Raw genomic sequence first — 72089 nt, 5'->3', positions numbered from 1 at the left:
TCTCCAGTCCCTTTATACAGCTTTTTATTTTCAGATTTGGGTGTGATGTTTTTAAGGAGCACTGAGAGTGAGGTGGAATTTAACACCAACCTCAGGATGAGAATGAATTAGCACAGCACATGGTCTATAGGCAAAGAAGAGGTTTGGTACTTCAAACTGTGACCGCAGTGTGGCCGAGTGGCTGGATCTGAAGTTTCAGTCCCTGCTATTCTGTGCCTATCTTTCCAGCTCATCCCATTTCTTCTGCTAAAATTAATTCAATTGGAATTTGCCTCTATCGTTGAAGCGTTTTGATAGAAAACGCCCACAATACAGAAACTGCCCCTTGAGAAAGTGAACTGCCCATTCTTTTATAGGCTACCAGCTTGTTTTTATGTACTTTATACACTGACCACCTGAGTTGGCTCGTCTTGACACAGGCTAGACTTATCTGAAAGGAGGGAACCTCAATTGAGAAAATGCCTCCATAAGATCAGGCTGCTGGCAAGTGTGCAGGGCATTTTTTTAATTAGTGATTGGTGGAGGAGGGCCCAGCCCCTTGGGGGTGGTGTCATCCCTGGGCTGGTGGTCCTGGGTTCTATAAGAAAGCAGGCTGAGCAACCCATGATGAACAAGCTAGTAAACAGCACTCCTCCGTGGCCTCTGCCTTAGCTCCTGCCTCCAGGTTCCTGCCCTGTCTGAGTTCCTGTCCTGGCTTCGTTCAGTGATGAACAGTGATATGAAAGTGTAAGCAAAATAAACCCTTTTCTCTCCAAGTTGCTTTGGCCGTGGTGTTGTGTCACAGCAATGGTCACCCTAAGACACAACGTTAACAGACTGGCTTCTCTGCCATAAGTGATAAAATCTGAAGCCAAATCCCCTCCAACGATAGGTGTGACAGAGACCATGATGAGATCATGGTTAGCCTTGGCTGGAGACCCAGTAAAGGACTCGGAACCCTAGTTCTAAACTCTCACTATGTCCAACATTTAAGCTAATTTCTCATTCATATGGCCAATCCTAAAGCTACAAGTGGGAAATGTAACCTGTGTAGATCCGAACAAACCATTCTCACAGTTAAGTGTTGCCGACTGAAAAGGAAGACTGATTAAAATGTTAGCAGGAACAAAAAGAATGTAAATGGGAAGGAGTGGAAATATACACACCGTTAATGTTACCCTCCACCATCCTTCTCTATCAAGAGTTGAACTCTTCCGGATCTGTTTCTATGAGCAAACACAAAATCTGCTTATTTGTTTAGAAGGTGATCTCTTGAAATTATATATGACGTATAAAATATTTACTTGAAGAAACTAAATTGCCTCTACCCAAGCCTATTTATTAGCTATTATGAAAATGAAAGATACATAGTGATATATTTCGCCCATACTATTTCCTTAAAGTGTTAAGCTAGTAAGTGATTTTAAGTATCTAAAAATCCCTTTGGTGAAATTAAAATAAGCATCCCTTGAAGCATGATCCTAATTAATCTTAATCAATAAAAACCCAGAGTCAAATATTAGGGTGAAAGCTGAAAGATCAGAGAAGCAGAGCAGCAGCCACTAGAGACTTCTTACCTCTAGAAATCCTCAGACCAAATTGGGAGGGAGTGAGATCCTGTCTCCACCCACTTTATATTCCTGTCTCCACTTTCAAAGTGCTGGGATCAAAAGCATGAGCCTCCCATGTACTGGGATCAAAGATTTGAGCCTCCCAAGTGCTGGGATTAAAGGCTTATACCACCACAGCCTGGCCTCTATGGTTAACTAGTGGCTAGCTCCACCCTCTGATCTCCAGGCAAGCTTTATTTGTTAGAACATAAACAAAATATCATACATTTCCCCTTTTTTGTCCAAATAAAAAGTGAAAGTTTTAGCTAACATAGAAAAACTATATACAATAAATACAATAACTATATACAAATATATGCAGGCAATAATTATATTAACAATGTCTAGTCCATTAGCATTTGACAAATTCAGAGAAAATTCTCCATTATCTATCCTATCTTGGTGAGTCCAAAGTGTTATACCTAATTAATGTTCTAATTTGCATTACTAGCCCAAAACTATCTTTTATATCTCTCAACCATATACACTTTACACCACTTTTTATGAGTTTCTGTTCTGAATCTGGTAACCAGAAAAACTGTAACTATAATTATCTGGTCTTCAACTCCATCAGAGACCTGAAAAGGATATATTATCTGAGTAAACAGGAAGTGCAGAGCAAACAACTTCCAAAAATAAGAAGTGACAGAAACAGCTGGCTGCCTGGAGAGTCACCCAAGGTTCCTCTGCAATGTTGAGGCATCCATCTTCAGCCTACAGATCTGGAATATCTGGTAGACTTTTCTGTGAAGCAGGATTTTTTGAAAGACTATCCTGCCTTGTCTTAGCAAAGTTCAGCAGTCACTTTTTTTTCTGACCTACTTGTCCAGTTTGGACAGCATACTGTCAGCAGTTGAGGCAAGGGCAGTTTCTTGCTCAGTGGCTAACTTTTGCCACAAAAAAAGTAAACTCCATATGGCATTTTTTCAGTGCCCATCATCTTCTCTCAAGTAGATTGGTGCTGCCAGGAGCAGACATGTCTCATTGTCATTAAAAAAAAACAAAAACAAAAAAAACCTACATTATTAAAACATCTTAAATGAGTTGGGCATGGTGGCACACACCTTTAATCCCAGCATTTGGGAGGCAGAGGCAGGCAGATCTTGGAGTCTGAGGCCAGCCTGGTCTACAGAGCAAGTTCTAGGACAGGCTCCAAAGCTACACAGAAGGAAAAAAAAACCCAAAAACCTTAAACGCCATATTCTGTAGATCTCTGAAGTGTTTGAAGACCACTTGCCTATCTAAACTATATGTTTGACCTTGAAAACAAACCTAGCATGACTACGAGTTTGATTGTAATAGGTGACTACTAACCTATATTTCTTTATTATCCTAAAGAGTTTATAATAATAACTTCCAAGGACTAGAAATTTATATTGCATTGTTAGATGAGCTGTATAGGTACAATACCTTGAACAAGAGTAGAAATGTATGTACAGTATGTTCTAACCAAAATAACCTTAAGTTTGTATCAATATATAAAAATCCATATCAATGTAAAATAAGTAAAACTAAGTAGCTGCTTTTTTGGTTTAAAAGTAGATTCAATAATCTACCTTTTTATCCTCTCATTTCTATAGCATATACACAGTACAACAAAAATAACCTCAAATTTGTATCAGTATACAAAAATCCAAGCCAATGTAAAATATTTAAAACTAGTAGTTGCTTTTTGAAAGTAGATTCAATAATCTACCCTTTTATCCTATTCCTATATTCCCCTTTTTATTTTTAAGATGAGATCTCTGAATCTAATCTCCTTCCTTCAGCTTTTTCCCCTGACCATCACCAATAACAACTTGTAACCAACCCCCCCTAAATAATAACAAATATCCATAACCCACTGAACAACCAAAAACCACCCACCCCACCTCTTGAGAATGTGAATGTAGTGTTCTTAAGATTACTTCCTGCTGTCTGGGGGCGATGGCATCTTTAGGGGACCCTGAAAGAAGTATTTGGGATTATTGTCAAGTCCTGAGAGAGCTAGCTATATTGTTTGTTGTCCCATCTCTATGTAATGGGAAAGTGCACGGCTTGTCTCAAGTCCTGGCTAGGGTAGTCTCTGGGGCTGGATCATCTCAGCTAGCCACTTTGAAATTGTCCTGAGCAGTTTGTAGTCCAAAGTCGATCTTTAGGTGGTGTTTGTCAGCTTAGTTGTGTTACCATAGTCCATGTGGAATCATTGTTGTGGGGGCCCATCATCTTTTTGGAGACTTCGGAGATTGCATTAGGTCAGATTATTCCTTTTCTTCATAATTTTTTTTCCGGAAAGTTCACCCTTCTTCTTTGGATGCTTATTTGTCCAAAGGTCTTTAAATTCCTCGAGATGGTTGTTTTTATTTTTCTGGAAAGACAAAAACAAAACCCTGCCCCAACCCTAACTTTGGGGAGTTTCCCTTTTGGCAAGTTATATCTGATCAAATGAAAAGCATTTGCTAGTCTTATAAGTTAAATTATATTGAGTGGTCATGCTGGTTGATGAACTATCACCTCTTCTAATCAAGAGGTCTCTCTTGTTCTGGTTTCTCCTGAAATTTTTGTTTTATCTTCTAAAGCTGTTCTGTCATCCAGAGCAGTACGGTTTTTTACAATAGGCAATAGGTCTTTTAATTGCTCTGGGGAGGAGTTTCCCCCACAGTGACAGGGAATAACTGAACCAAATTTGACATGGGGTCTGCAAGAGCCCCCCCCCATTGTTTTCCAATGTCAAAGGGTTACCATGTCTATCCCTTGTTGATCTGCATTCATTGGTCCATTGTTGGCCTTTGCCATACCTTCTGCATAATCCAGAAGGGAGGGACCTTCTTTTGGATTATTTCTAGAAAAAACACTGTTTCTAGGAACTCCCCGTCTACAGTCCCTTTAGAGGTGACCTTGTTTGCCACAATGAAAACACTTGACATTTTTATTTTCCTTCAAGCCTCTGGAAATCACCTCTTCTATCCAAGCATCATCATGGTTATGAAATTTAATACTGACTGTATCTCACGTCCATTTCTCTATAGGTGCTAATCTTGCCTTTAAAGGCCTAATTACCCTTTTGCATTGAAAATTAGCATTTTCAAAAGCCAAAGATTTAATTATTACTTATCTAGCTTCTGAATTTGGTATCATTCTATTTACAGCTGGAGACAGCCTTTGTAAAAAATCAGTGAAGGTTTCTTTTGGGCCCTGTGTAACTTTTGTAAATGACTTAGTTCTCTGACTTCTTCAATTCTGTCCCAAGATTCAAAACTGCTATATGGCATAGAGCCAGGGTGTAGTCATCATATAGAGACTGTCTTTCTATATCAGTATAATCTCCCTCTCCAAGAAGTTGGTCTTGGGAGATTTCAATACCTCTAGCCCTATACTTCAGTGTTCAATGGTCTTAGCCTCATCTTTCCACTATGTCCTCCACTGTAATTGAGGACCAGGTTCCAATACTGCTGTAACCAAGTCTTTCCAATCTTGTGGGACATTTCTGTTACTAGTTGACCATAATTTAACATCTGCTTCGCAAAAGGTGAATGTATACCATATGAGACTACCACTTCCTTAAATCTCCTCAAATCTAACATTTCCACAGGAATCCTGTCAGCTCTTTCATGGACTTGGGGGTATCTGTCATTTGGCAGTTGCTCCTGTAAGGTGACTAGATAAATTAAGGTTAGCTGTTTGAAAACCTTGGGCTGTTCCTCTCTAATCTTATAATGTAATAGGTTTGGTTCTCCTTTAAATTTCTCTGTCAGGGTCTGAATATCTCTATGATCTGTTTTAGTAAGTTCTTCTAAAGCCTGTATCTTGGCACTCATATCAACCAACATTTTTAGAGATAAACCAAGAATTATCAAAGGTAATAAGAATTATCAAAACGATAACTAACATTATGTCAATCCCTGTTAAGTTGATTACTCCAGCAGTGGTGGTGCATACCTTTAATCCCAGCACTTGGGAAGCAGAGGCAGGTAGATCTCTCTGAGTCTAAGGCCAGCCTGGTCTACAGAGCGAGTTCCAGGACAGGCTCCAAAACTACACAGAGAAACCCTGTCTCAAAAAAACAAAACAAAAAGTTCATTATCCTTTCATTTAATTGTTCCATTTTTAACCCATCCATTGTGTAATCATACAGAGACTTCTCTCCACTGTAATAGTGTTTCCTATTTTTTAACATGGGAAAAAACTCTCTCTTTTTTAAAAACTAATCCCCCCCCCTTTAAGAATTCCCAATTGTCTCACCAAATCTGCTGATGATGACAGTGAAGTGTGAGGCTGACTGCTGCTGCACAGAACAGTAGAAGCTGAGTGGGTGTAAAGGCAGCTACCTAGTGTGGCAGCAGTCCAAGGAGGGGGTTCAGGGAAAACCCACGACCCACAGGGGGAGAAAAGCCAAAGAGCCAGCTGTCTGCATGGGGGGGGGAGGCAGGCCTATGAAAGCAGCTAACTCCGGAGGCATTTGGGGTCCAAATGCCTGTGGCATTGGCTGTAAAGAGGCTGAAACAGAAAAATCCCAAACTCGCTCAGAGGGCTTGGAGAAAAAAGGAAAACCTAGCCAGTGAGGTGGTGACTCTGGTGGGAGCCCCTGCATGCAGCTCCAATGTGTACTAGTAGCTACAAAGCCATGGGCAAGCAATTTTTTCGTAATTCATGCCCCCACATTGGGCACCAGATGAAATGTGATCCTAATTAGTCTTAATCAATAAAAACCTGGAGTTAGATGTTAGAGTGAAAGCTGAAAGATCAGAGAAGCAGAGCAGCGGACACTAGAGACTTCTTACTTCTACAGATCCTCAGACCGAATAGGGGAGTGGTGAGATCCTGTCTCCACCTCCTTATATTCCTGCCTCTACTTCTGGAGTGCTGGGGTCAAAGGCGTGAGCCTCCCAAGTGCTGAGATTAAAGGCTTGTGCCACCACCACCTGACTTCTAAGGTTAATTAGTGGCTAGCTCCACCCTTTGATCTCCAGGCAAGCTTTATTTGTCAGAACACAAACAAAATATCGTACAATTCCTATCTCACAGAGATGTTCTAAAAACAATAAATGTGACAAAATTTGATGTTAGGCCACAGCTCCTTTGCCCAGTGAGAAATCCACATGAGAAAGTTGTTCAACTAATCTTCATGTATTGTGCTTTCTCACAGAAGTATAAAAATATGAACTAGCTGGATGTGGAGGGGTGGTGGTGCATCCTCCTAGGCCAGCCTGGTCTGCATAGTGAGCTCCAGGCCAGCCAGGGGGTTACATAATGAGACCTTGTCTCGAGAAGTGGGGAACAGGAAAGGAAGACACACATCCACAACCACACTTACCAAGTCATTACTTGAGAAATGGTAGATTTTATTTTTAATATCTCATCGGCCAAGTTAAGAAGCAGATGGTTTGGGCATGCCTCAGTTTCCAGTGGGGTTCTTGTCTCCGCAGCAAGCACTCTGTGTGCTTATGATGAGTCCACATTTGCTTCAGCCCCAGTGTCCACAGAACCCAGCTGTTGAGTTTTTCCTATTGTGCTACTGCAAACCATTAAAATATCAAACTCTTTGTTTGTAATATTCTTTATGAAATAAGGATTATCTCAGCCAAGAATGGACTAAAATGAATAATTGATAAATATAATGGACGTAATTCACTCTCTTCTGATTGCAACAACTTCACAAGCTCTATAGTGCTCCAATGAAACATATACATTTCTCCAGAAGACAAAAGAATTCCCGTGGTTTGATATGCCATGCTATGCATCCGAACCAACCTCTTTCCATCCAGCACGCTCTTTATTAAATTCCTGTTGACTTTTCAGTTGCTCATTTTGCACTTGGAAAATGTTCTCAAGCAGGTCAAGACAGGTTTCTCACATCTCCCTCCAAAGCAGAGAAGTGGGGTGGGCTGGTTAGGAGGGGGAAATAGGACCAGTCCGGAAGACAGGAGCTGTCCGTGTGGCTCAGGCAAGTGATCTATACTCCGAACATCTGTCGTTTTAAATTCACTTTAAAGGAGAAGATAAATGATAGGCTAAACACCCTCACCCAAATTTATTTTTAAAAGTACTCAACTAGGAAGCAGGGCAGAGGACGTTTGGTAGAATTGCCAACAGTTCCTTCTTTAACAGAAGGAGAAAGGGCAGGAAATCTAATCGCTCTACTGAAGCAAGTCGTTGTGGGGGAAATACAAAAGAAAAAGAAAAAGAAAGATGGAGAGAGAAGGTAAGGCAGAAAAAAGAAATCAAATAAAACGAAGGAAATCAGGTGCGGGCGTAGGGATGAGGAAAAGGCACCGGGGCTCGGTGAGATGAGGCTGCGGAGGGGGGGCCGCCAGGGGCGGGTTACCCTACCGAGGTCGAGACGAGTGGCTCTCCACGCCCCAGGTCTTCTCTTGGTACTGCGGAGGGGTTGATGGGGATGGCTGGCTCGTCCATTGCGACCTCCTCTCTCCCCCGGTCCGGGCTGGCAGCCGGTTGCTAGGAGCCCCGGCCACCCGCCGGTTCCGAGCCTGTGCTAGCAGCCCGGCCACCCGCCGGTTCTGAGCTTGCGCGTGTAAAAGACCAGTGCAAAGTCCTGCAGGTCACCTCCACTGGTGAGGACAGGGAAGTGATGCCCCGTGCAGGCCAAGCCAAGCTGACTCAGTGGACATCCTTAGAGACCGTCACGTGTGCGTGTGTCATAAAGTATAAGGGACTGTGAAGTTGCCCGAGTTCTTGGGTATCAGTGTGTATATAGGCAGGCTTGCCCGCATCTGAGAGTACCCACAATTTCTACCACTCCCTCACAAATTACCCCCAATCCTACATCCTAGAAAGGGAACCGGGTAGGCGCCTTTAGCTTTCAGGTGGAGTTCTTCCTTAACATCCACTTCCGGGGTGAGGTGGGGGGCCACCCGGAACACTAGCTGTGGGAGCAGACCACCCATCTCTTCCGCAGGCCCTTTGCCCTCTGGGCCTCTCTTGGCTGTAGCTTCTCAACCTAGAAAGATTGTTTTTTTTTTTTTTAAACGGCGTTTTCAACCTTGATTCCTTCTGTGGAGGACCTACTGTGTTCCAAGGACTCCACATACATTTCAGGTAACCCTCACAGCAGCAGCGCTGCAGCGCCCGTGCTAATTAGTTCCATCTGGAGAATAAGGGCAGCTTCCTTAGTGACACCATCACACTGTCGCTGAAGAACTCAAATCCCGATCTGGCTGCAACGCTCCGCTGCCCTCGACAGCACGAGGTTTCGGTTTCCCATCTCCAACTTTCCTAAAACTACCTCAATGTGGGCTTGGAGAATCAGCTCCACAGCTAAGGGCTTTCCCAAAGAACCCGAGTCCAGAGCGCTAGCTGCTTTTCCAGAGAACCGGAGTCCGATTCCCAACACTCACAGGGTAGCTCACAACCATCCAGTAACTCCAATTCCAGGAGATCTGACGCCCTCTGAACCCTGCAAGCGCCAGGCACATATGTGGTGCATACACATACATGCAGGGAAAACACTCACACACAGAAAACAAACTGATCTAAAATATATAGTGTCAGGGCCAGGGGGGCTCTGAGGGGAAAAAAATAGTGCTCGAGGCTGCCAAGCCTGATGGTCTGAGTTTGATATCCCTGGGACCCACATGGTGGGCAGAGAACTGACTCTCAGAAGTTGTCCTAGGATCTCTACTTAAATGCTGGGCTGCAGCACATGCACGCACACAGAATAACACAAAAACAAAATCGGAACACAAGAAGAACTAAACTATTCATAGGAGTGGTTGTATCAGGCACCAATTTATCTTAACAGTGGGACCCTTCAAAAATTGATGTTAACGGCTGGAGAGACTGCTCAGTGCTCCTTCAGAGGACTTCGGTTCAATTCCTAGCACCCACGTGGTAGCTCACAACTATAACTCCAGTTCTAGAGGATGTGGCCTCCCTGGGCACCAGGCAAACACATAGTGCACAGACATACACGGAGACAAAACACCCATATACAAAAAAGAAATTTTAAAAACGGATGTTCTTGAATGAAGCATCTTGTGATTTTAAAATGAAAATCGATTTCAATCCCAGGACAGGAACTAAGAAAAAGAAAAAGATTTGCTGTTCTCTCTGTATGTGTGTGGACATATATGTGACATTGTGTCCACGGCACACGTGAGGACCTTTGTGACATCCAGTCTCCTTCCATTGACACGTGGGTTCTGGGATCTAGCTCAGCAGGCTCATGTGGCCAGCGCGTTGGTTCGTTTTACCTGCTGCACAGCAGGCCAGCCCCAGCTCCCCTGGAACTATGCTGGGAACCTGGAGAAACCAGGATTTCATCTAGTTTCTCCAAATCCCTGGGATTCTTCTTTCAGTCTCCTGCAGCCCAGGCCTCCACTTCTCCAAGTGCCAAGGTTATAGATATTCACTACCACACTTGGCTTCAATGTACTATTTTTAAAAGTACCAGAAACCAAGTTTAAAAATGACTGGAGATTGCATGGTTAACATGGAAATAAATGTAACAGGTTAATCAAGTCCACCCCGTGTTCATTTCGTTTTCTTATTTCGGCTGAGGCTGTAAAACTGGCTCAGTAGACTAGGGACTGGGACCCTAGAGACTGAAGAATATGAAGAAGGTACAGAGAAGTCCAGAAACCCACACAAGGTGTTCCAGTGAGAAGGGAACCTTCAGAGGGAAGAGTGGTTTACCTCAAAAATAGAAACGCCATGGGTCAACGACTTCAAGGACTTTTACCAATAAAACACACGGAACATGGCTAAGAAAATATGGCCGGGGCTGGGCCCAAGTCCACTTGCAGAGTTCTTGGCTAGCATGCATGCACCGGTCCTGCGGTTACCTCCAGCATCACATGACTGGGGGACATCCTAGCGCGTGGGAGGTAGACAAGAGAATGAAGACTTCAAGGAGAAGTTGGAAGAGTTGGAGGCCTGGGACATAGGAGTCAGTCTGCAAAGGAAAACAGAACCAGCCAAAGGCACCGCCATTGTACACAGGGCCATGAGGAGTTCTTTTCTGGTTAACAATAAGTTTTAAGACAGCACCACAAGATGTTCAATGCTCTTTTCCTAAACTATCTTGGGAAAATACAGTACTTCCCAATGATAAACTTCATCTCTGAAGGCTGAAGAGTTTGATTCCAAATTATGCCAAATACCTCAGAATGCTTTGAAAGTAACTTTAAAAACCTAAAATGTATACACAATTAAAAATATAGCCGGGCAGTGGTGGTGCACGCCTTTAATCCCAGCACTCGGGAGGCAGAGGCAGAGGCAGGCAAATCTCTGTGAGTTCGAGGCCAGCCTGGGCTACAGAGTGAGTTCCAGGAAAGGAGCAAAGCTACACAGAGAAACCCTGTCTCGAAAAACCATACAATATATGTATTAGAAAGTTTAGGGTTGTTAATCCAACACAACCGGTTTCCTCTTTTTCAGCTATACTACCCAAATTTAAACTAATCTCCCATGGCAGCTTTAAAAAAACCAATTACTAAAAATTGTCACTCAATGGACTTAAGAATCTCAAATTGAGAACTCACTACCATAATGGTTAAACAACATTCTGACACAAACATGATTTCCCAAACCTGAGAGTCGGCTCAGCTATTAAGAGCACTTCCTGCTCTTGCAGATGACCCAGGTTCGTTTCCCAGCACCCACATGACAGTTAACTGTTCAGTTCCAGATCTGACGCCCCCTTCTGGCCTCCACAGATATTGCATGCACATGATGCACATACACTCATGCAATTCTTTTTTTAAAGTGCTTTACTGGCAGAAATCTGAGAGCAAACACCCTACAAATATTAAAGAATTTACTACCACACTCCTGCTAAACTAAAACCAGTAACATGGTAGAGACTTGGAGATAGTTTAAAATCATAGCCCTGGGTTCAAATACGATCACTTACAACGTACTTCCAAAGATTTGAACAGCTGTGATCACAGAAATTATCTGCTCTATACTTTACCTCCTTTATGTCTTCTGCAGTCTATGACTACAGAAAACTAAAACTATTAAAAACTGACACAAGCGGGCTGGACATGTAGCTCAGTGGCCTTGATTCCCAGTCCCGGGGAAAGAAAATACCAGACGTGGTGGCACACACCTGCACTTTCAGCCCTGGGAAGGCAAAGGCCGGACTGCTGCCAAGTTTGGGGTCCAGCTGCTTAGGAGCCTTTAGAACTCTACCACCGATGGGCGGGCCTCAGAAGTGGACACCTAGTTCTACAAAGCTCTCCCAAGGACTAGGCCCAGCAGTCAGCAGTGTCTACACTTCCCTCCCTCCTCCTCTGAACCATGAGGGAGTCACCCACTGTGTAAAGAGCTAACCCACTCTCTGGGGCAGTCCCGAAACTTGTGGGCCACAATAAGCACGTTAACAACTAGGTTTCAGTCTTTGCTCTGGTTTGCTATGGAATTAAGTATTTAAAGGCAGTTAGAACAAGAAAACCCTTGATAACCATATCTTGATCTTAAATAACAGAGAAAGCAATGGGAGAAGCAAGCAAAACCTCAAACATGGCTCAGTTAACTGCTTATCTTAGACCCTTTCAGTAGAACATGTTGCAAGCAGATAAGCAAGCCCAGCTGAAATTCATAAATTAAAAGAGCACACTGACAAACTGAGACAAAGGTATGTCACAGTATCCTCCCACTATTTAAAAGACAGGAAGGAAGCAAGGCTGAAAAGTTAGTTGGTCCAGAAGTTAAGAGCACGTGTTGCTATTTCTTGCAGAGGGCCCAGGTTTGGTTCCCAGCACCCACATGGTGGTGCACAACCATCTGTGATTCCAGTTCTGGGGGTCTGGTGCCCTCTTCTGACTGCTGAGGGCACTAGGCACACATGGTACACATACATACAGGCAACACACACACATGAATCCAAAATTTTTAAATTAAAAAAAGATGGTAAACACTAAATGTGTGTGGAGGCCAATTCCTTACAAAGGGTTCATTTATGAAAGGGTTTCCTTTTTTTCTTCTTGGAAACAGTCTGTGGAGTCTGGGCTGGCCTGGAATTCACTCTGTAGACTGTAGAACTCAGAAACACACCTGCCTCTTGCCTCCCAAGTGCTGGGATTAAAGGGGTGCACCACCACGCAGGCCAAAATCTTCCTAAGAGCAAGACAGGAAGTTCCCAGCAGGAGTCCATCTCCAAAGACCACAGCTCATTCACACCAAGGAGAAAGGAATTCCACACTGTCCCAGAATTATCACACCAATAGGTATTAAATCACTCAGATTCAGAGCAACAATTGGGTAAATTGTAATTTTTTTATTGGAAAACAAATATACAACTTGGAATGGATTTGAGGCAAATTGTGCCATAAGCAGATTTTCTTTAAGTGGCTAAACAAAGTTTAAAAAGCAAGTAACAATAAAAGAAAATGTTTCTGGTACAACACCAGCAGTACAAAAAAAGAGTGTACGAGTACCTGGATAAAACACCCGTTTTGCAGTAGTGCAACTTGAAGTACACATTGTTGACTGTCCACAGTCCACGCTTCAACAACAACATGCTGACAGTTCCTACAACGACTTTAAAAGGCAAAACCCAGATGTTCCCTCACTTGACCAACTCCATCTAAGTTCAGATGTGCACAAGGGCTTGGATATATCCAGAGTAAGCCACATGCAACATGTTACTTGTTTTCTAAAAGAAGGTTTAAGGACAATGACAGAAGATAAGGGAAGAAAACATGGAGGAATGAAGTCCTAATTACTATACATGCATATTCTTTTGACAGTAGGGGAACCTTTTACAGATAAGTTACAAACAAAGAAAGGCAAATAAACAATTTTGTACAAGAAATTTAACACATTCTGTACAATGTCTTCACTTTGCTGTCATCATTTGTACAAACTCTGAAAAAATAAGAAACACAGAGTTATGAGTCAATGGCAAAAGGACAAAAGCAACCGTAACTCTAAACTGCATTTTCTATTCCTTTTCTGGAATTACACAGTAACAGAAGGGCTAGTTTATGGCCCAAGTTGGAACTTCAGAAATCACTGTATTTGGGATCCTTAAACACGAGCCAATTAATTAATGCTGGGGCTATGGATAATAGCTCACTGGTGGAATGCTTGCTTAGAATGTACAGGCCCAGACAGAGCTCATCACCAGCAACAGGCTGGGAAAGCAATCTAGGCCGAGTTTAGACTTGAATTTGGGATCTGCTGGGTTAGCAGTCAATAGTGTACCTTCAGTGGGGCAGCTATTTAACTTCTGTAAGGTTCAATTTACAACTGTTATGTCAGGAAGAATACAGTGAAAAAGTAAAAGGCAAAGATTAATTCCCTAGAGTCCTTTCCACGTCTAAAGCCATGCTTGCTGCAATAGGCATCCTCAAGTTCTGAGTAGTTTAAGACACTTTTGAATTCAAACAGTCTCAGACAAGAGTCAGAAAGCAAGCCAGAACCCAGTCAGACACAAGTCTACTTTACCCACCACCTTCTACAGAACAGTTCCACTCAAATGTTAATACCTTATTAAAATGTCCATTTTCTAGGTGCAGGTGCAGAACTGACATTCAAAATTCTTAGCTGAGTGATATAGTCTTGTTGGCAGACATTTTAAATGACCTAAGTTTAGTGAGAGTTCTCTTAGCACCCTCATTTGGGGGGTAAAGATTGCAGCTTTCCAGCTATGCAGCAGCCTCACAATTTAAGTGAGTAATCCAGAGTATGCAACTGTGACTCACCTTCATAGTTTACCTGACCGTCCCCATCGATATCTGCTTCCCTGATCATTTCATCCACCTCTTCATCTGTTAGCTTCTCTCCAAGGTTTGTCATCACATGGCGAAGCTCTGCTGCACTGATATACCCATTACCATCCTACAAAACGGTGCGAACAGATGTCTGAGGAATATCTGAACTGCACTATTAACCAACGATTTCATGGTAGAAGATCACGTCAAGTGGGGGCGGTGGTGGCAGATCTTTGTGAGTTCGAGGCCAGTCTGGTCTACAAAGTGAGTTCCAGGACAGCCAGGACTCCACAGAGAAACCCTGTTGGGGGGTGCGGGGAGAATATTCACATAAAGTGAGGAGAATCCACACTGGATTTATAAATGTCATTAAGTAGGATATCCATACATTCCAAAGGCAAGAAGAGCCATGACCTGGAGATCCAAGCTCACACTGACTTCTTAAGAGCATTCACCTGACCCTTCTGTTGGTTTAAACCACCAGAAAAGCCCTCTCCAAAGACTACAGGTAGGTCCCGTTAGCTCCATTTCAGTCTCTACACGTTCAGCCCTTGAACTCTACCTTATCAAACACGCGGAATGCTTCTCTAATTTCCTCTTCGCTGTCTGTATCTTTCATTTTTCTTGCCATCATTGTCAGAAATTCAGGGAAGTCAATTGTGCCGTTACCTGCAAACAGTGTGTACACATGTGAAGTGCAGTGCAAACACCTCTACAGCAAACCCGCCAGCCCCCCACCCACCCACCCCCTCACCCCGACGCAGACTCACCATCTGCATCTACTTCATTGATCATGTCCTGCAGCTCTGCTTCTGTGGGGTTCTGCCCCAGAGACCTCATCACAGTCCCCAGCTCCTTTGTTGTTATAGTCCCATCGCCATCCTTGTCAAATAGTGAGAAGGCTTCTTTGAATTCTGTCAGGAAGACGAAAATCCAAACATGCGCATTAACAATAATAAACCAGCCCTAAGATGTACTACCTCATCTGGTGGTGGTGCACCCTTGTTATCCCCGCACTTGGGAGGCGGAGGCAGGTGGATCTCTGTGAGTTTGAGGCCAGCCTGGTCTACAGAATGAGTTCCAGGGCAGTCAGGGTTGTTACACAGAGAAACCCTGTCTCAAAAACCCAAAAATGATGTACTAACTCTTCAAGAAGGCAAAGATGTACAGTATTTCAAATGGAGCTTCAATTCCTAGTAAGTCAGATGGAAAAACCTTGTGATAATCTGTCAAAATCTTTGGCCAACCAAATCACTGTGTTCATATTGAGCTACCAGAGAGTTTTCAAATCTTAGAAAATCCAATCTACAGATGCCTAGAGGTCCCTTCAAAGGTTAAAGGTATGTCGACAATCAACAAAATGTTTACGAAGTGGTATACAGTATAACGTTTGTCTCTGTTTCCATCTGTACTTTCCAGTTCACACCGTCTGTCTCTAGACCCACCTACATCTCCACTGACTCGTCCACTGACATCCAAGTATGTTCTAATTTTATAATCAGTTTAGTAATATACATCCCTCTGTGTCAACCCACTACTGATACTACTACTTATAGCACAAATTCACCAGCTGAAAATTTTCGCTTAACTTGAGTCATCCAAATGAGAGGTCAAAGTTCACAACTCTCTTGGCTTCCAGAAGAGCATTTTGATTTTCTTCCCACTTTTCATTAACAAGGCTCTGGTTTTTGTCTGTTTTTCTGGTCAAATGTTACCAGCTTTATCCTTTCAACCTCTAATCATTTCATCTATGCCCACTCACAGCAAATACCTTCATCTACTCACCTTTCTGACTGCCCAATAAAATAGCTTCCCCTTGGCTGACTTCAAGCAAGACATGTAACAAATAAATTCTATAATGCCCAGCAACTCCAAGGAAGTCATTTTAAGTGGTCCCCTCTGAAGCCTATAAATAAGTTGTATTAAATGCTACTGACTCTTTTTTCCACTTCTGCAACCAGTATTTGGTTCAAAGCTCCCCTCATCTTTTGCTTGTACTATTAAAACTGCCTCCTAATTGGGTTCTTTTGTGAAAACTACCCACAATTACCAGATACTAGTACCTTTCTTCAACATCAAACAATTGTTTAGCTGTTCGTTTAGATTAAGCATTGCTGACTCATCTGTAGTTACTCACTAGTCTCTCCACGTATATATACAGTTCTAGTCCACTTAAATATTACTTATTTCCTGAGGAACTCATCTATTATCAATCAGAAGCTTAATTAGGAATTGACTGCAATAATTGAATAATTGTACATAGTACTAACCTAGATCAACCTAATTACTAAACAAATCAAGGTGTTCCCCATCTACAGACAGGATTTGATGAAAACTGTCTAATTCACTAATTTATATACTTTTTGAAGTTCTAAGTGCCTTTTTACAAACAAGGTACACCTAGAAACAATCAGTGTAGGCACATAGCTTATCACCTACTAAATTACTACAAGGTTAAAATATTTAGAATTAAGTATTATTTATATTTTCTACCATCACACACCTGGCTATGATCATTAAGTACATAAACCCCCAATGTTTAAGATGCAACTAAGCTAAATAGTAGGAAATGGCTAAATTTACGCATTCTAGATCTCAAAGGTTTACAACATCCACAGGCCAGGCCACAGTGGTATACACCTGTAATCTGTAAAATGGGTGGGGAAGCTGGGCCAGGAGGATCATGAACTAGAGCCTGGGTCTTAGCTCAAATAAAAAAAGATTATTCATGCTATACCCACTATTTATATACACAAAAAAGGAAATAATGACATTATTTAAAGGACAAACTTATATTCATATACTAAAGGTTCTCCATTCTCTCATTTTGTTTTTTCTAGATAGGGTGTCTCTGTACAGCCCTGGCTGTCCTAAAACTAGCTCTGTAGACCAGGTAGACATTACTAGAGATCCATCTGCCTCTGCCTCTGCCTCCTGAGTGTTGTGATTAAAGGCATGTGCTTTTGTTGTTAATATTTGAAGGCTTTTTTTTTTTTTTTTTAATTTTCTGTGCATTGGTGTTTTGTCTGCATCCATGTCTGTGTTAGGGTGTTGGATCCCCTGGAACTCGAGTTACAGACAGTTGTGAGCTTCCATGTGGGTGCTGGGAATTGAACCCAGGTCCTCTGGAAGAGCAGTCAGTGCTCTTAACCACTAAGCCATCTCTCCAGCCCCAAGACTATTTTTATGCTAAAGACTCAGAGCTATGAACAACTCCTTTCAGACCTCTATCTCAAAATATATACTTTGTATCCATCTGTCTTTACAGTTCACTTGCTCTTCAAAACTAGCACAATCTGTATACACACACAGAAACATTTTATTCTAAGCATTAATTCCCATTAATTACCAGAAATACAAATCCAGGAGCTAAAATGTAAGCATGCAATAAAAACCCTGAATGTCATAGCTATCTTCTATAGCAGCCCCGTCATTATGTTCACTACTAATATAAACTGAGTAAGAATGTTGTTTTTAATCACATTTGGGCTTTGAAAGTTTAAGACTGAGGTAGATTTCATTTTTTTAAAAAAGTACCTTTACCTATAAGTCTTTCAAATGTCAAACAATAAAGTGCAGATTTGTAACAAAATTAACTGGTTATTGATGTCATACTAGAATGGGGATTCTTTAATAAAGCAATATAAATTTTAGTAATTGTTTCAACCTGAACAAGTCGGTTTTTTTCCTAGGCCAAGTTATTTACTGTTAGAATTTCTAAACAAATCTGTAGTAGTGATGATTACAGTATGAGGATAAAAACAGTTTCAACTGTTCACACAATGTTGCACTGTATGTCCCCAGCTGGTCAACCTTTCTTTCTGGAAGGACAAGTAGCCTTTAGACTCTAGAACATTACTGTCTACCAGTCATCTATCAGCTATGAGAAAAAAAAATATTGTGCCTCTAAAGCAGACCTTGAACTTTAGGAGGAAGGGCCTTGGTGATATTAGTACCACTGGGATATCTATGCAGTGTTCTGTATTCTTTTGGTGTTACACAACTCTGAGAACAAAATTTACCCTTTCAAAAAACATTTCTTTAGTACTTAGCATATATATGCCACCAATCTCAGCTAGAACTTACCTTGGAAAAATAATTTTCTGGTAATTACAGGAATTTTTTTTAATACAAATGCCACAAGTCATCGAAGACTATATCCTACTACACTGACCAGATAAAAAAAGCTTTTTAAAAGAACTATGTATTTAGAAGGACCAAACATGGTAGAAACCTTGAATGGATACATTTTCTCTCCCGAAATGTCTGTTGGAGGGACCAACATATCTGACTAGAAATATTGAGAAACAAAGGGCAGATACATGAGACAGTCAAGAGTTTCAGACAGCAAGCATTAGCCCAAGCTAGCCCCCCAAAGGGGGGCAAATACATGAGAAGAGCCGAGAGAAAGAAATCTTGGTAATTTATGGTGTAAGGAAGGTTGGAGTTGTTTAGCTTATGTACAGCTGTGACTATTCAATAGCATAACAAATCAGAAGTCAAAGCTCTGCCTTACTGCCTCAACATACACAACAGATGTACTTCACCAACCTGCAAAAGCAAGCCCTAGCTTTACATATATATTAAGCAGTTAAAACCCTATTTAAACTTTGTCTTTAATTCAGTAGCTTTTTACTTTACATAGTCATCAAATACTGGGTAATGACTATTCGAGGACTAGTCATTTCTAACAGCGTCCAGGTTTCTGGATTACAGAAACAGGTGATGGCTATTCGAGGACTAGTCATTTCTAACAGCGTCCAGGTTTCTGGATTACAGAAACAGGTGACATAGCTGAGCTTTAAAATGCTCAAGTAGCAGGGCAAGCTAGAGCCCTCGGGAGAGGAAGGTAGAGGGTCATAAATTCCAAACCAGCTCGTCCTTCAGAGGATGCTCAAGAGCAACCTGAGCGATACAGTTGAACTGTCTCAAAAATCCAAGTGCCAGGGATAGAACCAGTGCTAGAGCACTTGACTGGCATGCAGAAGGCCCTAGGTTCAATCCCCAGCACCAGAGAGGGAAAACCAAACTGCCACTGGGTTACTGGGAAAACTAAAACAGTGAAATCCGATACAAGTCTAATGAGGCCGAGCATGGTGGTGAGGCCTGTAACCCCTACATTCAGGAGGCAGGATCCAATGAGTTCCAGTCCAGCCAGTATCCTAACAGGACCTGGTTTTCGGAACCACATCATTTCAGAATTAGCAGAATAAACCCAAAAGTCCTGGCAGTTAAACAGCATAGCATAAAGACAATGGGTCTTAAGCAAGAATTTCTTTTCTCTCTTACAAAAGGTCCATCTCAATAGATGTCATAGCTTTCCCTACAGTGGAATTTGTAAAAGCTAAAAGAGTTATAAAAGCTGAAAAGAAACCAGAATACCAGTGACAATTGTTAAGTTTTCTCTAGGGAAATGGTTATTCACCAATCGATTATACAGATTGAATACTGCTTATCTGAAATGCTTGGGGTCAGAAATGTTTCATGTGTTATATATATCTTTACACACAACCAAAGTGCACTTTTATACAGTATTTTGGTTGTCCAAGCATTCTGACCACGACCCATCTGCATATGAAGTAGAATGCACAATCTTTTATTAATGGTGTCATGTTAGCACTCAAGTTTTAGGTTTTGGAGAACACCAGTCTTTGGGATTAGGGATTGCTTCATCTGTCCGTAGTTCTAAATGTAAAAACCACCAACTAATTAAAGTAGGGTAAATTCCATGTCCTTTTTCTCACTCTGTTTCAATTTAATTGAGTTACTGTGTGTATGTATGTGTATGTGTGTGTGTGTGTGTGCGCGTGCGTGCGTGTGTGTGTGTGTGTGTGTGTGTGTGTACTACTTGCCCCTTTTTGTTATGGTAACTATTTGAAGTTGCATACCTTTTGGACAGTAGTTAAAAAACAAAAACCCACAAAAAATAAAAATAAAATCTGCATATCTATTCTCATTCTCCCTCTACACACATACACACACACACACACACACACACACACACGCTTACATTCACACTTGTCAAAGCCGGTTCAATTACTGTATTTATACTACATTCAATTTGACACCATCAATGACATACATCAAAGTCAATTATTTTATCTAAGGATATTGAGTTTTGTTACTAAATTTATTTAATAAGCCCCAATGGCTATAATCCAGCAGGGTATTTCTTACCTGCAATCTGCTCTTCGGTCAGTTGGTCAGCCTACAAAGAGATCAGAAGGTGGGTTAATGATTTACAAGTATGCAGATGAACAGTTACAGCTCATGATGTGCTAGATCCCTAGACACAATGGGTAAGCAGAATGTGTACACACTGGTTTAACTTCATAGTTAAGCAAAGTTAACTCCAAGATTATGCCAAATACCTCAGAATGAACTGAAACTTTAAAAACCTAAAATTTATACACAATTAAAATATATCTAGAAATATTAGAACATTTAGGGTTCTTATTTTAAGCAGCAAAATCCTATAAAACCAGTTTCCTTTTTCAGTTAGACTACCACCACACCCCTTTTTAGAGACAGGATTTCTTTGCTTTTCCTTGGCTGTCGCTGAAACTAGCTCTGTAGACCAGGCTGGCCTCGAACTTAGAGATCTGCCTGCCTCTCTGCCTCCTGAGTGCTGGGATTAAAGACGTGCACCACCCTCTGGCATAGACTACCCAAATTTAAACTAACCTCCCATGGCAGCTTTTAAATATCAAATTACTAAAAACTGCCATTCAATGATTTAAGAATCTCAAATTGAAAAACCACTACCATAAATGGCTAAACATAATATCCTGACACCAAAGTTATTTCCCCAACCTAACTGAGGTTAGGGGGTGAGAAGTACCACTCACTTTTACTACTCACCTGACTGGCAGGCAAATGCAAAGAAACCCAGGATTCTAAACAAAATACACAGGTTTCTTGTTGCTACAGCCTCCACCTGTAAAAATATTCCAGTGCTCATGTATATTTACATCTAACACCTGTTATGTGGTTCTGAGAGGCGCTGCCAAACTGCTAATTTAAAATCCCACCAAGAAGCCGTGGTGCATGACTTTAATCTCAATGCTTAAGAGTTCCAGACCAGCCTGGTCTACATAGTGAGACCCTGTCTGGAAAAAAATAAAAATAAAAATCCCTACCAACATGGGGTTAAATGTACCATGATTACTCCATTATCTCGTTGAGGGAAGAAAAACAGCCTGGTCCCTCATGTTTTAAGTGAACATATCCCTGGGGAAGGGTTGAACCTTTATATGGAATGGCCTCACAGATTTCTCTAGGGCACAGCATAAGGATTTGAAAGAGAATCCAATAATTTTCCTCAACCATTTTGATTGGATTCATGGCAGCATGGTCATTAGCTGAAGGCCAGTCCAGGCTACTCAGCAAGACCTTAATTTAAAAAGCAACATTCAATTTAACCACACAACAATATAAACTGAATTTATTTCTCTCTAAAAAAAAATGTAGGTTCATCAATAAATACAGTGTTTGCCAAGCATGTTAGATCCTGGGTGCAGTTCCTAGTATTAGAAAAAAAAAGGGGGGAGGGGGTAAGGAGATGGTTGACTTAAAATTAAAATGCCATCCATTATGCTCAAGTGTACAAGAGCCTATGATTTTAAAAAAAAAAAGTATTTTCCCCCTCTAAGTACCAATCCTTTAGCACCCTGGTTTTTATAAGCTGTGGACATATTACTCAACCTCTCGGGGATTTCATCTACAACACCAATCATGTAGTTAATGATTAGCTATCAATGTGTATCAACTAACCAAACAACTCACAATTGCCATACAAAACGTAAAAAGCATGGCTAGACAAAGCCTTTTACAGCTAAACTCACTATGTTCCACACTAACTTTAAATTTACTTGCACAAACTGAAACCCAAAGGCACCAGCAGCACCCTAGAAACAAAATGAGGCACGTGAAATCAACTGAAATGATTTTAAGCCTAAAAATGTTAAGCTTAAATGTGTAGCAGGCATTGTAGTATGTGGCAATCAGAAGAAATGCATGTATGAATTAGTGCAGAAAAGCAGCCAGTGACTCCACTGATTTTATCTGCAATACTTGGGTGAAAGATGGGGGAGGGCTTATGTGCATACATAAAAAATGAGGTCTTAGGGAGACAAGACACTAACAATAAATAAATCTTCTAATAGTCTTAAGTTGGCTTATAAAGTCAAAATTTAAGGTCCCCAAACTGTCAGCTCCGTCTCCTGGCAAACATAATCTTAGGACACAGCAGAAAAACCAACTTCAAGGAATGAACCAGGCACACAGAAAGTAAGTTTCTCTCTCAGATAGCTTGAAAACCGATCAACTTTGCTTTCAAGGTTTCAGGAAAAGTTTTCTTTCTTGAGTTCAAAGTTTTAAAATAAACTTTACCAATAAGTTCTTGAATAAAAACTCCTAAAAATCAAGAGCTTAAAGCTTCCTGGCACTCAATTTTTCCAACTACTCTTCCTTCTATAGAGTGTCATTTTCTTAGAACCAAAATTAATTCTTTTGGGAAAATACCAGCTCATTAACATGTGTTTATCTCAATAAAGTGAAGACTAATTCACCAGAGAGATGACTAGTTCTTAACTCTTAATTCCGCAACCATTGATGTAATCCCTCCTGTTGTTCTTGTCATTCCAGAGATTTCCAATATACTTTCAGGTTCCACCCCAACCTACTGAACTAGATCCTGCCTTTTGGGTTACCATTGTAGACCTTTATCAAGAAACCAATCTGCATTACAAAGTCACCTGCATTGAATGCATTATGTACATTTAATCATTTTCTAAATAGCACTCAAAAAGGCTGAGAAGTGGTTAAAAAAATCTAGAGTACTTATCTGGATAAATTTATGTTTCTATGGGCTTTAAATTGAACACAAATGCTACATCTTCATCTATCTGTTCATTTCCCCAAATGCTACTTAGATACACATTAAAGGCTTCATTATTATTTTCTCCAATTATAGAAATTATTTGTTACCTGCATCAAAGGCTAAGTTATTTCTGTGAGAAAAAAAGAGGGTCTTTATTCTGACAGACGGTACTTTACTATAAAGCATCTTGAACCAAAAGAGAAACCTGTAGAACAAACTTCACACAAATCAAGACCTTTACTGAAAGCCTAAATTCTAGTTGAAGTTATACAATTCTATTATAATGAAGCCAAAGCAAACTCTTCTATTTTCTGAACCAGTCAAGATCTTTCAGCTTAGTGGAACAACTTAAACACAAAACATTTTCTACCTCTTCATATCTTTTATCACCCTGACCTCAATTAAATATATTCCTTCCAATAAAACTACATTGACTACATGTAACTCAAGAGCTTTCTAATAATTATATATACATATGTCTGTCCCTATAGGGTAATTTTTCTCTTTATCAGAGTCCGCAGAATCTAAGTCTAATAAATTATGAAGTAACCAGAACAGTTGTCATATAACAAAAAACCCTTAATGTATCAATGATGTATTTAACTAGAAAAACTTACTGGGGAAAAGGACCACTGTAAGATATAAACTATTCTCCAATAAAATTTTAAATTTTATCTTGGTAACTTAAAAAAAAAAGTGTCAATTACATGCCTATAATTTAGGTCCTATTTCGCCTTACAGAGAACAAACTCTGCCAGCATACTAAAATTCAGAAGTTATAATATATACCTAAACACAAAGAATTCACCAAACTTAAATGAATGCTAGCTCTCTCCAAGGTGAACTCTCCCCACACCCAAACAGGCTGGAGGTTTCAGTTGGCAAGGATCCCCCAACTAGAGTGTAAGATGTCACCTTGCCTCCTGGACACACCCATTGCTGTAACCACTTGGCAGAGGGAGTAAAGTAAGTATTGCAAATTGTCGCCCTCATTAATTATTTTTTTTTTAAGAGGAAACAGGAGGATCCCCTTTAAAAAAAAAAAAATCCTCTAAAATCTCCTGCTCTCCGGTATACTCTTTCACTGTCCACATCTTGACAGCCATTATTGTCTAAAGGAACTAAGAGCAGATGGCAACTTCCACACCAAAACACAAAGTCGTTTTCAAGGAACGCCGCGTGTGGTCGAGGTGAACAGGAGTGCACCCGCCCCTTAAATTGCTACTTTTAACACTTTCACCCGCTCGCTCTCGCCGTGGGCGGAACACGCCTCGGAGCCCCCAACTGAAGTTGGCTGCTTTCGCTTTAACGCGCTGTGTTATTTGGAGAAAGCGCCCGACTTCAAGCAAAAAAAAAAAAAAGCTTGCTTTCTTCGACGATTTAAAAAAAAAAAAATCAACATCCAGTCTGGTGCTGGAAGACAGCACCAGATGGGGTAGAACAAGCAGCGCTGCGGGGGGGTGGGGATGGGGGGGAGCTGCTGGGGCCCCCCTCCCCCGCCCATCCCCGCAGACCTCCGCAGTCCTGCAGGTGCCAGCGCAGCAGCTGGGGCGCGAGCCGAGCCCAGCAGAGCCGAGCCGGGTCGGGCCGGGCCGGGCGGTGGCTCCCCGGCTCCGCGCGCCCGCCCCACCCCCAGCCGCTGCTTCCCCGCCCGGGCTCGACCCACACAGCGCGCCCCCGGGCCCGGCTGGCCTGGCCTCGTGCGGGGATGCGGGGCTAACGGCGCCCGCTCGCCCCGGGGCCCCGCGCTCGCTCGCTCCCTCCCTTCCTCCCTCCCCCCGACTACCACCACCCACCCCCAGCGCATGGCGGCCGGGCGGACAAAGGCGCTTCCTGGCGCCCGCGCTCCGCGGCGGCCGTTGGCGGTTTGAATCCGGCCCCCGGGGCTGACCTTTCGAGCAGCTTGCAGCTCCGCCGCGCTCGCTCGCTCGCTCTCCCCGACCGACCCACGCCGCCCGCCCCGCACCCCCTCGATCCTTACCCCACCCCACCCCACCCCGCCCCGGCCAAGCCCCGCTGCGGTCCCCCCGACTCAGAGGAAACCCGGGGGGGGGGGAACCCGAGCGGGGGACACCTGCGACATAACCGTCGCGGGGGCCTCCTGGCCTCTTTGGCGCCATCCTTCTGGCTAAGTGGGCTCCTCGCGGGTGTCCGGGAGCGGAGGTCCCCCTCTCCTGTCAATGCGCCCCGGCATCTCTGCCCCACCGGCAGCTCGGCGACGCACTCACCATGCTGCAAGGGCTACCGGTTTCCGAGACGCGACCACACAACCACTCGGCTCGCTCGCTGCGCTCGGACTAATTCTCCTCCCCGGCCCCCAGCGCCTCATAAACACCTCCCTCCGCCAGATCCCTCCGCCTCACGCCAGATAACGGAACACAGCGAACGAGTCCCGGCCACCACCCCCTCCCCCCCGCCCCGCCCCCCCCCCCCCGGCTCTCCGGGAGACCCCCTTGCTCCACAGGCACTTGGCAGACCCAGGCAGGAGGTAAAGGGGAGCAGGGGGACGGATGACGTAAGTGGGTCTCATTCCCAGGCAAGCCGTTAGAAGGCCGGGGGAATCGCGCCCGGGAGGCGCTACTTTGCGGCGCGGAGGAGCACCGCGGCGGCGACGGGCACGGCGGCGGTCGTTGAGCCGGCTTCTGATTGGCTGGTTTGTACCTGCAATGCGTCACTTGCTCTCGCAGTCGGAACGCGCTGCGGCTGCTGCTGCCGTTGCTGCTCCGGCCGCGCTGTCCTGGCAACTGCGCCAGGAGGCAGCGTGGCTTTTCTTTGCGCTTGGCTGGAGGACCTTCCTCCTTCACCCGGTCCTCCCTGCCGCAGGCACACATACACATCTTCCCGCCCCGTGTGGAGGTGTCGTTGTAAACAAGCTAAGCCAATAAAAATAAAGCTGAAGGACCCCCACTAATCATCATCCACCCGGCGCCCAGCTTCTCAGTATTGCTGCGTCTTGGAAGCCGTTCATTTTCTGTTTTACGGTGCAGAACCCATGCAGCTCAGCTAACAGACTAATCAGAAAGGGGCTTCCGTTTACACTTCCCCTTTGCTTTCCTTGCCCAGCAGTAATTTATCAGAAAGCCACTCACTCAGACTCACAGTATCTGAGAGCTTGTGGGGCGGGTCTCCCCCAGTAACCCCTTTGAAATCAGAAGCCCAAAGCGGACAGCCCAAAAAGGATGCCGGAAGTTGAAGAGGAAATAAGGGTCTAAATACTCAAAATATAGTGCCCAGAGAAGATTGATGGCGTAACCACGGCCCAGAAAGAATTCCGAAGATGGCGAAGCCAGAAAGAACTTCCCAGTAAAAAAAAAAAAAAAAAAAAAAAAAAAAAAGCCCACACAACCACGCAGACCCTTGAAATCTAGAGAACAATATTTTTTAAAAGGCAAGCCAAGATGAAACCTCACCTACTGAAAAGAAGCCTGCCTTCACGATCGTTTCCTATTTGGCAAGAACATTTTCGATGCTAACAGCTATCAGCGTTCACTTTGAGAGCTTCAGCTGAATTTTACCTCCTTTACCAAAATTAAACATCCCCTCACACCTTTAAACATTTTTAAATGAAGGCAGAGCTGGGCCCTCTTTCGATCATGCAAACCAGACCTTAAGTGGCCTTCTAATGAGCTTTTGACAAACCTGAGACTCTTTCAAATGAACGCCCACTCAATGAAAACAAACACACCACCACCTCAGATTTCTATTTCTGTTGTCCTGGCCAATGATACTGGGAGGAAAGAGAGGTAACCAGCCTTATCCTAAATGAAAAAAAAAAGATCATTAAGTGATAATATTACTTTAAAATGGGCACCTCTACTTAAGAATCTGAGGCCACCATTCCAGTATACTGCGTTCTGGTAACTTCCAAGTTTTTCCAAGGTATACCTCAGAAATTTGTCCTCCTCAGATCTTCAGATAGAAGACCTACTAATGATTTTTTTTTTTCCTTTCAGCTGACTCACTAAAAATATTCTCTCTTTACACAGCACCCCATTAGCATTGCAGTGATTTTACATATGAAATTTTTAGCGGTGGGAAATTGAATGACAAAATGAATAATCACCTCCTCTAGGGAAGGGATTTTTAAGAGGGTTGGTGCATAATGTATAATAAGTCTAATATACAGAAGTGTGCTTAGAGAGTGTGGAGGTGCCCAGATGCTTGTTAGAAAGAATATGGGAATGATTTTTTGAAAAAAAAGAATGAAGGAGCCAGTGGTGGTGGTTCACACCTTTAATCCCAGCACCAGGAGGCAGAGGCAGGCGGATCTCTGTGAGTTTGAGGCCAGCCTGATCTACAGAGTGAGTTCCAGGATAGCCAGGGCTACACAGAGAGACCTTGTCTCAAAAATAAATAAAGGATACAGGAACGTCCTTCCAGGTTTCTTAGGTTGGATTTTGGTAAAAGCTCTTTTGCATAACCTTCCTTGCCGACCTCTCAAGAAGAGAAAGAAAATAAAAGTCAAGGGTTACATTTAAAGCCATTGTGGTTTATGTGTATTTGAGAATGTTCCAAGTCAATTTATTTATAGAGCACTTGTCTTCCGAAACATGACATAGAGCACTGCCTAGCTCCGGCAGTAGCCAGCTGAGAAGCAAAGTCAGCGATGACCACCCCGTCGGAGCCTGGGCCGTATCTTTTTTCTGTCCGGTTCCCATGTGAGATCTTAGCGTTCTCTACCTTTGCCCATCTTGGGAAAAATGAGAATGGACTTCCTCCCTCCACCGCCTCTTCCTCATTTGCAGAATTGAGATACCACAAGTCTTATCTTTGGACAACTTCCTCCCCATGGCCTCTCTCTTCTAGCCAGTTTTGCTGGTGAACAGGAGCAGAGGGGCAGCCATCATGACATTCTTGAATATAGGGCTTCTCAACAAACTGAAAAAATTAAGTCCTAAATTTTCCAGGGCATTGACCGTATGTAACAACTCAACTTCTCTTCTGTGCGTCTAGACTGTGCACTAGGTATGTAACCTCGAAGGAATTGGGAAGCCAGGACAGAAACCACTTTCTTCTGTAGTTCAGAGACTAGGAGACCTGGTTGAGAAAGTTAAGCCGTTTTTCCTTTAGTGAGGCAAAACAGGGTTGATGTTAGCTTTCCATCACTGTGACAAAATACTTCTCAAAAGGACAAAAGAGCTAGAGCTCCTGCTTCTGAGGCTTCCCGGTCACTTGGCTCTGTTGTTTGGGGCCTCTAGTGCCGGGGAGAATATCCTAGAAGCAGCAGGAGACAGAGCAAAGCTACTCTTGGCAGCCAAGAAGCAAAGAGAACTTGCTTTTCTGATCAAGCCACTCCCCCAAACCCATTAATCCGTGAAGCCATGAATGAATGAATCTATTTGGGAGGTCAGAGCCCTCGTGGTCCCATCACCGCAAAAGGTCCCAACTCCGGGCAATGTTGCCTGGATACCAAGCCTTCCACACAGGAGTTGTTATAGAATATCTATGATCCAGTCCAGGGCTAGAGAGATGGCTCAGCAGTTCAGAGCTTTAGCTGCTCTTTCAGAGGACTAGAGTTCAGTTCCCAGCACCCACACTGGGCAGCTCACAGCTGCCTGCAACTCCAACTCCAAAGAATCCAATGCCCTCTTCTGGCCTCTGCAAGCCCAGACACTCATATTCATGCAAGAGTACACACACACACACACACACACACACACACACACACACACACACCCTAAATGCTAACAGACAGGAATCCAGCCAGATCATGTTTTGCATTCTACTGCATTCTCAGTTCAGTAAGGGTTGAAGAATATAGGGAAGGAACTAAATCATCCCATCATCCTAAATCGCTCATGCTCATACACAGAGGAAAAAGGGAGGGCCTTCAATCCTTCAATGTTGATGTTGACATACTGCTACTCTTTTATTTGCTCATCAAAAAAATTTTGAAATATTAGTTTGGGGTTCTTAGAACCGACAGGTTTCTGAAGCTGTTGAACATTCAGTGCTAAAACCAGACCCTTCCAGGAAAATCGGGGTGTTTGATCATCCTAAAAACCTTGACCACTCATTCAGTAAATACCAATAGCCTGTTAGACACTCTAAATGCATTGTGATGGAAGTGAACATGGGAAGCCATGGAATATACTAACGGGCAAGGGAGACACTTTCTAGACACTTAGTATCTCTGCACTTTCTGTTGAGGCAACAGATGACAAGGAACAAAAATTCGTCTCCTGGTTCTGGAGGCTGGGAGTCCAAGAACATGGTTCCAGCACTTGGTGTGGTCTAAGTACCTTCTTGCTCCATCATGGCATGGTGGAGGGCTTCACTGTGTGACACACACCAAGCTAGTTTGTGTCTGTCTTCTTACACAGCCACTGATGGGCACCCTGATCTGATGTAATACTGATGGCTTCCCAAAGGCCACACCTCCAATTACCAGCGACATGAATTTGGGATTTAAATTTCACATGTGAGTTCTTAGAGGGCACATCCATGTAACACTCGGGAATCTGAGTGGAGGCGGAAGAGGAGGAAAGGGGTGTTTTAGGCCACGTGACAAAAAGATAAAGGAACAAGGAGACGTGATCATTGCTCTGTCTGTCATCATGTCATCTCCAGAGAGCTAACGTGCATCCATCCCTAGGAGAGTTTGACTCCCTGGCACCCACATAAAAGCCAGACCTGGCCATGATGCCTGTGACCCCAGCATTAGGGAGTAGAGTCAAGCTGATCCTGGGTGCTTAACTGAAACGTGAGCTTCAAGTTCAGAGAGACCCTGCTCCAGGAGAATAAGGCGGAGTGACAGAGGGAGACCCTGCTCCAAGGGAATAAAGGCGAGTGACAGAGCAGGACATCCAACATCCTCCTCTGGTTTCCAGGTGTATATATACAGGGACACACACACATACACGCACATACACATACACACACATACACAGACACACACACTCACACACATACACACACATACACCATCACTTTGTATGCTAACCTACAAATTAGTTTCAAACAAAACAAGTTTGGTAGACATGGTTGCATGCACTTTTTTTTTTTTTTTAGACAGGCCCTTACTACATGGATCTTCTGTCCTGGAACTCACTATGTAGACCATGCTGGCCTCAAACTCACAGATATCCACCTGCCTCTGCCTCCCAAGTGCTGGAAGTGCTGGGATCAAAGGTGTGCACCACCACACCACACCTTCCCCAGGGTTTTCTTTTGTCATTGTGTGATCTTGTTTATGTTATTTTTAAATTGAGTTTCTAATTGTTTTTGCCTCTCGTCTTATTTAGAAAATATATTAGCACCATGAAATTAAGAATTAAAGCAGCTAACCACCAGATAATTAAGCTTAAACAAAGTGTGTTTTTATTCTCAGGATGTTTGTTCAGAAAAGAGTTGATCTTGTTACGTCATTGGTAGCACAGAAGACTGCATGGAGATGTATCTGCAAATGTACCTCAAATTGCTTACCTCATTTTCTTTGTAGTGACTTGGTTTCTGAATACTGTAAGACTGACAGGTGAAACTGGGGACGTCGGTCCTCAAGACTTGAAGATTGGCATTATTGGAGACTGCTCCCTTTTCTTCCTTATCTTTTCCCATTCTCATTGGTTGTCCAGCCCATCTTTCCAGGCTCCCCTTGTGGAACTTAGGGGAGATGGCTGTCTGCTCTGAAGGGCTTTAAATGGTCTAACTAAACTGCCCTACACAGAGGAAAGATGTCGTTTGACTCCCGGGTTTATTCCACGGTCACTTGACCCCATTGCTTTTGGAATTGTGGTGAAGCAACATGTCATGGCCCTGAGAGTTCACGGCCAAGGACATCTGTTCACTTCATGCTGGCCAGGACACAGAGAACAGAGAGGAAGGGGCTGGGTCCCAATGTCCCCTCTCTGAATTGTTTTTGCATGTTCTATTTATGATATTGCTATTTCTGCCTTCATGCATGCTAGACAGACATTTTACCAACTGAGCCACACCCCTAACCCCCAACAGTGATATTTCTAAAATATTAAATTCAGCTTACCTGTAAAATATCTGTATTCTAGGTTTGTCTGTTCATTTCTTTAGAGCATCGTTGAGTTTGTTCCTCTATTTCTTGTGTTTATGATAACCTAGAATATAGTTCTAAACACTTGACAAGATTCAAGTTGAAGACTCTAGGAAAAAATACTTCACATGTGCTATTTGTATATTCCACATTGTGTACTCTAAAGAGCATGTGAGAGCATCGTATATTCCACATCGTGTACTCTAAAGAACATGTGAGAGCGTTGTATATTCCACATTGTGTACTCAAAAGAGCACGTGAGAGCATTGTATATTCCACATCGTGTACTCTAAAGAGCATGTGAGAGCGTTGTATATTCCACATTGTGTACTCAAAAGAGCAAATGAGAGTGTTGTATATCCCACATTGTGTACTCTAAAGAGCATATGAGAGTGTTGTATATCCCACATTGTGTACTCTAAAGAGCATATTAGAGTGTTGTATATTCCACATTACATACTCTAAAGAGCATATGAGAGCGTTGTATATTCCACATTGTGTACCCTAAAGAGCATATGAGTGTTGTATATTCCACATTGTGTACTCTAAAGAGCATGTGAGAGCGTTGTATATTCCACATTGTGTACTCTAAAGAGCATATTAGAGTGTTGTATATTCCACATTGCATACTCTAAAGAGCATATGAGAGCGTTGTATATTCCACATTGTGTACCCTAAAGAGCATATGAGTGTTGTATATTCCACATTGTGTACTCTAAAGAGCATGTGAGAGCGTTGTATATTCCACATTGTGTACTCTAATGAGCATATGAGAGTGTTGTATATTCCACATTGTGTACTCTAAAGAGCATGTGAGAGCGTTGTTCTACTAGCAATGATAGTAAATTGGATCACTTAAGATGGCAGACCTCATCATGGGATGTACTTTCCACTTTTAACTAATAAGTGGTTTGTGGGGCAACACTCTGTCCCTCTATAGAGATCTGGTATTCTTATAACTCCTTAGCCCTTCTCTTTTTTTGTGAACATTAGTACAGTTTTGGTTTTCTCTCTCTCTCTCTCTCTCTCTCTCTCTCTCTCTCTCTCTCTCTCTCTCTCTCTCTCTGTGTGTGTCTTAGTTTTATTTATTTGTTTGTTTGTTTGTTTAATGTGTATGAGTGACCTGTCTTGTCTTCACACACATAGGAAAAGAGAATCAGATCCCATTATGGATGGTTGTGAGCCACCCTATGGGTGCTGGAACTTGAACTCCAGACCTCGAGAAGAGCAGCCTGTGCTCTTAACCGCTGAGCCATTTCTCCAGCCCCAGTGTCTTAGTTTTTGATGCTCAAGTCATACCAGATTTGGTCAGTGTGAGCAGTTCGGATCAACTCCTATGTCCTTTTGCTGTGGCTCTATCAATTTTGGAGTTCTGTTTGGCTTTCTGGTACAAAATGTCCCAAGTGTAACTTGTATTTTCTCTGACAACTCCTAGAAGCCACCTTACTCAAGGATCCGCAGGGACTTTAAATGCATCCCCCCCCCCCAACACACTACTCACTTTAAACACATTAAAAGTCATCATTATGTGTTTATTTTCAGCCTGTTCATAAATGCTTGGCTGGCTATCTGTTGGTCCTCACAACTTCTTAACACAGCCTTTATCCTGGTGCCTTGTTCTCTAGGCGAACTCTGAGTAGACCTGAGCATTTTAGGTTCTTCCCCATGCTGTCTCCTGTGAGAGAACCCTGAACCGGACTGGAAAACCCAAAGCCCATGGGAAGCCGGTGGAAGGAGGCTTAGAGGGGCTTAGAGGGGCCACACACTCACTGTCATTGCTACTTAATGCTCTTCCTACTGGACGGAGGGGACCAGGGAGAAGAACTTCACGTTGAAGTTCAAGAAATCTTTTTTTTTTAATAGAAGTGGAAGTTCCTATTCTAAATGTAAATGTAAAAGTCTACAAATATGAAGCTAGACTATAACATGTTTAATCTAGGAACTCAGAGCATAAAAATGTGTGTGTGGGGGGGGGGGTGTTGATAGTCTAAAAACTTTGAAGGGCAAGGTTTAAATTAGGGTTTTTTTGTCTTGTTTTGTTTTGTTTTTGGGGGTGTGGGGTGGCCAAAAAGATGGCCCAGCAGCTAAGAGCACTTGCTGCTCTTGCAGAGGACCCAGGTTTGATTCCTAGCATTCACAAGGCAGCTCACAACCATCTATAAGTCCAGTCCCTGGAGATCCAACATCTTCTGGCCTCTGTGGGCACTACATGCACATAGTACACTTACATGCAGGTACGATACTCACAGACATAAAATTAAATTAAAAAACAACAACAACATGGCTTTTAGAATAGAATGGAATTTTGAAACAGATAATGAAGAGAAATAATCTCTTGTCAGATAGAAAGTAAAAGTTAGGTTTGAAAAAGTAGTTTTACTGCTAAGAGTCAAACTGAAATCCTAAGATCATGCAAAATTTGCAGATCCCACTAAAATAAGCTAAGATATATTATGTCATATTTATGTACGTATTAATAATCTATCAGTGAATAGAAAAGCTGAGTATTTTTACATATGCCATATGCTAAATGTAGGAGCGGACACATACAAGATAACAAGACAAAGAAGATAACCAGAACCTTCCGTCCAGACAGAGGTTAAAGCAGGCTTTATTAAAGATAATGAATGAAAGTGGGGGAAGTAGCACACATCTAAATTCCTAGCAGAGGCAAGAGAAGCAAGACTTCAAGGCTAGCCTGGGCTATGTTTGAGTCCAGCCAGGGACCCTGTCTCCAAAAGTAAAAGAATGAAGATTAAGAATCCAATTTCCGCCGGGCGGTGGTGGCGCACGCCTTTAATCCCAGCACTCGGGAGGCAGAGCCAGGTGGATCTCTGTGAGTTCGAGGCGAGCCTGGGCTACCAAGTGAGTTCCAGGAGAGGCGTAAAGCTACACAGAGAAACCCTGTCTCGAAAAACCAAAAAAAAAAAAAAAAAAAAAAAAGAAAAAAAAGAAAGAATCCAATTTCCAAATGAGCTGTAAATAGAGAGATTCCTTGAGTTGTTGTTTTCTTGAATAAAGCATGACTTACCGAGTCGGGTTAAGTAGCCGGTCTACTGGTATTGGAAGGTTGTTATGTTCTCCTGGTATCCATGTAATGGATCCAGTGTAATGCCTGGCTGTAGATGTGATCAGAAGTAAGGTTATCTGAAACATCTTGGAAGGAAGAGAATTACTTTCCACAGGAGAGAGAAATGATAAACTTGAATTCCTTGGAGGTTTTAAGAAGAGAGGGGGAGTCTGGAGTTTGAAGAGAAGACTTAGATGTATGTCAGACAGTCTCGGGGCCTCCCTCACCCTCTGTGTCAAGGGGGGTCAGACCCCTTAAGACTTGATGCCTTGTACTAGTCTAGGCTGATTCATTCCTGAGATACAACACATTCAAGAGTACATACTTTAACTATGTGTATTTACTACAGGATTATTGAAGCAACTTAAAACCCTGATGACAATAAAGTTCAAAGACCGGGCTGTGGCCCAATTTAATTTGGACACCCAGGCCTTTGGTTGGATGCTGCTTTAAAGTTCTATGGACCAGCTGGGGCTCAGGGGCGGGTAGGGTGGCACAAGCTGGCAATCCCAGCTCCTCAGGAGGCTGAGAGAGGGTAATAACCTGAAGATTGAGGCCAGCCTGGTCTATATAGCCAGTTCTAGGTTCTCCAGGGCTGTATAAGGAGATCCTTTGGAGGAAGGAAAAAAAAAACTAATTTAAAAATAAAAAAGAATTTTTAAATGTGAAAGTTGTTACCTTATAGACTGGACACAATACTGTCATTAGCAGTAGGGACTCCGTTCTTCTGAAACTGACATTCAGTGACAACCCTCAGCCACTAGAACTTTATGCCTTTGACTCTGGAGTCCACGATGCAGTAAAATAACAACACAAAAGGAACTTGCCTAGAGAGATAGGATCTCTTCAGGCATTAACTTTTCTAGCCCTTCAGACAACAGCTTTAATATATTAAAGTATGCTGACTGGCCTTGAGGGATTGGAAGAAATGGCCTGCCTAGGACCTTCCTAGCCCCAGCACTCTGAATACCCGACCCAGGCACCAATTTTCTTTGTAATATTTGCATTTGTGCATTGCAGCACTCGGGGAAATACTAGGCACACTGCTCTCCTGCAGGCTGCCTCTCCTCAAGGGTCTGCTGTAGGTAATTTTCTAAATTGCAAACGCAAAGTCCTGCCCCCAGCCTCCACCTCAGAGGGCAGCATATTGGTAGTTCAGCGGTATGCAATGAGCTAATGCCCTGTCAGCCTGTTACTATGCGACAAAGGCGGAGGTCAATTATGACTCCCCGCAGTGACCCACAGCATCTCTCTAGCCTTTCACCGCAGCCTGTTTTGAAGAGCAGACACTTTCGAATTTTTAAAGGGAACCAGAATTATCATTCCAGTGATAAACCGCCATACAGACAGACATTCTTTTATGACTCACTGGAGTGCAGGTCTTAAGAGGTTATGCATTCGGTCTCGGCATTTATTAAAGAGAGTGAAGACAGATAGATCAGAGAACAAATCCAACATTGCACATCACAGATGCCAAGCACAACAGAATTATCTTCCAATATTAATATACAGGCTCCATAACCCACGGGGCAAAACCATGTTTTATTCAAGAAAACAACAAATCAAGTAATCTCTCTATAGAAAGCCATTTACAGCTCATTTGGAAATTGGATTCATAATCTTTAATAAAGGCTGTTTGTACCCATGATGAAGGAGTCTCAAATAAATAAAACTGGAAGCAATGATAAATTAACCTTTCAGCCTGTGTGTGTTTATGATGCTGTAATCATTCAAACCCACTGAAGACAGATTTGTTTTACCAGTTTCCTAAATTCAATCCAATGAGCTCCTGGTTCTTATACAAAACCAATTCATATTGTCAAGCGACAGCAAGGAAAATTAATATTATGCTGGTTCTTCTTATCCAAGGGGACTTTACCAAATGTAAGTAATGATACACGCTGTTTCCATCCAGAAATCTATTATTTAGATGTAAATTCTAAACACGTGCTCAGATACTCTTAAAGTGGCAATAAAACAGAAAGTTGACCCCTGGGGGAACATGTCATCCCCAACCGACACGCTATAAAAAGAAGCCCAGGGCCTTGGTTAGAAAATACAGAGCCATGCTAGGATTTCGTAGAGACACCAGGATGACAAAGCCTTCCATTTAACCATCAGGGCTCATTAGCATCATGGAGTCGGTGGCTGGAAGCGGGTGGAGGTCTTGTGCTCTCTCCCTGGCACCATGAGCTGCAAAACAGCCAGGACACAGCTTCACCCCAGAGCAACAGCGTTCCACCTCAGTAGAGGCCCCCGCGGGACCGAACCTCCCTGCTCCCTGCTCCAGAACTTCCTACTGATTCCCTTTCAGTCCCTGAGATGGCAGCTTCCCTAGGAAATCCCAAATACTTTCCTCAGGGGTGGGGCTGGGAGACACCCCCACCCCCAAGACACCCATTCCATTATGTCCACCTGACTAAATGATGTGAAGGTATTTTTCTTCCCTAGAATCCTTGCTGTTTGGAAGGCTACCTGAGGCCACACGGGACAGACTGGAGACAGGTTTTATATACGGCAGGCACTGTGCTTCACTCCGCTCTGCCTTGTTTTCGGTTGAGCAGACTGACTGAAAGGGGGGGCGGGGGGGGCGGGGATGATGATTCCTCAGGGGGGAATGTGGGAGGAAAGGTAAACAGTGCCTGTGAACTGCCAAGAGGCTGCCCAGGACCAAGAAAGGAGCATTCTCTCTGTCTCAGTCACGGGGCAAATATTTACCAAGCTGAGACTCTGCACAGCACTGTCCCGCAGCTGGGGATGGCTTTCCAGGACCTAGAATTAGGATTACCCAGGCTTCCCCTTTTCACCTAGTTGAGCCGGTGTTGGGGAAGGAGAAGAGGATTTCAGAGAAAAGCAACCCGAGCGGGTGTAGATCCCTTGGCAACACATAAGAAGCTGCTGCCTTGGAGTTGCTTCTCTGAAGTCAGGTTTCCTCATCGGCAGCGAAGGATAATACCGTTTATCTTGGAGTGTTACTAGAAAAATGAGAGGTAGCAACCCGTGTCTTGGCACCAAGTCCCCCTGCACCACCCCGACCTCACGGTCCCAGACCTTATCCAGGATGGGGCATTTGTCATCTCCATCCAGTACTCCCCTTTCTCCACGTCCTTGTGAGGCCCAGCAGAACAGGAGATACACCTTGCTGACTTTCGGGCTCCGCATTTCCCTGGGCGGGGGCGGGCGTGGGGGCGGGGGTGGGGGCGGGGGTGGGGTGGATCCAGCAGCATCTCCCTCCCGCTCCTGCACCATTCTGAAATAGAAGAGAAGCCTGGCTCTTCGGCTCCTTGGCTAGCTTTCCCTTCTCTCTGCTCTGTTCTCTGCTGCACTCCGGCTTGCAGCCAGAAAGAGCCCACAGTCTCCCCTCCCCAGTGTTTCTTATATCTCCACACCCCTCCGCCCTATGGAGGGGAAGAAATCAAGGCTTGACAAGAGAATGCTTCAGAATGCCCCAGCACCCACCCCTGCAGCCTCTTCAGACCTTAGCCTGGCTGAGAGGAAGGGGACAGGCCTCCAGCCCGGAGTGTCCGTTTCCTCTGCAGCACGTCCCCTCCCCCAGCACTGAACCAACGCAGTGTTCTGGAGTTTACGGCATTTCACAAGTGCCATGCAGAAGCGTTTACAGAACTGAGCTAGCCTGGTCCTCCGAATCTGGATACAGGCTACATCCTATTAGCCCTAGCTTACGAATGTGGAAACTGAGGTTCGGGATGGTTAAGATGCTCCTCCAAGTCCCAGCCAGAAGGCACTTGGGATGAGATTCAAGGGCCCCAGTCTGTCTGACCCCAGAGCCCACCCCCTAGGCCTCAGCAGGCAGCCTCTGTAGCAGGTGGCAGGCAGGGAGCTGACTCACGGCTTTCCATTCACTCCGTTCTGTTTTCTGCATTCACATTTGCTTCAGCCTAATGAACAAATATCGCATTATGCATTTTTCATTTTGCAGACATCTACATGAGCTGCCCACAAACCCAAAGAGTCACAGCAATGCAGTGACAGATTAACAGCCTGGCTAGGGGGTGAGCTAAAAATAGATTCAGAAATGATCTAAATCAAGGATCCTTAAGCAAGGGTTCAAGAAAGGGGACTTCTGGTGAGACAGTCGAGCCCTGAATCGTAAGTACATATGCATATCTTCCTAGGGCAAGGGTCCAGATCCTCCACCAGATTCTCAAAGAGATTTTGAACCCCAAAGGGTTAAGAACTGGACACGGTCTGGCCAAACCCAGGCCTCTTATTGCCAGGCTCCCTCCTGGCTGTCCTGTGAGGCGGCACAATTTGTGGGAGAGACAACCCAGAGCTAAATACCAGAAGCAGAATCTGAGCTCTGGATCTGGCAGGCGTTTTTAAAGACTCATGAATTATTAAAATGGCTAATTAAGTCAGCCCTCACCAGAGAATATCTGCTCTTCCCTCATCGCTGAGCTCACAGCTGAGACTCGACTTCATTCCATTCTGTGCTCAAGTGCAAGGTCACCTGGCTCCTTCTCCGCTGATCTAAGGAGAACCGGGAGCAGGCTGCCGCATTTATACCTGCATGCTGTGCCTCAGTGTGTGCATCCTGGAGGTTCTGACCCATTTTCTCGTCTCTGCCCGCCACAATTCAGGAAGCCCTACAGGAAGCCATTGCTACACTATGCCCACACCACTTATCCTGTTGAGCCCGTTCCTCACTGGTCTATGTCAGCCATGAGTGTCCCTACATCTTCCTCTCTTGCCAAAATGACCCTCCCCACAGGACACTGTGAAGGCGTGGCCTGGAGCCAAAAATATTCCGTGGGCATTGAGTCAGTCTACGCTGGAAGGCCACGTGGCCGTTACCTTGCTGTGATGAGGATCTTTGTGCTCAGGCCAGCATATAGGATCACGTTGATCAAGACTTCTGCCTTTCCTCCCCCTCCATTCTGCATTCATACCCCTACTTTCTAGTTCCACTTCATTTGGGGAAACCTCCTTGTCTGTGCCAAGCTAGAGATATTTAAAAACTGGATTAAACAGGAAATCTTCTTTCCACCACTTCCCGTCCCTAGTCTTTGAAGCTGATCACTGTTCAAGAAGTTCTGTTGCGGGGCTGGAGAGATGGCTCAGAGGTTAAGAGTACTGACTGCTCTTCCAGAGGTCCTGAGTTCAATTCCCAGCAACCACATGGTGGCTCACAAACATCTATAGTGAGATATGGCGCCCTCTTCTGGCCTGCAGGGGCACATGTAGGGAGAACATTGTATACATAATAAATAAATAAATCTTTTAAAAAAAAAAAAAAAAAAAGAAGTTCTGTTGCAGAATGATGACGTAGAGCCCAAGTCCAGAATGAGGACTCACTCAACCACCTCACTCCCAGAGTCCCTCTGCCCCAGCCCGTGGCCCACAGGCCACTCTGTCCTTGGGTAAGGATATAGCCTCATCACCAGCCAAATGTACAGTGGCACTGCCACCCCAGGACAGGGATTGCTGCCTACCTGTCCTGACCTTTGATGCCTCGGGGGAGCAAGCCAATCCCAACCATCCCCGTGCTGTGCCCAGATCCCTGTCAGGGATCCAGCAACAGAACACAGGCCTTCTCCATTGCTACATCCCAGTGACCACCCCAAGTGGAGGGTAGCAGCAATAACAGTGTAGCAAGAGGGACGGAAGCCTGGCGGGGCCTGGGTGTCAGGACAGGGAGTAGATGTCAGTTTGTCCTAGAGAACTGAGACAGGACCACAAGGAAATCAAGACTCCGTTGTCCCATTAGACTTCATTCACAGAACATAAATACAAAGATAACAAGAGTTTCCTGATGGTAGTCAGGTGTGGTCGTGGCATACACTTACCCTCACAGGCTTAGGAGGTTGAGGCAGGAACACCAGAAGTTGAAGGCCATGTTCCTGCTGCATAGTGACTCTGTGGCCAAGCTGGGCTACATGAGACTCTCTGTCTCAAACAACAACAGAGAATTCAAGATGTCGATTACAGAATTCTACAGTTTTTGTGTTACGTTGATGGTGGGAGGCCTGTGTGACCACTGTCGCCCCTGAAGACACCCTGCTTGCCAACCTGTTCGCATAACTCTAACCTGCAAAAACTTGGAAGAATTTAAAGAATCAGAAAGTAAAATCTAGAGGTTATGGCTACCACCCCTTACCACATCCACAGTCTTGCACATACATAGGATTCATGACTTAGAGATGTTAGTCCTACAGATTCGAGGAAGAAGACCACCAACCCAAATCATCATGGCCAAACTAAATAAAGCAAGCTTTTTTTAAATTCTTTTACACAGGCCCTAAAGGTGGTTTCCAAATGGGGGATTTTGGTAGGCAAATAGGTGGGGTTACAGGAACAGAACATATGAATAACAAGTTGGTCATAATAACCTCCAGAAACAAAAACATGAATGCGAGGTAGTCATAACAACTTTTTTTTTTTTTTTTTTTTTTTTTTTTTTTTTTTTTTTTTGGTTTTTCGAGACAGGGTTTCTCTGTGTAGCTTTGCGCCTTTCCTGGGACTCACTTGGTAGCCCAGGCTGGCCTCGAACTCACAGAGATCCACCTGGCTCTGCCTCCCGAGTGCTGGGATTAAAGGCGTGCGCCACCACCGCCCGGCTCATAACAACTTTTTTAAATGAAGACATGGTTGCCATTTCCTGGAGCAAGCAGTACAGAACTGTCTGTAGTTAAGGGTCCTGGTGGTGCGTAGACGAATCCCTGAGAAACAGAGGTTCAATCATAAACAGGAATGAGCCTGTTTGCCTTTAGTATGAGATGGTTTGCAAGCCTAAGATGGAGGCAGGCTGGTTCATCAGAGACTTGGAAGTATAGCGGTAGGCAGATCAGTGAAACCTTCCACCCAGCCACTTTTTGGACGTAATCAGACATAGCGTCAGAAAACAGAAAAGTCTGGATTTTTGTTGTTGATCTTTTAAAGTGTGATTTAGCTATAACTTGACTCCCCTGTCCCACTGAAGTCATTTCCATTTTACTCCATCCTCTCAGGCCTCTTGGGGAAGGAGCCGCAGCCCCACACTTGGGATGTGAACCTAGCGTTAACCACTGGAAGCTGTGCACTATATTTCTCTCCCTGGAATCTTTAATTCATGACTGTAGCTGAATATCCTAAAAAGACTTTTAAGAGGTTGATTGATCTGATGGGCACTGGCCTGGATCAGATCCCATAGTGGATAACACTGTTTTTGTTTCAACACGGGTGGAACAGTCCTGTTCCTCAATATGAAGGCTTGCTAGAATGAAGTCCCTCCTCCAGCTGGGTTTCTGAGCTTGCCTGGGCAGAGGCTGCAGCCTGTTTGTACTGATAACACCCGACCAAGAGAACTGAGTACTTTTTGATTCTGAATTTCTCTTTTAAGCATCATCTACATTTGGGGCAGCTAGATGGCTCAGAGGTCAGGCATTTACCAACAAGCCTGATGCCCTGAGTTCAATTCCTTTTTTCTCTAAGAAAAAGGAATTGTGGGTTGTTTCTCTAAACAGATGAAGAACTAAGTTATAGCCTGAACCCCCATTGAGCTAACGTGTGTTTCCCTTCTCCTTTCATGGAAGGCAGAAATGAATCTTGCCTTGGAGGGCCTCTTCCTTCAGTTCCTATTAGTCCTCGGCTAATAAAACCAAGGCTAGTCCTGAAATTACATTAAATCATTTGAATCCCCATCTTTCTAGAAGTTTGAGCCTCTATTGGCCTTTCTTGAAGAAGCAGAAATTACCTCTTTTTTTTTTTTTTTTTTTTTTTTTTTTTTCCTCTAATGGGTGTGAAGCAAAATCACAAAGGAGGAGTGGAGTTGAAATGGAAGAAAAACTTGGAGTCATGGTGTGTGAACTAGCTGTGTCGGGTTTCTTGCAGCCACATTTTTTTTTAGGGTGAAAAGGATCCCTGCAAAATTCCTTTTAGGCACCTCAGAGGGCTCCAGCCAGGCTCTGCGGAGAAACTGGAATTCTCTAGGTCTAAAGATGTCTTGCTTTTATTTATTTATTTTTTTTTAGTTTTTGTCATAGGAACTCTCTCTCTCTCTCTCTCTCTCTCTCTCTCTCTCTCTCTCTCTCTCCATCTTCTCTATTGCTTTTTGAGTAGTCTAGAAGAAGATGAGCTCACATCATCAGTTCAGGTGATTTATTTCTAAGCCACAAGACTCGTTTCTGGAAATTGCTATCTTTTCCTTCAAGAGCCCCAACAGCAGGCTACAGCCTGGTTGCGCAGCCCCATCACTGTGTTAGGTCTCTGTGAAATAAGGAGACTTTTAGACGGGGCAGTGACTGAGCAAGGCCAGACCCAAAGGTGCCTGAACAGGTGTCTGTACTCAGTTCCCAGGATATCACAGTGGCTCCCTTCCCATAACCTCCTTATGTCCAGAGCCCTTCCCAGGAACTAAGGAAACAAAAATTGGCCAATCAACCCATCAATCATGATTTTTCAAGTGAGAATTAAGTGTATAAAGTTGCACCCCCATTTTTACAATTCTAAAAATCTTAGATTATTAGAATTTAGTTTTCAAAATCACAATAAGAAAGCCATGTTACCTGGATTTATTTGTTTGTGGTTTTTCGGGGGGGGGGTATGTGTGTGTGAGGTATGGATGTGGGGGTCAGAGGACAACTTTCAAGTATCAGTTCTCTCCTTCCATTGCAGATTTGGAGATCAAGTTCAGGTCATATAAGCTAAGCTGTCTCATCAGCCTTTTTTATTATTATTATTTTTAGATTTATTTATTTTATGTGCATTGGTGTTTTGTCTGCATGTCTGTCTGTATGAGGGTATCAGATCCCCTGGAACTGGAGTCACAGACAGTTGCAAGCTGCCATGTGGGTGCTGGGAATTGAACCCAGGTCCTCTGGAAGATCAACCAGTGCTCTTAACCGCTGAGCCATCTCTCCAGCCCCTGATGATGATGATGATGATGATGAGGAGGAGGAGGAGGAGGAGGAGGAGGAGGAGGGAGAGGAGGAGGAGGAGGAGGAGGAGGAGGAGGAGGATTTTATTATTTTGAGACAGGCTCTATGTAGCCCTAGCTGTCCTGGAACTCACTATGGAGACCAGACTGGCCTCTAACTTGTGAGTGAATCCTCCTGCTTCCGCCTCCCAAATACTGGGATTATAGGTGTACGTCACAACACCTAGCTGTTACTAGGATTTAAAAACAATGGTCTCACAAAGAAAGGTCGTCCCAGAAAACTGTAAAGACAAATGTCACGCACTTTGCACTCATCACAGCAGGCTTGTACCTGGAACCTCCATTCACTAGCTATGGAAGCCTTTCAGTGCTCTACGGCAAGGTCTCAAAGGTGAAATGAATAAATAAGACCTGCCCCCCATGGGGCAGGGCAAGGAGTAGCTGAAATGAATTATGGAAGGGGCTTGGCACAGTGTCTGCCACAGAGTAAACGCTCAGTAGGTTCAGTCATTATTAATAGTGACGCGGCATTAATAATACACGAGAAAAGTGACCCTTGTATCCCGGCAAAGCAACTGTTGCCCCAGGCTGGATTTCCACCTGGGCAAAGGTGAAATGGGAAAGAGCTCTTATGCTCAGTATCATGTATGGGCGATACACTTCTTCGAAACATCTCAAATATTGTTTTTGAAAATTTGGTACCTTCAGAGAGAGAAAGAGACAGAGAGAAAAGAATTCAAACAACTTAATGGAGACTTTCTTAGAGACCGAGAATGATTCAGGCCCATTACTGATGTCCCGGGTTGGTCTGGACTCCCACTCTCAGTTGGGAATGATGCTGTGGCCGATGGAAGGGGGAGTGATTGACAGCAGAGGAGAGGCAATGAGGATTGTCATGGGCACCATATGGCCTGAAAAAAGCTCAGGACTCTGTAATGCTCATTGGACTAAAAGTATTTATTCTTCTGTTGTCCCCACTCGCGCTCCCATCCCTGTAGAGGGCCAGGGCAGACGACAGTGACTCATCCTGAATGGGGACGATGTCGTTGGTGAAACAGTCCTTGTTTTGACTTTAGGCATTCACGTTTCTTGCAGATTTGAAGCTCTGTGTTTTTAGGATAGTGGGTAGCCTTACCAGCCCAAGGGAAAGCATGGTCAAGTTCAGATCACCTTGGCTGTCAAAGATGGCTCATGTGCTGTCAACCAGAGCCAGTGGAAGATCCCCGACAGGGTTTGCTTACAGTCCTCCATCAACCGCAGATCCGTCTGGCCGTACTCAGGGAGGGATAGGTGAACAGAGAATGCAAAATTGCTTGATCAGGCTGGCCGGGATCTGAATAACAAGATGTCTCAGACTAGGAGGAAGTCTGAGAAACTCTGGTAGCAACTGGGTGACAGGACCCAGAAGATGGTTGTGACATAAACGGACAGACGGACGATGGACCAGGGAGATGCTGCCCATGAATAGTGATAAGAGCAGGAAGTCAAACCTGTATGACCTGTCAGGTACAGTGAAAGGGCACTGGGAGAGGGAGGGAGGGAGAGAGAGAGAGAGAGATCCTGACCTAGCCGGCCAGAGGGAACACCCAGCAGAACAGGAATGCAGATCTGTGAAGCCTCCATTAATGGCATTCCTGCACTTAGAGCAGAGAGTTCAATTACCCTAATGGAGACCAAGGCGCTCACAGTAGGAAGAAAGGATTTCAAGCTAACCTCCTTTGTTTTCCTACCACAATTTACAAGCGAAATGGTGCAAGGGTAAGCCCAGATGAGAATTAACCTCAAAATAAGTACAGAGAAATTTTGTTTTAAAATGAGCCTTAAATTCCCAAACTTGTACATTTGAACCATTTAGGGGGTGTTTTTAAAACTTTCAAGGTCCAGCCTACAGTTCAGACCAAGTATGTCCCAATTGCTAGAAGTGATTCATGGGTATGAGAATTTTCCAAAGCCTTCCATTCAATGCAATGTGCAACACGTTTGGAAACCATTGTCAATGGTCAACATACGTAGCAGAGACTCTTAGAAACCAGCAGGTTGGGTTTTACTCCAAAGGATAATAAGTATAATCGTTAAGAAATCGCAAGAGAAAAAAAAAAAAAAAAAAAAGAAATCGCAAGAGGTGGTTGGGGAGATGCTTCATTGAATAAAGTACTTGCCTTGTAAACATGAGGACAGATGTTCATGGCAGTCACCTGTAATCCCAGCACATGGGAGGCAGAGACAAAGAATGCCCCAGGCAAGCTGGTTAGCAAACTGGAACCCGTGACCTCCAGGTTCAGTTAGAGACCCTGTCTCAATAATAAAGTGAAGAGGGATCCAGGAAGACACCCTAAACCAATTTTGAGCCTCTATCTACACATACACATGCATGAAGGCATGCATACACACATAAGCCCATACACATAGGAAACCACATACATACATGTATGCATACTACACACACACACACACACACACAAGCACAAATGAAAAGACAAGAGGAAATGCAACATCATGCCTATCCAAGGATGTTGTATACCTGTAGCATCAGTACTCAGGATGCTGAAGCTGCAAGATCAGGACTTTGAGACCAGAGTTGACTACATAGAATAGTCAGAAAATAGGGGATGCAGTAAAGAAGGGAGAGAGAGGGGAATGAAAAAAAAAGTCGGGCCTGGAGAGATGGCTCAGCCGTTAAGAGCACTGGCTGCTCTTCCAGAGGACCCAGGTTCAGTTCCCAGCACCCATATGGCAGCTCACAACTGTCTGTAACTCCAATTCCAGAGGATCTGACACCCTCACACAGACATAAATATAGGCAAAACATCATAAAAAAATATAAATTAAAACATTACCTTTTTTTTTTTTTTTTCAAGTAGAAAATGGGTTGGCAGAGTGCTTGCCTAGCATGCATGAAGCCTTGGGTTCACCCAGCACTGCCCAAAGCCAAGATTAACGGCACGTGTTTACAATTCCAAATTGGAGCAGCAGAGAGTAAGAGGTGGGATGATCAGAAGTTCAAAGTGACCCCTGACTCCACAGTGAGTTTGAGGCCAGTCTGACCTACACAGCAAATTGCAAGTAGAGACCCCACCAAACAAAATCAAAACCAAAATCCAGCCAAAAACCAGAACAGGACTTACGCCTTTTGTCTACTTTTTAATTCATTTATTTATTTTTAATGTGCATTGGTATTTTGCCTGCATGTATATCTGTGTGAAGGTGTCAGATCCCCTGGAACTGGAGTTACAGACAGTTGTGAGCTGCCATGTGGGTGTTGGGAATTGAACCCAGGTCCTCTGGAAGAGCAGCCAGTGCTCTTAATTGTTGAGCCATCTCTCCAGTCCTGTCTCTTGGGGTTTTTTTGCTTGTAACTTTTAAAAGTGTTTGTCAATGTTCAAGAAAAGTGGATGAAGAAACACTCTTTTTTTTATTTATTTATTTTTTTTGGTTGTTGTTGTTTTAGCAATAAGAGTCAAATTCCAGTAATTATTGAGCAAGTACTTTGAACTTGGTGTCTGGGAGTGGGCTAGACATCAAGGGAGTTCGATATTTTGTTTTTATGGGTACAGCATATATATATATATATATATATATATATATATATATATATATATATATGTTTGCTTCATAGATTGTTCATAGCCGTGACCTAATTTTAACTTGCATCTCTGTGCAGGCAGAGAAAGCATTATTTTTCTCTTCTACTTCCACAGATGGGAAAACAGACAGTCCCATGACTTGCTCAGCATTGCAGAGTGAAGCCAGGGGCAGGAATGAGAGCAGAATGTGGTGCTTTAGAAGTCCCAGTTGGATGTTCTTCCTCCACAATGCATAGCCTGGCTGCCCCACCTCCCAAGGGCTCTGGGAGCGCAGGTGACAGCCTGACCCCAAAACTTCTGTTGTTAGGGAGGAAAAAGCTCAGGACAAATGCCAAGAGTCACACAGAAGTGGGAGCTGAGGGCTGGTTGCCTGTCCTTGAGGATTCAGCATGAATACTGGGTGACCTTGGATGACCTTGACACAAAATTTGCCTTTAAATTCCACTGGGGTCGTGGACAGAGATAAGGTCATTGAAGCCACACAAAGGGATTTTTAGGTGAAAAGGAATGGAGTCACTTAGAGTTTGTGTGCTTTGCTTATAGTCTGAAGTCCCTCTTAAGTAGGTTGTGAGGGTGATGGAGTGGGTCTGTTGTCCTGGGTTCTACTTGCGAGAAAAATTCCATGAACTGGCTTAACCACAGTAGGCTAAAAGGACAAGTTATAGGTCCTGAGACAGGAGCTCAGTACAGTCCAAGCGAAGACTAAAGCTAGGAACTTACCAGTTGTCAGGAACTTAGAGAAACCACAACACAGTGTAACCATACATGTGTATGAAATGTCAGAGCAAAACTCATTTCTCTACATGCTAATCAAAGTTAATCTTAAAAGGAAAAGCAGGGCATGATGGCACAGACCTTTAGTACCAACACTCAAGAGGCAGAGGCAGTCAGATCTCTGTGAGTTCCAGGCCAGCTGGGTCTACACACTGAGGTCCAGAGCTATATAGTGAGACCAAATCTAAACATTTACCACTGCAAAATTCGTATTATGGCCATAGGAAGTACATCCACCTTTCCCCGCTTCTCAGTCACATGAATTGGGTCTACTCATCATCCTTCTCAAATATAGACCTCAAAACGCAGCCTTGATCCAATGTCAGGGTCAGAGCAAACTGCTCTAAGTAGCTACAGGGAACTGCCTCTGGAGCTGGCAGTGAGGCACCTGCAAAGAGGGATCATTTGAGCTAAGTGTATTCCTCAAAATACAGCCACTACTGCTCATGCTTGCTAGTAGGACTATATTAAAAAAAAATGGAAAATAAGAAATGTTGGCAATGAAATGGAGAAATGGAAACCCTCATGTAATGGAAATGGTAGTATAAATATAGAGTTACTATAGTACAGTCACTATGTAAGCCAGTTTTGTGATGCTCAATAAATAAAACATAGACTCTCTGTATATCCTGACAACTCGATTTGCTCGGTGTACACCTAAAATAACTGGCAATAGTTATTTAAACAAAGACTTGTATATAAATGTTGATGGCTACGCTATTCACAAAGGCCAAAAAGTACAAACAATCTAAATGTCCATCAATGAATTGATGGACAAAGAGTGATAATAGCCATGCAGCGGAATATTATTTAATCATAAAAAGAATCAAGTACTAAATGTAGATGAACCATGAAAATGCTACGTTAAGTCAAAGAGATTAGACCTTCCCCCACCAGGTCCCCATATTATGCAACTTCATATTATAGTGTAGATATTATTAATATCTACACTATATCTATAATGGGCAAATCCATAGAAACAGAAAGCCAGAGGAATTGAGAATGACAATGTGTCATTAGTGGGGCTGTTCAGAGCACATCCTGCTCTTCTTGAGGACCTGGGTTTGGTTCCCAGCATCGCTATCAGCCGGCTCACAAGCATCTGCAACTCCAGGACCAAAGGAGCCAATACCCTTTTCTGGCTTCTAAACACACCAGCGGGCATCTGATGCTCATCCATACAAATAGACACCAAATGAAATAAAACAAATCTCTATGTGGAGCCTGAAACAAGATCACAAGTTTGAGGCCAGCCTGGAGTACACTGCAAGATCCTGTCTCAAAACAACCAACCAACCAACCAATTAACCAACCAACCAACCAACCAACCAACCAATCAACCATATCTAGGCCCAGTAAGCAGTGATGGCTACACAACATTTGAAACATAGCAGATATCTCTGGACTGCACATTTTTTTTTTTTAAGATTTATTTATTTATTATGTATACAGCATGTTTGCCTGCAGGCCAGAAGAGGGCACCAGATCTCATTACAGATGGCTGTGAGCCACCATGTGGGTGCTGGGAATTGAACTCGGGACCTCTGGAAGAGCAGCCAGTGCTCCTAACCTCTGAGCCATCTCTCCAGCCCCTGGACTGCACATTTTGAGCTGGCTGAAACGACAAATGTGGATTTCATCATCATTTAAAGGGGAGAGCAGACTGGGAAGATGAGTCCATGGGTAAAGGCATTGGTTGCCAAAGTTGACCACCTGCGGTCCATTCCTGGGGTCCAGGAAAGAGAACTGACTCTTGCAAGTTGTCCTCTGACCTTCACATCACACACACACACACACACACACACACACACACACACACACACACACAAAATAAATAAATAAATAAATAAATAAATAAATAAATAAATAAATAAATAAATAAATACATATATACATACATGTACAAAAAAATGTTCTGAAAGACTAATTAGTTTCACTACCCTAGAGTAGCCTAGTTGCGGATTTGAGGTAATACTAACTTATTTACTCAGCAAACATGAATGGAGGGTTTGTGTGCCAAGCTGTGCAGCATCAAGCACATGGGGAATTAAATGCCCAGTTCCTGGCCTGAAAGAGCTAACAGATTAGTGGATTAGAAACAAAAATGAAAACAAACAAACAAAAAAAAAAAGATTAAAAAAAAAGAATGGGTTCTACTATCTATCCCAGACTAGTTTTGAACTCGTGATCTTCCTGCCTCAGCCTCCGCAGTGTGGGGATTACACTATCAGACCCAGAATAACAGGTGATTTCAACACTGGGTGTTGGTGAGAAGATGTAGACACGCTCAGGGTGTTTGATCGGGAGTACTCCCGGAGGATGAGGCAACCCCTGAGCACATTCCTAAGCCGTGAGTAGGAGTTTCCCTGCGAGGTGGCGGGAACAGACGGGGCCCTCCAGACTGAACAAAGCGATGCACAAAGGCACAGACCGAGAGGGGGTGACAGCGTGTGGCCAAGCCAGCCTTCATCCGAGAACAGGGCGTTCCGCGGGGTCAAGAGAAGAAGAAAATCCAAGAGTAGAAAAGCGGTCACTGGGGTCTTATCTCCAGCAAGATCAAGTAAGACAGAGGCCGGAAGTGTCCCGACGTGGCCGTGGTGGGCCTGTAGAGTGAAGTACGGCTAGGAACAGATCCATCGCTCTGGAGGGACAGAGCACTCATGTACCCAGAAGCAGGACAGCAGAGATGAGCGGAGAGACCGAACAAAGAGAGAAGAGCCCAGACAGAGGCCGAGGCTGGAGAGCCCTCAGTGTGACCAGCTTCTCCCAGACAGGGCGCAGGGGGTTATAAAACAGAAAGATAGGTTCCCTGCTGGACCAGAGGAGCTGGCGCTCCCACCTGCGTCCCCCACGCCCCACACCCCCCTCTGTTTACGCAGTGAGATTCAAGGTTGGGAAAAATGCTCAGAAGAAGCCAATATGGGAGAGGGTGAACTTGCTGCCGGGGAGTCCGAGCAAGCTTTCCAGGCTGCTCAGCAAGCCCGCTGAGGCTGCAGATGATTGTAGTAGCGCCAATCTGCGTGGGCTGTGATTTTTCTCCAGCAGAGCTCGAAGCCTGGGAGTCCAGATGTCAGGGTGGAGAGCTGGGGAGTGGAGAGCTAGGGTACAGCCGCGCCGGGGAGGGAGGGGCTGAGGCAGAGGGACCGAGTCGGGGGGCGGGGGAGGGGAGATGATTTGGGAACTGGGGTGGGAGGCCGAGGGGCTGGCGAACCCTAGGCTAACAGGGAAGGAGGTGAAGTGTGTGGGGAGGAGGGAGGGCGTTGACAGCGCGCCGCAGTAGCAGCGAGAGAGGCTGGGATTTGAGGAGGTGGAAAGCCGAGCACTTTGGGAGTCGCAAGTGGGCGGGCAGGGAGGAGGAGGCCCCGATCACAGTGGGCTGGGGAACAATTGCAGGCAATATGTAATCAAGTGCTGGCGAGGAGGGTTTGAAACCTCAGTGGGCTTGGGGAGGAGGATCGGAATGAGAGCCGAGCATGGGTTGAGGACAAATCCGGTGCGAGGCAGACAGCCAGGGAGGAATTCAAGGCCATGACATGGCAAACGATGTCTTGATGCCTAGAAATCCCTGGGCGGATCGAACCTCGCAGAGGACGTGGCCTCTTGAGTCTCACCGAAGGAGGCGACGGAACAGTGAGAGAGACTGGAGATTCTGGGGTCTCGCCTGTGGAGGGCTCTGAGCTCTGGGTAGCACGTGCCCTTCCTCCTGCCTCACTTGGCTCTTCACTTTGACACTATCCACACCCCCTTCAGCTAGTCCCAACCTTTCAAAGAGCCAAACAAACCTTCTGTATTCCCACAGGTCAAGGCCCTGGTTTTGAGGGAGGCAGAAAGGTCATCCAGGTGGTCCTTGGGCAAAACAGAATCTGCGGCGTTTGTTTTGGTCCGAATGAGCCTGAGATCAGAGAGGTTAAGCTAAGGTGTGTGTGTGTGTGTGTGTGTGTGTGTGTGTGTGTGTGTGTGTGTGTGTGTGTGTAGTTGGCCTGGTTTCCAACCCAGCTAGGATAGAAGTCAGCCGCCATTCCTGGCTACTTCCTGGTAAGCCAAAACCTGTGCCTGCTTCTTTTTTTTTACTTCCTACATTCGGGGCTGGAGTTGACTTATTTGCCCACTGTCTTTAATCCCGCAGTCTGGCCCAGGTGAAGTACCCCTCCGTCTCCTGGTTCTACGCACTGCTTGCTATCAGAGGCCCAAAGTAGGTCAGCTCAATGCTCTCGTTGAAATTTCATTCCAGAGGTGAGAACCTGCAGCTGTTTGTCCCAGGGATGGGGATTTACCTGAAAGCCTCAGGCACATTCTTTCAGAACCTGCTTCTAAAAACTGTTCCTTCATGTCTGTGAGGTACTCCTTCCAGAAGAATCCTTTGTAATCTTGTATGAACTGGGCTTGATACTTAATGTTAAAATAACTGGGGATTCCGTATTGGCTGGGGGTCAGGGGTGGGGGGTTGGGAGGGGTGAGGGACCACCAGCCTACCTGGGGGCCTGGAGGCCTGGAGGCCGCGCTCCTTTGTCCGTCAGCAAATCTTACCAGCACCACAGAACTCATACAGCACCCCTCATTTCTTGGCAACACACACACACACACTAAGAGCTAGAAATGTAGCTTCATAGTAAAGTACTTGCCCACCATGTGTGGGGTCTTGGGTTCAATCCTCGGCACTGGGGAGTATGTATGTGTGTTTGTGTGTGTGGTGGTTTGAAAAAAAAATGGCCCCCAAAGGGAGTGGCACTATTAGGAGGTGTGGCCTTGTTGGAGTGGGTGTGGTCTTGTTGGAGGAAGTGTGTCACTGTGGGGGTGGGCTTTGAGGTCTCATATATGCTCAAGGTACCTCCTAGTGTCACAGTTCACTTCCTGTTGCCTGCAAGATGTAGCACTCCCAGCTCCAGCACCACATCTGTCTGCACACTGCCATGCTCTCTGCCATGATGATAATGGACTAAACCTCTGAAACTGTAAAGCTGCCACCTTAGATAAATGCTTTCCTTTATAAGAGTTCCCGTGGTCATGGTGTTTCTTCACAGCAACAGAAACCCTAAGACAGTATGTATGTATGTATAGTGTGTGTGTGTGTGTGTGTGTGTGTGTGTGTGTGTGACATGTGTGCAGGAGCCCACAGAGGACAGAAGAAGGTGTCAGATCTCTGAAGCTAGAGTTCCCAATGGCTGTGAGCCACCTGACACAGGTGTTGGGAATTGAACTTGGATCCTCCATAGAGTAGCAAGAGTAGCTTCACCACTGAGCCATCTTTCCAGTCCCATCCCCATGTGCACACACAAAAAGCTATAATTTAAAAAGCCAGTCACACACAATGCCTAAGCATATGAATATGTGTGTTGCCAAGATAATGCAACCTGAAAAGTAGTCGTTTATTTTGTTTGCTTGGTTGGTTGGTTGAGTTTTTGTTTTTGTTGTTGTTGTTGTTGCTTTGTGGGGCTCTGGGTTCACAGGGAAGTGGCCTCGGCAGGAAAGGGTTTTGCTTCGTTTGTTTGGGTTTGAAGTAAGAACTCCGTGTTACACAGATTCCCCGGAACCCTGTCTCAGAAAAGTCTCGATTCACCTCAGTACTGCCTTGCTTAGAGCTCTCCACGGGTTTTCTATTTTTTGCCCTTGAAGGTGTTTGCTTCCTGGAAGAAGCACACTATAAGTTATAAAAACAGAAAACCAGGATATTTTTACAAGAAGCTCAGTTTAGCTTGGGGCCTGAGGCAAGTGTCTGAAGGACATGTTGTCACAGCTGCAAACTCCTCTGAGGGTGTCAGGCTTCCTAGACTGTACAGAACTGCAAGACCAGAGAGTCCCCCATCCAGGATCCCCCAGGGTGGGATGCTGGGAGCTGAAGTGGCCAGAGAATGTTGAGAGAGAGTTCACTGTCCCAACCCCTACACAATGCCTTACCCACCCCTTCCCATTCCAAGAGACTTCTCTTTAGGTGCTCTTTGAATTTATTGATGCAGAAATAGAATATTCCTGGTTCTTCGTGCTCTTACCTTTCATCCCCATTCAACCGTACCTAACAGAGCAAATGTACACAAAGTCCCCAGTTGACCCATGAAACCCCACTGGATGCCTCTCTACTTCCAAGATACTATGACACCAACTACCATTTACTGAGCATCTACTATGTACCTTACCCTGAACTAGGTTCATTGTACCATTTAAATAGTGAGCTCAGATTAAAACGAGCCAGTCAGGTAAAGTACTTAGCACTATATCTGGCACATAATACTCAATTTAAGCTGAATACGATGGCCCAAACCTGTTTTCTCAGCACTCAAGAGGCTGAGGCAGGAAGGTTGAGAGTTTGAGACTAGCCTGAGCTACATAGCAAGTTCCCAGCCAGTCTATTACATAATGAAAACCCCAAACATCAAACAAACAACCTCTGTTTAAATCAGCTACTAGTTGGGGGAGGTGGTGCATGCCTGTAGAGACTCATGAGGCTGAGGCAACAGTATCATTTGAGCTCATTAATTAAAACTAGCCTGGGCAATACAGTAACACACAGTGTCTTACAAAAAAATTAAGTGAAATAAAAAGCAGCTATTATTTTAAAGAGATAATAATCTCCATAATAGCCCAAGGAAACAGGTGTTTCATCATTTTATAGAAAAATTTAAAAGGAAACAAACAAACCATCAGGGCAGTGGTGGCACACACCTTTAATCCCAGCACTCAGGAGGCAGAGGCAGGCAGGTCTCTGAGTTCCAGGCCAGCCTGGGCTACAGACTGTAGCTAGAGAGTTTTCTCTCCAGGTCCCACCAAGTCCCGGCAGTCCGACAGCCCACTTATAAAATAAACACACAGACACTTATATTATTTAAACTGTTTGGCCTAATGGCTCAGGCTTCTTGTTAACTGTTCTTATATCTTAAAATAACCCATTTCTATTAATCTATACTCTGCCACGTGGCTCGTGGCTTACCGGTACCTTCTTCCTTGTCATGGCGGCGGCTGGCAGTGTCTCTCTGCCTTAGCCTTCCACTTCCCAGAATCTCTTCTCTGCTTGACCCATCTATACTTCCTGCCTGGCCACTGGCCAATCAGTGTTTTATTTATTAACCAATCAGAGCAACACATTTGACACACAGAACATCCCACAGCAACAGAGCTAGTTCCAGGCCAGCCAGGGCTACACAGAGAAACTGTGTATGTGTGTGGGTGGGTGAGGGTCAAGGTTATAAACAAACACTTAAGTAATTCTCCAAACCAGGTGTGGTGGCATACACCTTTAGTCCCAGCACTTAGGAGGCAGAGGCTGTGAGTTTTGAAGCCAGCCTGGTCTACAGAGTGAGTTCCAGGACAGCCAGGACTATGTAGAGAGACCCTGTTAAAAAAAAAAAAAAAAAAAAAGCAATTCTTCAAACTCTCTCAGATTCTAGGACCAAGGATTTATATCTAGATCTGTCTTCAAAAAATGGCTCTTCTCCTAGCAACATTTGATTTTCAAACCACAAAGCTTCTTTTTTAATCTGCCTTTAGCCTGAGACTTGAGCACATAGGAAAGCTTAACACTTAATATCTTAACATTATTTGTGCCTCGAACGATGGGCATGCCTTGAATCCCCCCAGCACTTGGAAGGCAGAGGCAGGAGGATCTCTGCGTTTGAGGCCAATAGGGTCTACAGAGAGAGTTCTAGGACAACCAGAGCTACACAGAGAAACTCTCCAAAAACCAAAACCAAGCAAACAAAACTATTATGCGTGCGTGTGTGTGTGTGTGTGTGTGTGTGTGTGTGTGTGTGTGTCCATGTGTGACTGTGTGTGTGAGAGAGAGCATGTGTGCACGCACATGTGGAAACCAAAGGTCAGTGTCAGTTTGACCAGACTGGTTATCCAGCAAGCCCTAGGAATCCTTTGATTCCACTTCCCAGCACTAGGATTGCAGCTACACGCTACCATGCCTTACTTTTACGTGGGTACTAGGAACGTTACTGGCTAAACCAGCAATTCTCAACCTGTGGGTCACAACCCCTTTGGGGTTGCATATCATGTATTTACATTACAATTCATAACAGTAGCAAAATTAAAGTTAAGAAATAACAATAAAAATAATCTTATGGTTGGGGGGGATCTCCACAACCATAGAGGAGCTGTATTGAACAACATGTTCCTCACAACATGAGGAACTGTATTAAAGGGTCGCACACAGCATTAGGAAGGTTGAGAACCCCTGGTAAAACGTCTTCTTGGCCTAAATCCTTTATTGTTGTGACTGGGGATGGTGGTGCACACTCTAATCCCTACAGATGTGAGGACCTAGCCTGTTCAAGGCCATCCTGGGCTATATAGCAAGACTAAAAAACGTGTTTATTTTGAATAAGAGTTTCTTTAACACGAGCAGACTTTCCATCAGATTTCTCTCCCTCATTACCTCCCAGAGCAATGGAAGTTGTTTTTCCCGGCTGCTTCTTATAGCATCTTATTGTCAGGGAGGTGACAGCCTGTGAAAAGAAGAAAGTCCCTGGAGCCCCAAAATGTCAGAGGCAAGCTCCAGCATAAGCCTCTTTGATTTATTCCTGTTCCCAAGAGTGAGCCTGGGAAAGCAATGCTACCCAGTCTGTTTTCCTCTAGAACATGACCCATGGCTGAGTGTCTGGTTAGTAATGATGATGCTCACCCAGGCCCCACCTGCCCCTTACATTTCCTCACCCATCATATCCAGGTACTCTTTGTCATGTGACACAGCCTTCAGAAGAAGTAGTCTTCACGAATTTCCTGGAAAGTGAGTGTTTTGGCTTCCTCCATGAATGCTGGGAAACTTGGTTAGAAGTTAGTGTTAATGAGGTCACCTCTAACGAACCGCTTAAGACAATCCCCACACAACTCCCTGACCCCACGCCTGTGGACCTGCTAACTGGGTCTGTTGTCCTGCAAAGGCAAATGTTGACTTATGGCTGATGGCTAGAAAGATGGCCCAGACCCCAGTGCCTATGCTAAGACCAACAGTCACCTTCTCCACTCCGATGGGTGCAACACACTCAGGCAAATGGGAGGCTACTTGCTTACTTCCAGACAGGCAGAGGAGTCTAAATGACATAAGAAAGTCACTCCTGGGCTTCTGTTCGGCTGTCTTCACCATTCATAACGGATGATTAAGTAGAGATGGCTCTGTTTGATCCTTTTGCCTCTTTAAATCCCACTGGATACATGAACGTCTTAGTGTTCCCCCTGAACAGCCATGATTTAAAGGTTTCCCTCCATGTGGAAGAATACTGGTCCACAAGGCTGGGTGTGTCCCTGTTCACCCTTATCATCCATCAATATTATTTTTCTGCCAAATCTCATTTCTGGATCTAATGAAGTTCACAGCTAAGCTACCAACGAAGTAAGGGCTAGGTCCATGGTCTCCAGGATCAGGGTTTCCTGGGTGAGTAGCTGGGAGAGCCTGCGATGCTGGGGTTGAGCAGGACCACATGCGTCTCTCTGTCTCCAGGGCTCTGATGGCATCAGCAGGCAGGCTGCAGCGGGGCTCAGATGCTGGGCACAGAGCCCAGGCTGGAGCAAGACTGACTGCAGTCTAAGGATAGACGGGGCATTCGGGAAAATCTGGAATACAAGCTGGCCGTGATAATGCACATCTGTTATCCCAGCACTTAGCAAGTAGGAGCAGGAAGATGGAGAGGTCCAGGCCAGCCTGGACCACATAGTGAGTTCTAGGCCAGGATGTGCTACATAGGGAGACCCTGTCTCAAATAAGCCAAAAACAAGCAAGCTAACTCTGGGAATCAATCCATCAGTCAGTAGGGAGGGGAAGTCGGGAGCTAGATCCACAGAGTGACGGACGGGAAGGGAGTCTATCCAGGAAGACGACACGTGGAAATCAGAAGGCTGGAGCTGAAATCAAACTCAGAAAACAGGCAAAAATCCCACCCAGCCAACGGATATTTGCAAGACAGTGGGAAAAGAGAATTCTTGTCAGCAATGGTGCAAGAGTGAGTGTGTAAACATGCAACGTGAACCTCGACCACCGTTCATCCCAAACACAAGAGTTCACTGAAGTTGATCTATTGGTGCTGACACTCTGAAGACAGCGTAAGAGAAAAATCTTAACCTCCTTGAATTTGGGAAGAGACTCAGCGTAATGATGTGACCACACTGAATGCCACTGAACTATACACTTAAAAACGATTAAAATAGTAAAATCTGTGTTATCTGTATTTTACCCCCTCTCCCCCCCACACACCAGAATATATCTTATTCTACTATTTGCCAAGAAAAAAGGCATGCACATGAATTCCCCCGCCCCCAACGGCATACTAGACGTCATCAAAACTGTAAATCTTTCAGGTGCAGTGGTTTGTGTTTGTGAGCATCAGGAGAAATGCTCAGGAGGTCCTTTGCAAGTCTGAGGCCATTCTGGTCTGTATAGAAAGTTCTGTGCTCATCAGGCCTAGGTAGAAAGACCCAGCCCCAAGAGAAAAAAAAAGAAAAGAAAAGAAACAAGCCTTGGTTCATCGAAAGACACAAAAATGAAAGAGACAAGAACACTTAAAAAACTGACAAAGTCCAGTCATGGTGGCACACGCCTTTTATCCCAGCACTGGGGAGGCAGAGGCAATTAGATCTCTGTGAGTTCGAGGCCAGCCTGGTCTACAAAGAGAGTTCCAGGAAAAGCCAGGGCTGTTACACAGAGAAACCCTGTCTCAAAACAAAACAAAACAAAACAAAACAAAACAAAACAAACAAGATTTGCTCTTGGCATTTGTTAGAGAAGAATAATAGTGCTAAGACAAAATATCTAGCCGGGCAGTGGTGGCACATGCCTTTAATCCCAGCACTCGGAAGGCAGAGGCAGGCGAATCTTTGTGAGTTCGAGGCTAGCCTGGTCTACAAAGTTAGTTCCAGGACATCCAGGGCTGTTACACAGAGAAATCCTGTCTCAAAAAACCAAAAAAAAAAAAAAAAAAAAAAAAGACAAAATAGTATTTGGAGGTACTTAGAAGAGCTAAAGACTGTTACATGTTGGCCATCACAACCACCATCCTCACCGCCATAACCATTACCACCACAACTACCATCATCACCATCATCAAAGCTGCCAAATGAAACACCAGAGATAAATAAGTACACAGTGGAGGTCAACACCGCGGTGAGCAGGTACAGAGAGGCAGGTGAGAAGTTGAAAGGCCCACACCTATCACTCCACACTCAGGAGGCTGAAGTAGGCAGACCAGGAGTTTAGGGCCATCCTGAACTACATTACACACTGAGATTGTGTCTCAGAAATCTAAAACAAACACTGGGTGTAGTGGAGGTGGCTGGTCCCAAGACAACGGAGTTTTGTCTCCAGAAGCCACTGTGGGATCAAATAAGCCCAAACGGGAAGTGTAGGCCTAGGCAATCCTAGTCTCTGGGAGATGTTCCCTCAGAGGCAGATAAGACAAGAAGTAGAGATCGTTCAAATTGATACTTGGGAGAGGCAGGTGGGTGCCTCCGTCCCTGAGAAGGTGCTGCCTGGTGGACAGGTCTCAGCTTGAAAGAACCTCAGCTAAGCACACACATTCCTAGCAGCTCCCGGCGGCCCTAAATGCAGCTCCACTGTGCGCCCCACCCCCTTGCTCAGATGCATCACCTGGGATTTCCCGAGCCTTCTGGATGAGCTCTCCAGTGGGAGGGATAATGGGTTTGGAAGAGCAGAGAACAGAAGGGGAGGGGGAGGGGTGGGGAGGGGGAATTTCTTTGTTTCCTCTTTCCTTTGGAATCTGGTCCTGGAAGCGGCCATGTCTCTCTGAGACTGTGCTTCCTGAGATTTTCAGTCTCAGATCTGGTCAAAGTCTTCCCAGTCCTTGACCTATCATAGGAAGGTAAGAGTTTCCTGCTCTTCCTAATCCGGAGAGCTTTGGTTGGCTCTCTTAACCCTGCCTCAGCCCTGTGAGAGCCACAGTGTGGATCCTATTCTGTCCTGGGACCTGTGTGATCATACAGCCACTGGTCAGCCACCAGAAAGGACAGGCAGCCTCAAGGTCCACACAGCCACTGGTCAGCCACCCCCAGGGACAGGCAGCCTCAAGGTCCATACAGCCACTGGTCAGCCACCAGAAGGGACAGGTAGCCTCAAGGTCCATACAGCCACTAGTCAGCCACCAGCAGGGACAGGCGACCTCAAGGTCCATACAGCCACTGGTCAGCCACCAGAAGGGACAGGTAGCCTCAAGGTCCATACAGCCACTGGTCAGCCACCAGCAGGGACAGGCGACCTCAAGGTCCATACAGCTACTGGTCAACCACCAGCAGGGACAGGCAGCCTCAAGATCCATACAGCCACTGGTCAGTTACCAGCAGGAACAGGCAACCTCAAGATCCATACAGCCACTGGTCAGCCACCAGAAGGGACAGGTAGCCTCAAGGTCCATACAGCCACTGGTCAGCCACCAGCAGGGACAGGCGACCTCAAGGTCCGTACAGCCACTGGTCAGCCACCAGAAGAGACAGGTAACCTCAAGGTCCATACAGCCACTGGTCAGCCACCAGCAGGGACAGGCAGCCTCAAGGTCAGTCTCCATTTTTGGTCAAGACACTGGACATGGCCCACACAGTTCACTGCCGTGTTGTCCCAAGCGATGCCGCAGTCGAGGGCCCTCAGAAACATGGCACAAAGATTCCGCAGGCCTCCTAATCTCTCCCCGCACCAGCCCTGAGCCCTTCCTCCACTTAGGTAAACACTGTGCTCTCAGACTGACAAGAAGAAGCAGAAGCAGGTCCCTCCTGCCCGACACAGGCCGGGGAAGGCAGAGGGCATTCTGCCAGCCCCGAACATCAGCTGTCCCCGGCAAAGGTCAGGCTAATAAGGACGTGCTCACAGCCAAGAGAGGTAAATCCAAACCAAAAATGTAGACAAGCGTGTCACTCGACACTGACTGCTGAGTTCTCGCAGCGCGCTGTTGTTGAGGCAATAAGCAATTTAAATGCCTCTAGGTTGGAACCCATGAGGTCCCCTTGAGCGGCTTATGGTAGACACTGCTAACATGCGCTCTAGGAGGGCTGAGGGGTGAGGGAAAACCGGACAGGCGCTCCTGGGGGGACGCTAGGCTCAGACAAGGTTGCCAGCTTTGTGTTCTCTGTGGTGCTGTGAGAATTCAATTATTCCTGCTGGGCAGATATGAGAAGGAAAAGCTTGCTGATCAAAAGCAAGGTAAGGAGTCCTGAGTTTGAATTCTGCCTCTGATACTTATTTGTCGTCTGGTGCTGGCAAATAAGCAACTGAGTCTCTGTGGCTCAGTTTTGCCTCCTGTGAAATGGGGATAAAAATAATAATAAAGCTGTTGTGGTGGTATACGCCTGCAAAGATAGAGGAAAGATAATTGTATGTTCCAGACCTGACTGGGCTACCTAACGAGACCCTATCTCAAAAACAGAACAGCACTTCTATGCAGGTCTAATAGCATTTCTGCGAGTTTGTATCCCGACATATAAAAACTTAGCCATTACCAAAATGGTGTCACGACGCTCATCTCTACCCATCTAGCCACTCTTCCAATTCAAAGAGCAGAAGTTCCCCTGGGGACTAAGAGGAGATAATTCAACATCTACCCCTGGGAGGGCATCAAACACAGTCTCGAGAACAGCAAACCCCATCAGCTCTCGGAACCCAACAGAGTCCAGAGGCGGAAGCGGTTACTGTGGTGCTGGAACCAAGTGAACTGTGTGCCGCTGGCCCACAGAAGGGGCCAGTCAGCCTGCAGAGCCTTGGGCAGCCATGTGGCTTCTCTTTGGCTGAAGACGGCAGAGCCAGCCGTGACTGATTAGAAAGTCCTGAATCTTTGGAAAAGGCAAGCTGCCCCCCTCATGTTAATGCTGCCGAGGAAACCTTTGTGACTGCCTTGACCAACAGAGTATGACAAAGTAGAACCATGTGACTTCTACGTCATACGGATGCCCTGCCTTTCTCCCTTGTTTCCTTGAGTTAGCTGCTCTTAGGAACTAACTTGCATGCTTGGAGAAAGCCTAAGTCACATGGAAAGGTTTCGTCGTAGATGCTTTGGGTAACGGTAAGGCGCAGATGAGGAAGATTCTGAGCCAGCCCCAGCTTTATTCCTGGCCATTTTCCCATTAACATTGCATGAGGGACCCTCAAAAAGAAGTGTCTAAACTAAACTAGCCAACTCCCACTGCTTTTTCTTTAAGTCACTTCATTGTGAATAGCCACTGGAGAGGCACAGTTATTTTAATATTATTCCATTGTCTTTGTCCCTTACCAAAATGGAAGTTTTGGGTTGGGGATGTGGCTATGGTGGTTGGGTCCTTTCTTAGCATTCACAAAGGCCTTGGTTAGACCCAGCACCACATAAAATCACACTTGGTGGCACATGCCTGTAATCCTAGCACATAAAAGGAGGAAGCAAATGTATTAGAAATTTAAGGTCATTCTTGGCTATATATCAAGTTTCAGGCCAGTCTGGGACAAATGAAAAAATTTTAAAAGCCAGGCATGGTGGAGCATGACTTTAATCCAGCACTTGGGAGGCAGAGGCAGGAGGATCTTTATGAGTTTAAGGCCAACCTGATCTACAAAGCAAGTTCCACAACATAGAGAGACCCTACCTCAAAAGCAAAAGAAAAAAGAAAATTTAAACCAACATAAAAGCTAAAAGATAAGTCAGGCGGTGGTGGCGCACGCCTTTAATCCCAGCACTCGGGAGGCAGAGGCAGGCGGATCTCTGTGAGTTCGAGGCCAGCCTGAGCTACAGAGTGAGTTCCAGGAAAGGCGCAAAGCTACACAGAGAAACCCTGTCTCAAAAAACAAGACAAAACAAAACAAAAAGCTAAAAGATAGTCAGGACTGTTTCATGTTATATGTAACTATCCTTATGAATTAACAAGGAATAAGTGCCTGATAAGAATTTGTCACGTGGGAAACTGGGAAGATGGCTCAATGGTTAAGAGCATTTGAGTTCAAACTCCCAGAAACCACGTAAAAATTCAAGCTTGGCTATAAATACCTGTCACCTAGCATTGAGCGGCAGAGACAGACAGATCACAGGAGCTCATTGACTGGCCAATCTTCCTCTGTCTCGCCAGCCAGCTCCCAAATAAGCACAAGGAGACTTATTATTAATTATGAATGCTCAGTCAATAACTTAGGCTTGTTTCTAACTAGCTCTTATAACTTAAATTAACCCATTTCTATTAATTCACATGCTGCCATGTAGCTCATGGCATGTTACCTCATCTCCTACATGTCATGCTTCTTCTGCATCTGCCTGGCAACTCCACTTTCTTCTTCCCAGCATTCTCTCTGCCCTGAAAATCCTGCCTAGCTATTGAACGTTTGGCTTTTTATTAAATCAATCACAGTGACATATCTTCACACAGTGTAAAGGAATATTCCACAAGTCAACTTAGCAAAGGGTGCACTTCCAGTTCTGTGAGAGTCTGTCTTAAAAAGAATAAGGTGGAGTAATAGAGGGGGATACCAGATGGCCTCCTAGGGCATCCACCAGTGTACACTTCCACATATGTACCACACACACACACACACACACACACACACACACACACATTTTGTTAAATGATAAAAATCGCATAGTACTGGTCCAAAAACATATAGAAGACTCAGAAATAAACCCACTCAGCTATAACCCCTAATTCTTTTTTTTTAATTTTTATTTTATGTATATGGAAATTTTGTTCTCATATATGTATGTGCACCATGTATATACAGTGCCCTTGGAGACCAGAAGAGGGCATTAGATCCACCATAACTGGAGTTACAGACACCTGTAGGCTGTCATGTGGGTACTGGGAACTGAACCTGAGTCCTCTGTAAGAGCAGGAAGTACTCTTAACCACTGAGCCATCTCTCTAGCCCCTATAACCCCCTAATTTTCAACAAAGATGTCAAAAACATTTGTTGGAAAAAAAATAGTACCTTCAACAAAGTGTTCAGAAAAGTTAATATTCATCTGTAGAAAAAATAAACTGTTACCCTGCATAAAAATCTTTTCAAAGTGGCTCAAAGTCCTCAATGTAAGATCTGAAACCTTCAAACCACTAAAGGAACAGAGAAAAAAACACCTCAAGATATAGGTATAAGCAAGGACAGAGAAAATAATCCCAAGGTTAACAAATTATGTTATCTGCCAGGACAGGCTCTAAAGCTACATGGAGAAACCCTGTCTCAAAAAACAAAAAACAAACAAACAAACAAAATACATATATTATATTATATTATCTGATGTTAACTCTACATACAGAGAAATCTGGATTATATCCAACTGAAAAGCTTCTATACAGCAAAAGAAAAAGTCAACAAAGTTAAGAAACAGCCTATGGAATGAGAAAATAAATTTTAGTCAACTCTGTCAGACAAGGGACTAATATCTAGACTATACAAAGAACTTCAAAGTGAACACCCTAAACTACATCCTCTGAACAATAAACTGAACAGACACCCCTCAAAAGAAGAAATACACAGGATAGTGGTGGCACACACCTTTAATGCCAGCATTTGGGAGGCAGGCAGATCTCTGTGAGTTCAAGGCCAGCCTGGTCTACAGAGAGAATTCCAGGACAGCCAGGGCTACACAAAGAAACCCCCGTCTTGAAAACAAAACCAAATAATAAACAGATAAATAAATAAATAAATAAATAAATAAATAAATAAATGGAAGAAAAATGTAAGTGGATAACAAATGGTTTTTAAGGTGTTCAATATCCTTAGCAAGTCAAATAAAAATGCAAATTAAAACTCCCTTGAGATTCCATTTCCTGCAATTCAGAATGGCCATCATCCAAGCAATGGACAGCTGCTGGTGAGGATGTGGAGAAAGAGAGAGCATCACCCTGCTTGTGGGAGTGTGAACTGGGGCAGACGGGTGAGGTCAGTGTGGGAGTTCCTTATAAAGCAGAATATGCGACCCGGCTCCACCACTCCTGGGAGTGTTGCATAAGGACTCTGTTTCTATTCCACAGACATACTTCCACACCCAGAATTGCTGCTGCACCATTCATAATCGATAAGATATGAAGCCAGCGTAGATTTCCTTCCACAGATGGATGGATGAAGAAAATGTGGTACAACTGCACAATGGAATTTTTCAACCGTAAAGACAAACAAAATCACAATATTTTCAGGAAGAATGGATGCAACCAGAAATCATCATGTTAAGTGAAATAAGTCACTCAGACAAATAATCTTTTTCTCTTACATATGGACTCTCTTTTATATATTTAACTGGTATATGTATATTGACTGGTATGAACCCCTGGATGCAGTCAGTAAGTCCAATAATCTTACCATTTTGTGACTAAGGAGGACTAATCCCAGAGAGGTGACATGATGTGTCTAAATTCACACACCCAATAGCCATTTGAGCAGGGACAAGATCTGATCCTGCAGTGGATAGTCTTGCTCCAGTGTCAGGCTGCAATCCAGTCGTAACTATGCATACAGCTCTGTACAAATCACCCTAAATCAGGAGACGCTGGGCCGTGCCTGGCCCTCGCTGGGTGGAGAGATGGGGGAGAAAGAGACGGACGTGTCCCGTGAAGAGAGGCAGAACTGGAGACACAATGGCGGTGAGGAACAGCCTGATATGAGAGGTCTGTGCCGCCACCTGAGGCCGCCACCTGAGGCCATGGTGACCTCTGGGTCTATGCTGCTGCTGAGGGCCATGTCTGGGTCTGTGGTCCTACTGCAGCCGTGGTCTGTATTGATGTCTGTGGCTGTGTTACCGCAGAAGACCGTGTGGGTGATTGTGGTCTGTGCTGCTGCCTGAAGCCATGTTGATGTCCAAGAGCCAGGCTGAGCAGGCCCTGCCCCTCACCGGCCATTGCACAGTGGCACCAGAGGTCACATGGGTGTGGGAGACCTGCTCCCACCCCTCACTGGGTCATGTGGGAGAGTTGGCCCCAATGGTGTGGGCACAGGTGGCCCTTGACGGCTGCCGTGGGAAGGCAGAGCTGGAGGGCTGACCAAATCAATTACCACCCAGGCCCAGATCCAGGGCTTTGAGTTGGCTCACGTCAACATCTTCCCCATCTATGAGCTGCTGGAGCGGGCAAAGGGGCCAGTCCTTCCGAACCATAGCTGCAGGATCTCTATGACTCAAGGCAACAGCAAGATGTCCATGAGTCTCTATGAGGTTCCAGTATTGACGGTGCAGCAGAAGCCAGAGGCCTTAAGCTAGACTAATGACTCATTGCAATGAACGTTCCCAAGCAAAGCTGTTTGGGCAAAAGGGTACACTGCGTGACACACCAGAGCTCCCAAGGCCACTACGACGAACGAATATGTGATGGAGAGGTGGGAAAGGTGGAGGATCGTAATGGTACATGCAGAGAAGGGCATGGTTGATATATTTGTCATTACCCAGAGGGATCAGCAAAATGGGTTTTCTTTCTTTTTTCTTTTTGGTTTGTTTGTTTGGTTGGTTGGTTAGTTAGTTGGTTTTTTTCTTCTTTTCTTTTCTAATTTTTTTTTTTTTTTTTAATCTTCTTTTGGGAGGGAGGTTACAAGGGTGGAGGGTGGATGTGGAGGGACTGGGGAATGAGTGGGATTGAGGTGCATGATGTGAAATTCCCAAAAAAATTAATAAAAAAAAAATGTTAAACAACAACAGCAAATCATTCTAAATCAGAGTATACCCTAGTACAATGGTTCTCAACCTGTGGGCCGCAACCCCTTTGGAGGTTGAACGACCCTTTCACAGGGGTTGCTAAGACCATCAGAAAACACAGATATTTACATTACAGTCCATAACAGCAGCAAAATTACAGTTATGAAGTAGCAATGAAATTATTGTGTGGTTGGGGGTCACCACAACATGAGGAACTGTATTAAAGGGTCGCAGCGTTAGGAAGGTTGAAAACCACTGGTCTAGAGTGATGACATCCAGGAGAATCCAAACCAGGGCTCCTCTGTAAAGCCGATGATCCTGCTTGCCGCCTCCCGCTCCCCACTGCTGGGCATCAAACCCAGGGTCTCATGAGTACTCGGCAAATGTTCTGTCACTGAACAGCAACCCCAGCCTTCAGACAGTTCTCACACGGGATGCTATGAGAAGAATCTGACATGCCTGAGAGAATCGAAGAGGGACTTCCAGGATGAAAAAGTTCTTCTGGAATGATTTATAGCCTATAGTAGGCTGGGCACACATGGAGTTGACAATGAATCTGTCAGGGAAAAGGAAGGGGCAGGGGGGAGTCAAAGCAGGGAACTCGGGGCTGGGGAGGGGGACTTCTCTGTTGAGTTTCAACATGGGAAGAGAGCACCTTGTTCCCAAATTCTCGTGTGGCAAGCGCAGAGGAGACGAATCCGCCCCCACAGGCATCCAAACCCTTTCACAGTCCACAGATCCATTTCTACAGGCGGCACCCTTGTGACCCACTCACCTCCTAAGTCACTCACCTCTTATTCCTTTATTAATTAATGGGGATTAAATTTCCAGATGAATTTCAGAGGGGACACAGTTGGACCGTGGCATGCATAGCCCAAAGCAGGAACCCAGCCACAAGGGGAAGTTGGCCCCAGGAAGAGATACTATCTTGAGGGGAAGGCAGCCTCAGCATTGACGAGGAAGAGGCCATGGCCCTGTCTTGAAAACCAAAATTGCAGACAAGGAGAGGAGAGAAATATTCCATTGCGTTCTTTTTTGGCCTTGAGAAATTTGAGTCTTTCTTTCTTTCTTTCTTTCTTTCTTTCTTTCTTTCTTTATTTATTTATTTATTTATTTATTTATTTATTTATTTATTTTACTAAGGAAGGGAAGCTAGAATTTCTCTAGAATCATGGAAGCAGAGTCCAGGCATTTATCAGCATGCAGTAAAAAAATGGCACTGACCTCAGGGACAGCTAAATTAAATCCTGTGCAGCTCAGAGTTTAGCTTCTTGCCCTCTCTGGGTTACTCACTGAAGGACTTAACTTCTTCAGTCTCTTTAACCCATCATCCCCATGTCCCCTGGAGCTGGCCTTCTAGCGGATGGCACTTACCATAGGTATCCAGATCATGGCCAAAGGTAGACGCAGGCTTAGAAATGATCCATGAAGATTAAACACAGGCTGGGGAGACAGCTTAGAGGGTAAAGTACTTGCCATGTAAGCATGAGGCCCTGAGTTCAGTTCCCAGAAACACTGAAAAAAAAAAATCCAGGCGTGGTGGGTACAGTCCCAGCCAGGCCAATGATAGAACCTTTCTCAAAAAACACAGTGGGTGATCCCTGAGAACATCACCTGAGTCTGTCCTCTGATCTGCACATACATGTATACACATGTACGCAAGACACCTGCACCTCTACACGAACACACGTGTACCACACAGTCACACACACACACACACACACACACACACACACACACACACACACACACAGATTTAATATGTTTTACACATGCACAGTATCCAGGGGTGAGAGGAGGACTCGGCGGACAGGGAGGCCACACCTGACGGTGTGAACATCTTCCATGCTCTTTGGAGCCTCAGCGTTCCCTCTGTACAGGTGGCAAGTGTCACATCAGCATACAGATGTTTAACTTTACCCCCTTTACTTCTTGCTGAGACGTTCTGTAAACAGGTTGAAGTAACAGATCCCCCGGGGGAGGCATAATGTGGCCTGCACTCTTTCTCAGGACTTCCAGGGTCTCCTGAGAGAGAAAAGACGTTCCCTCTTACGGGTATGGAAGAGTAGCCAGTAAGAGGCTGGTAACAGGGGCAATCAACCTGGGATCAGTTAGTAAAGAAGGGTGTGGGAATGAGGTGAGATTGGACGCAGGCACCGAAGGATGGATAAAATTTAGGAAGGCAGAGAGGAGCCATACCGATTTAAAGAACAACAAACTTCGTAGTGGGCAGCTGGCCACTGTGTAACCATCAGCATATCTAAAAGCCATGGGGTGATTTAACCTGAAACCACTCTGGACAGACAATACTATTTACTCAAAACTGTTTGCTACCACCCCATTATGGTTTGAGTCTGACATATCTTCCTGTGGGCTCCTGTATTAAGGCTTGGTCCTCAGCTGGTGGTACTATTTGGGGAGGGGGTAAAAACTTCAGGAGCGGGCCTCTCAGGAAGGAGTACCTGTCACTGGGGATGTGCTTCAAACAAGGATCCTGGGTCTTCCCTTTCTGTTTCCTGCTCACCATGACATGAGTAGCCAACCTCATTTTCCACACACTTCTACAACAGCTTCGCCTCACCTCAGACCCAAAGCCACAGAGCAAGACCACCGTGCACTGAATCCCCAGAGACCATGAGCCATAATCTTTCTTCCTGAAGTTCCTCTTCAGTGTTGGTCAGAACAAGAGAAAGTCCAACTTCCACACAGCCCGTCCACTTCTTCCACACAGCCCGTCCACTTCTTCCACACAGCCCGTCCACTTCTTCCACACAGCCCATGCACTTCTTCCACACAGCCCGTCCACTTCTTCCACACAGCCCGTGCACTTCTTCCACACAGCCCGTCCACTTCTTCCACACAGCCCATGCACTTCTTCCACACAGCCCATCCTCACCAAAGAGTGTACCGCCCACCAGCTCTGTTATCAGAATCGGCCTTGTGACTTGATTTCCCCAGAGGTATGGAGAGTATCACATCCAAGTGCTTTATGAGAGTCACTGAGGAGGGTCCTCACTGTTCTTGTCCATCTCCAGAAGGAGATTTGTCCCCAGAGAATTCTTGTTTCTTCTGCGTGGAATAGAGAAGACATCACTGGATAACGGTCATGTAATTGGAGTGAGAAGTAATCCTTTGTGTTTGAGATTGTCTAATACATAGCATAACTCTGTCCAAACTGACTGATAAAACCTCACACAGAGAAATCTGAAGTGAAGTTACATGTGGAGTCCACCTATGTGAAGCCTCATAAGGGGAGATAGGAATGCCCGTGATTTATTTATTTATTTTTTTTTTTTTTAAGTAATGAGGGGGCTGTTGAGATGGCTCAACAGGAAAAGATGCTTGCTGCCAATTCTGATAACCCGAGTTCAACCCCCAGGACTTGCAAGTTGTCCTCTGACCTCTACATGCATAACATGGTGCCATACGTTGTCTTAGCCTGGCCTGTGACGCAGTATTTTTTCAGTAAGACATCCAAGAGGTTAAAGGTCTACCCTTAGCACACATGTAGTAAAGCCCAAAGCCAGCCTAGCTCTCCCAGCTCACCACTGAACATGGTAGTGTGACCCAGCACCTGTCCTGATGTGTGGGTGGGATGCCTCTCCCAGGCTGTTCAGGCCCCGCCAGTCATCTTAGCCTACCTAAGAGAGCATCAAGTTTGTTTCTTAGGACGGAACGTTGTCTGTTCTCTAGGGGGTCTAGAGCCTGGCGAACAACTAGGGGTCTGCAGGCTTCCCTTGAAGGCCTCCCTCTAATTGAGGAAGCTTTACACTCCCCTTAGCAGGGTTTAATCACTTCCGGAGTGTGCTGGTGGGGAGGTCTCCTTCATTGGCCCAATCCTCTGTCTAGTTTTATTTCCTGTGGTAAATTCTGTGACTGAGAACCTGGGTGAGGGACTGAAAACACAAGAGGAAGAGAAAACTGTGGGAAAGGAACGGTACAAGAAATAAAGGGGGGAATGAACAAAAAGAGCTCCCTATGTAGAGCCCGTGAAGGGCCCAGGGCTCTGAGGAAATGGCACCCCGACTCCAGTTCTATACATTGCCTGGGGTCCTCCACACAACCAAAGCATCCTAGCACCAAACCTAGAAGAGAAGCTGCAGATCCCAGGGACTCGCTGAGGCACAGCACACGGAGGGCAGTTCATGGAACTTGGAAGTGATTTCTCCCGGTCTCAGGCTGGATTGGCCATGATGGTGTGATCAGGTAAAATGACCCGGGATCTCTCTGCTTCTCTCCCAGCTGCTAAGATCACTGCCTGTTGATACACAAGGGACCAGGGTCCTTCCCCTGGGAACATCCCTCTGTAACCTTACCCACTGGGGATCTCAGTTTCCTTTTTATATTTTGTTTTGCTTTATTTTTTATTTTGTTTGTTTTTGTTATTGTTTGGTTCTGTTTTGTTTTGGTGTGGTGTTTTTGTTTTTGTTTTTTTGAGACAGGGTTTCACTATGCAGCCCAGGCTGACCTGAAATTCACTATGTAGACCAGGCTGGCCTTGAACTCACAAAGATCTGCCTCTCTCTGCTTCCTGAGTCCTAGAGTTTAAGTGTGCATCACCTTGCCAAGAGGCCGCTTCCTTTGTTCACATTTTGAGACTTGGCAGAAGGAACCCCACGCTCCATTTGGAGCAAACATTTATCAAGTCTTGCCCACTATATATTGAGGTCTTAGTGAACTCAGGACCATAACCTGCCATTGTTACGTGCACAGCAGAGATGAGGAAGCTGGAGAGTTCTGGTGCTGTTTTGATTTACTATGAAATGACCCGAAGAGACATCCCAAGGCTGCTGAAGAAACTGAGGAGACCACAAGGAAGAAAAGAGAACAAATGTTCAGTCTGAAGACACATGACAGGCTGGCAAGATGTTCCAACCAACCTCTTTTTCTCTAGCTGAAAGGAAATTTACCCAAGAGATACTCTGACTATCGGAGAGGGGGTTAGAGGACATGATACATAAAACGTAAACTTTTTCCTAAATAACTGAGTGACTTTGAACACATTACCTCTCTGGGCCTAGGTTTCCTCCCGACTGGCAGCTGGGGCTGACTCGGGACCTTTTTTTTTTTTTGGTTTTTCGAGACAGGGTTTTTCCGTGTAGTTTCGGTGCTTGTCCTGGATCTCACTCTGTAGACCAGGCTGGCCTCGAACTCACAGAGATCCGCCTGGCTCTGCCTCCTGAGTGCTGGGATTAAAGGCGTGCGCCACCACCGCCCGGTGACCTTTAAGTAGCGTGCCACGTTTCCCATCTAAAGCCAAACGCTTCCCTCAGGTCTCGTCTTTCTAATCTGCCACACCTCTGTCACTTTCAAGGACAGTGCTTTGGCTCTATTTCATGGCAGAGAATAATTGCACCAGACCTTTTCTGTTTCCTCATCTGCAGGGGTGAGAGTAATCACTTAATGGCCCTGAGCTCTGTGGGGAGGCAGGCGGGCAGTTGTTCCTGAGCCGGGAGCTGGAGGTTGAAAGTTGGGCTCTTTCCCTGAGCAGCTAGTGCGGCAAGCAAGGAGACAGGCCGGCGTCTCAAACTGCAGTGGCCCACACTCCGTGTAGAGGTCCTGTTTTGACTGCACCCTCTCCCTCTAAGCCAGCAGTTCTCAGCCTGTGGGTCGCGACCCCTTCCGGGTTGAACGACCCTTTCACAGGGGTCGCATATCAGATATCTTGTATATCAGATATTTACACTATGATTCAACATGAGGAACCGTACTAGAGGGTTGTATTAAAGGAAGGTTGAGAACCACTCTGAGTGATCGATCGATCTCTCTCTCTCTCTCTCTCTCTCTCTCTCTCTCTCTCTCTCTCTTCTGTCTCATTTTACTCCTGTACCTGTGCACCTGATCTGGGCTATGCTTCCCTGGAGTCTCCATATTTTCGTTTGTTTGTTTGAGTCATGGTTTCTCTGTGCAACAGTCCTGGCTGTCCTGGAACTCGCTTTTGTAGACCAGGCTGGCCTCGAACTTACAGAGATCCACCTTCCTCTGCCTCCTGAGTGCTGGGATTAAAAGCGTGCACCACCACTGCCCAGCTATCTTCTTCTATTTTTAAGGTTAATATTATTCAAGGTTGAAGGGTAGGCGAAGGGGAAAACGGGTTG

General features: G+C 44.8%; 2 protein-coding genes across 2 annotated transcripts in view; both read right to left on the bottom strand.

The window, feature by feature from the left end:
- Stpg4 (sperm-tail PG-rich repeat containing 4) overlaps positions 1-8415 on the bottom strand; it is a 21650-nt gene extending 13235 nt beyond the window's left edge. Inside the window, exons 1-2 of the mRNA XM_059248469.1 lie at positions 7899-8415; positions 1146-1205 (exon numbers count right to left, since the gene is read on the bottom strand). Of these exons, the coding sequence (XP_059104452.1) occupies positions 1146-1205; positions 7899-7982 (144 nt within the window). The 5' untranslated portion in view covers positions 7983-8415. The remainder of the gene's footprint in view (positions 1-1145; positions 1206-7898) is intronic.
- Positions 8416-12787: 4372 nt separating this feature from the next.
- Calm2 (calmodulin 2) lies at positions 12788-25472 on the bottom strand. Its single transcript, XM_059248216.1, has 6 exons — positions 25355-25472; positions 20423-20453; positions 15016-15159; positions 14808-14914; positions 14237-14372; positions 12788-13397 (listed from the first exon to the last, which is right to left on the bottom strand). The coding sequence occupies exons 1-6, from the start codon at positions 25355-25357 to the stop codon at positions 13369-13371; spliced, it is 450 nt and encodes a 149-aa protein (XP_059104199.1). The 5' UTR covers positions 25358-25472; the 3' UTR covers positions 12788-13368.
- Between the last annotated feature and the right edge of the window lie 46617 nt (positions 25473-72089).

Source organism: Peromyscus eremicus, chromosome 22, assembly GCF_949786415.1.
Source record: "Peromyscus eremicus chromosome 22, PerEre_H2_v1, whole genome shotgun sequence".
NCBI lineage: Eukaryota > Metazoa > Chordata > Mammalia > Rodentia > Cricetidae > Peromyscus > Peromyscus eremicus.
Note: the sequence above shows the minus strand (reverse complement) of the source record. Positions and strands in the feature narration are given on the sequence as shown.

What these genes read in the sequence shown, in the direction of transcription:
- Calm2 (XM_059248216.1), bottom strand. An exon ending in CAATGAAGTAGATGCAGATG is followed by an intron (nt 14,915 to 15,015) that starts GTGAGTCTGCGT and finishes CACTGTTTGCAG; the next exon opens with GTAACGGCACAATTGACTTC. An exon ending in CGGTCAGGTAAACTATGAAG is followed by an intron (nt 13,398 to 14,236) that starts GTGAGTCACAGT and finishes TTATTTTTTCAG; the next exon opens with AGTTTGTACAAATGATGACA.